Source organism: Protopterus annectens, chromosome 11.part0 (assembly GCF_019279795.1).
Source record: "Protopterus annectens isolate FY-2018-M chromosome 11.part0, PAN1.0, whole genome shotgun sequence".
NCBI lineage: Eukaryota > Metazoa > Chordata > Ceratodontiformes > Protopteridae > Protopterus > Protopterus annectens.
In genome coordinates, this window is record NC_056745.1 from 88,985,542 (window position 1) to 89,057,630 (window position 72,089).

Genomic DNA, 72,089 nt, shown 5'->3' on the forward strand with positions numbered 1-72,089 from the left:
GCAGCTTCCCCAGGGATGGGCACAACATACTGACAAAAGAGGGAAGCCTTTTCTGTTCCTTCTCCTAAAACCGACAAGAGTGGCTCTCCCTTGCCCACTGAGGGGACCCCAACAGCCGCACAGGACGTGGCTAACCTCCAGTCCACAGTGGTTGTACATGCTACACTAGAAGGATCCAGGGTAAAAGATGAGTGGTTTCAGGTACTACTACTAATGACCACAGCAGAGTCACCCACATGCGGCAGAAGCAAACAGATAGCTTGTTATGGTGACAAATGCTGTTTGTGTATTTTTTCTTTTTGTAGCTGGAAGAAGGACCGAATGTTGGACCATCAGTTTGCTCCATGATCAAGCCAAATATTATACCTCTTTCCTGGGGAAAACAAGCTCCCAAAACGTAAAATAAACACAATTTCTCCACAGATAAAAAAAATTAAATACTTTAAACAACTTTTAAAATGACAGAAAAAAAGAGCATTCCATTCCATTTAAAAGTACAATACAGCCCGATGACAGTCCTGTAGAACACAAAATCCTATCTTTAAAATAACTTTCCTGAACAAGAAAGTGTTATGAAACATATTTTTTTTAAATAGGAAGGTTCTTCCCTGAAAGGAAAATTATCTACCCCACAAAAGAAACAGCAGAAGCCAATTGTCAATCCTCGAAAGCCTCAAAGCAGCATACTCAGCAGGGGCAAGAGAGCTTTGAAGGGCTTGGCTCCTAAGCCTGTCTTTTTAGTTAGCTGAGGTTAAGCTGACTAACAGTTTGGTGCATGGAAGATGCCTTGAAGCTATGGAAGCTGGCCAGCTGTTAAATCCCTGGAGGATATTACCTATGTAGCTTAAGCTACTACAGCAGTGATCAATATGAACAGCACCTTCAAATATTATAAAAATATTATTAAAAAAAAGTACTGGTTAAGATTTTTAGTCAACAATTAAAATATATAAATATTCCCTTAAAAAGGGAATTATTTTTGTGTGGAAGGGTTCCCCAATGGTGACTTTATCTGCCAGAAATGACACCTGAAGACAAATGTGGCTCCTTTGAAGCCTCAGGGTTGCTTCTTCTTGAGGGGGAAAAAAAGTCCTTAAATTGTGTACACTGTGACTGATGACTTACCTCCAAGAGGTTAGCCAACCAGCAGTCAGATTATTGCTGTGAGAGGGAGCCAGAGTTTGTGAAGATGGTCAATTGTATCCTGGGTAGGATACAATCCAAATAGCTAAAGTATGCTGCAACAGTGAGAATCATGAACATCCAGTGATATACTAGACTTGAAAGGGAACTGGTTCATTTCAACTAGAAAATCTTTTCCATTAAATGCTCAATATTCATAATTCAATCTCAATACCTATAAACACCCTCAAAGAGCTTGCCACCAGTAAATACAGGGATACACTCACCCAGATATATAGATTATGCTTAAAATAAACAGAACCTAATTTCATAATACCCATTCTACCACTTGCTAGCATTGCATAAAATTAATTCTACCAAACTCCGTATCTACTATGCTTTACATCAATGAGTCAATTATTATTCCTCGTGTTAACAGAGCATTTTTTCTTATAAATATCAACACTAGCTCCAAATTTATCATCATGAACACTTTTATAAATATTTATCAAACCACTTATAATGTGTATTTTATTGTAAATACAGATAATATCTATAACCTACTTTTATAGTTTGAATCCCTAATACCATTAATCCTCTTTGTGAAATGTTTTGGAATTCTTTCAAATCTGCATAACTATGAATTGTTGTACACACAAAAGGATGCACAATATTCCATAACTGCTCTAATAACTGTATCAAACAATTAAAAATAAAAAAGATGCGACTGCAGGAACTCCAAAGAAATATGCTGGTTTATTAAGAAACAAGAATTGAGCGCTTTAGTCTCCCAGAAAGGAGACTTCATCAGAATAAATTACAGCACATGAAGCATTGTTTAAATACAGCAAGTAAAACAGTGATTGGATAGAATATATGCCAATCATGAAACAATGTTAAAAACATGTTATAGTTAAAAATATACAAGAGCACAATTATGATACACTGTTGAATGTTATTCCAACAATTAAATCAAAAATATGTAAACTTAAAATATGTTAGCTTTCTTTTTGAGTATTGGTTTGACAGATAGGGCATCATTTCAACCGGGTGGGGTGTTTGCAGCTCACCTTAGCTGCCATTGTAACTCTTTCTTGTTTAGTAGGTTTTTCCAATCACACTCCCCCTCCCCCAGGGGTAACTGTCACAATATCCAAAATCCCAAACTTGAACTGTGAGAAACTAGTACAGGAAACAGAATACCTGAATAAGGCATTATTGTTGTCTTTTTTACTTTTTATGCCATTAAGATGCTCATAAATTCTACTGCGTACAGCACATTCAGTTTTCCCCACATAGTATCCCATACAGGTCTCACAGTATGCAAGATAAACCACATGGACTGTATGACAGTTTCTCTTCAAAAAATGTATGTTACTTTTCATAACACTGTGTAACTAAATGTCTGCAGATCTACTTATATATGTGCATTGTGAACATCTACCACAGGGGGTAGTTCCTTCAGTTGAATATTTATTATTTTTTTTTTTCCATTTTCCATGAGGGATTTCATACTTCTACCTATTTTACTGACAAATGTGGGTTGTGTACCCACTATTTGGTTGATGTGTCTATCCACCTTAAAGATGTTCCACTTCTTATGTACAATATCTTTAATCTTGTGGGATATAGAACTGTATTGCACAGTGCATGCCCTGTCAAAATTTAATGTTGAATCTCTAGTAATCATAGGTGCGGATCCTTCTACGCCCAATAGCAGCTTATATCCTTTACCCCACTCCTAACTTCTTTTAAAATGTTCTTAACTAACTTTTTTGGATACTCCCTTTCCACAAACATCTACTGTAGTTTTTGAAATTCGGTCTGTATATTTTCAAATACCGATGTCATAAGGGCAATCCTAATGGCTTGCCCTTTAACCACTGTTTTACTTGCTGTATTTAAACAATGCTTCATGTGCTGTAATTTATTCTGATGAAGTCTCCTTTCTGGGAGACGAAAGCGCTCAATTCTTGTTTCTTAATAAACCAGCGTATTTCTTTGGAGTTCCTGCAGTCGCATCTTTTTTATTTTTAATTTTAATTGTTTGGTTCAGTTACTGGTTTTTACCAACTGGATTTATTGCTCTAATAATTGTATTATAAATAGGGATTAAAACCACCTTACCCTTACTAACAATGGTTCTGAAAATGTTACTCATATCATATCAAAGTAACACTTTCTAACAGCCTCCATGAAATGTGAGTCAAAACAAAGGACATTATCTATTTTAATCCTTACTCTTTTATTATAACTTTCATCTCCTCAAGGGGCAAATTATCCAGAGCAAAAGGATATCCTAGGTTAACATTTCCAAAATGCATTACATGTCTTATTAATACTAAACTTCATATCATTCAAAACTGCCCACATATGCAAAATATCTAGATATGCTGAACCATATTATGATCACCAACACTAGAAATGAAGAAACTGATTATAGAATCATTAATGTATTCACTCCAACATATGTTATTACTGGGAAAGCTAGCCAAATAAATACCAGAAAAAGAGAAGACCCAGGACTAAACCCTAGGGAACACCTGCTGTAATCACCCTTTCCTCAGACAAATAAATCCAAGCTTCACTCTACATTGCCTAACTTCTGAACAGTTTTTACACATACTGTCATGTAAGAATTTATACTATAATTCCTTAACAAGGATGCACATCCTGAATGTGGCTTGGTATCAAAAGCCTTCGCCATATCCAAGTAACTTGCATCCACTGTTAATCCTGCATCCAACACCTCCCAAAGTGTTCAATAGAAATGGAGCAAATTTATACTGCAAGACTTGCAGGCTACAAATCCACACTGGCAACATCTTGTTTATTACATAATGAACTGTGAATATATTCAGAAATAACTCTTTCAAAGTACTTTTTCAAAATGTATGTGGGACTAATAGGTCTATAATTTTGTACCTTACATAAATAACTCTCTTGGAGACTAGAAACACAAATTTCACCTTTCATATGTCAGGCATATAACCTGTTTCCAATCATTTCTGAAATAAATAATAATAATAAATTGGATGGCGCAGTGGCACAGCAGTTGCATTGTCATCTCACATCAAGAGGTTCTCCGGTTCGATTCTTGACTGGGGTGCTTCTGTGCAGAGTCTGCATGCCCTCCCTTCATTTGTGTGGGTTTCCTCTGGGTGCTCCGGTTTCCTGCCATGTTACAAAGACATACATATGGAGCATTTCTCCCCAGACCTCGCTGAAAATTGGCTTTGTTCCAAGTAGGACTTTCCCGGTAGACAAATGTTAAATAAATGAATAAAAACATGGAAAAAGTTTCCTAATTTACAGATTTTAGAAAAAAATCCATTAATTCATCAGGACCTACTGTTGAATTACGATATATCATCTTTGTCAGCTTTTTAACACTTAAAAAAGAGCAGGGCAATTTTCACCAAACTCAGATAATCCAGTATCATTTACAAAGACTTATCCACCTTAACAAAACGATCTATTAATATAGTTATCAAAATTTTAGTTTCAGTAACCGAATTATCTCCCATTCGAATACTAATACTAGATTTAGTATCACTCTTAGATTGCTTTGGATATTTATAAAATGCTTTTTTTTATTTGCTACTGTATTACTAGGCTATCCCATCATCTTTCTTTGTTTCTAGAGACCCAGTTTTACAATTCTGTATGTTTCTACATTGTTCACTAAACAACAGATAAAAAATAAAATAAAAAAAACACAGAAAAAGTGAAAAACACCAACTGCAGAAGCATAAAATCCAAAAATGTTAATACTCCAGTGCCTGGGCTAACAAACCTTTCACAGAGTTTAGGCGAGGTACTGGGGTATTAAACATTTTTGGATTTTATGCTTCTGCAGTTGGTGTTTTTCACTTTTTCTGTGTTTTTTTATGCTTCCACATTATTCCTGCAAGGACACCTTTAATACTTTTTTCCACAAATTTCTAGTTCTATTACAAAGTTTGTCCAAAACTTTATTCCACCAAGGGGATTTAAAACAAGCTGGTTTAGTAGCAACAAAGGGTACAAAAATGCTGAATCAAATGTGTGTGTGTGTGTGTGTGTGTGTGTGTGTGTGTGTGTGTGTGTGTGTGTGTGTGTGTGTGTGTGTGTGTGTATATATATATATATATATATATATCTTCCCACCACTATCAATGTCAACTGGAAAGTTCTCTTTTCCCACACTATACTGCAAGATTTTTACCTAATTTGATCAAAATCAGCTTTATAAAAGGTATACCCACAGCCTTAGTCATCCAAAACATATATAGGCTTATTAACACAGAATATCCAGGAGAAACAAATATGATCTAAACCAATTAATTCATCATCAGTTTCATACAGTATCTCATTTTTATACCATACCATATCTAGCACATTATCCTCTCTAGTCTGAACAAATACAATCTGCATATATCAATGTTCCGTGCTTGAAGTAATCAAATCACCAACCACCCACTTATAAATTTCATGATCCTGCAAAGAAACCTGAAGTGCCTTTAAGTCAACTGCTATCCCTTCAAAATTTTCTGCAAAAAGAAGTTATGTACTCACCATAACGTTCCATCTGAGTAGGTAAACTTCATTTGTCAGCAACCTGTGGGTTTCGGATCCGAGCCGGCAGCATACCAAACAAAAAGATCTGAGCTCTAAGCTCCTCCCCCTTACCCATACTACACTGCAACCTCCTTCCAATCCTCAGATTGTGTTTGCCACCTGCACATAATAACAAAACAAACTAACAACCTGAGGCACCTGACTCAAGGACAAAGTAAAGCTCATAAGTCCGAACCTCGAGCTCAGCTAAATAACCATGAAGGTCAAGGGGAAGGAGGGAGGGATGGTTGCTGACAAATGAAGTTTACCTACTCAGATGGAACGTTATGGTGAGTACATAACTTCTTTATCTGAAGTAGTTAACTTCATTTGATCAGCAACCTGTGGGACAGTGTCCCCAGCTACCCGAATCTTGGGAGGCCCTTAAGGAAGGATATTCCGGAGCACTGCAGAGCCAAAGGCAGCCCTTCCTCTAGACACCAAATCCAGTTTATAATGAGAGATAAAGGTGTGAGAGGACGCCCAGGTAGCCGCTGAACAAATGTCATCCAAGGAAACTCCAGACCAGAATGCAGCAGACGTTGCCATAGAACGCATCGAATGCGCATAAACTCCCATTGGTTCTGGTAAGCCAGACTCTCTGTATGCTTGTAAGATACAACTCAAAATCCACCTGGCGAGAGTCACCTTTGAAACTGGTTTCCCTAGAAAAGGTTTAGCAAAGGAGACAAAAAGTTGATCAGATTTACAAAAGACAGCCGTCCTGTGCAAATAAAAACGTAACTGTCTGTGAACATCCAGCAAATTAAGTTTATATTCTCCTTTGTTCTGGAAATTAGGGAAAAAGACAGGCAAATTAATGGACTGATTAATGTTCATCTCGGAAGCAACTTTAGGGAGAAAGGAGGGATTAGTCCTAAGAGATACCCTATCCTTATGAAACACAAGGTATGGAGGTTTGATACAGAGAGCCTGAAGCTCCGACACTCTCCTGGCTGAAGTAATTGCTACCAAAAAAGCCGTCTTCCATGACAAAAACTTCAGATCAACAGAAGCTGCGGGTTCAAAGGGAGGCGCAACTAACGTCTGAAGAACTAAGGTCAGATCCCAAGGCGGGGATGAATTTCTAACAGGGGGTCTCAAAACAAAAGTGCCTTTTAGAAAGGTCTTACAAATTCTAGCAGCAGCGAGGGAACCAAAGTTGTCCCCAATATGAAAATGGGAAATGGCAGCCAGCTGGACCTTCACAGTAGATGAGCTGGCCCCTTGCTAAAAAATATGAGACAAAAATTCCAGTACCGCTGAAATAGGAGCGGTGAAAAGATCCAAGTTCTTTTGTGAAGCCCAAATTGAAAAACGTTTCCATTTGCTACTGTAAATCTTCCTGGTAGAGGGTTTATATGCCACCACCAGGATAGACTTGACTCGGGAAGAGATACCAGGAGTCCTAGCAACTAGAGAAACTGGATTAGCCAAGCTGAGAGCTTGAGACCGTCCATGTTCAGAGGAGCCATTCCTGGGGGATGAGAAATAAGATCCGGAATGGGATCCAAGATCCAGAGTGGAGCTATGAGATGAGACCGCAGGAAGGGGAACCAGACTTGACAAGGCCAGAATGGGGCTATGAGGATAATCTTGCTCCCCAACCGGCGAGCTTTCTGCAGAAATTTTGTCAAAAGCGGAAGTGGAGGATACGCATAAAGAAGACGAGGCGGCCAAGCATGGACTAGAGCGTCTCTGGGGGCTTCTCCCAAAGGAGGAATTAGAGCGAAAAACTCACTGCACTTCGTGTTGGAAGGCGATGCGAAGAGATTGCAGCAAGGCTGACCCTACTTGAGGAAGATCTGTTCCGCTACACAAGGATTCAGACACCACTCATAAGGAGAGAGGATAGTTCTTCTCAATTTGTCCGCCAGTATGTTGGACCGACCCAGAATGTGCATTACTAACAGGACGCGGTTGATGGAGATCGCCCATTCCCAAACTCTCATGGCTTCTCGGCAAAGGGGGTAAGACCTGGCTCCCCCCTGTTTGTTGATATACCAGACCACTGACATATTGTACAAGTGGATAGCAATAGTCCCCGGAGGAAGAGAGGCATGAAGGACCTGCAACACCAAAAGGACCACCGTCATCTCCAGGACATTTATATGCAGTACGGTCTCTGTCTGAGTCCACGTGCTTTGGACAGTCCTGCCCGCACAATGCCCCCCCACACTAGGCGGGAGGTGTCTGTGGTCACTGTGGCCTGAGGTGGTGACATAACAAAAGGTCGTCCTTCCCGAAGGGCTCGGGATTGAAGCCACCACATGAGGAATTCCTGCAAACCCTGCTGAGGGGAATCGGGAAGTCTAGAGGGTGATGTAGAATAGACCACTGGACTTGCAACGTCCACTGTAGAACCATTATGTGCAGACGAGCGTAAGGAATCAGACTGATCGCTGCCGCCATGGACCCCAAAGCTCTCAGGACTAATTCTGCTGGGGGAGCAGGGGACTGAAAGAGGGCTAGCACATGCAGAGTCATGCTGTGAAGTCTGTCTGACGTTAGGAAGGCCCTGGCCTGGAGGGTATCTATCCTGGCCCCTATGAAGTCTAACACTTGAACAGGCTGGAGGAAAGACTTCTTGACATTTATGGTTATCCCCAACCGGGGTGACATCCGGAGGAAGAAATCCCTGGCTAGAGAAAGTAGATGCCTGGTGGGGGCGGTGAGGAGCCAGTCGTCTAGGTACGGGGAAGACCGGTATGCCCTGGAGCCTCAGGTGGGCTGCTCCAACTGCCATGACCTTGGTGAACATCCTGGGGGCTGTTGTGAGACCGAAGGGTAGGACCATGAACTGGTAATGACTGGCCCCTAGCCGAAAGCGAAGAAACCTCCTGGACCGTCTGTCCATGAGAATATAGTAGTATGCATCCTTGAGGTCTATGGAGCACATCCAATCTTCCTCCTGCAAGAGGGGTAGGATGGATTGTATCGTGACCATTCAGAATTTTTCCTTGGCAACGAAAAGGTTCATTGTTGACAGGTCGAGAATCGGCCTTAAGTCCTCCATCTTTTTTGGCGCCAGAAAGAACCTGGAGTAGATGCCTGATCCGGACTGGTCTGGGGGCACATGCTGGATGGCTCTTTTTTCTAACAGCTTTTTTATTTCCAAAGCCGTGGCATCTCTTTGAGTGGGTGGTACATCTGGGAGGTGCCTTGAGTAAGGGGGCTTGTTTATGAAGGGGATTGAATAGCCTCTGGATATTACCTGAAGCACCCAGTGATCTGTCGTGATGGACTCCCATTGAGCCAGGTGCCTCGAAAAACACCCCCGACTGCCTCCAGAGAGGAGCAGTCAGGCAACCCCTCAGGGATGCTGTGCAGGACGGTCGGAAAAGTGTTCCCATGACCCGAAGTTCTTCGGTCCCCCTCTGCCTCTGGGCCGGCGTCCACCTCGTCACCCTCTGCCTCTGGGGGAGTAGGAGTACTGAGCGTTCTGGGCCTGCTGAGATTTCCGGAACCACATCTTCTTCTGCCCTCGCTGGTTCCTAGGGAAGGACCTTTGAGGGGTACAGAAGCATATTCTGACGGCTGAAACTGTTTTCCCGTCTTTCTCGCTCTGGATCAGCGTCTCGCGGATGGTCTTCCTGAAGACGGTCGACCCGTCAAAGGGTGCATTCGTGAAAGACGCATTGAAGGGTTCCGTGAAATCACAAAGTCGAAGCCAGGTATGACACCTTAAGGCGATACCAGACCCACTAGTTCTAGCGGCTCCCTCCGTGGCATGGGAAAGTAGCCGCATAGAAGTATTAGACACTGACTTGAGAGTATCCATACAAGCTGAGAAAGTCCGTTTATCCTTGGCCGACATGGACTCTGGGGGAGACTCAGCGTACTCTTTCACCAGGTCCCGCTGCAGTCTGATTACATGGGCCAAGTAATTCCGCGCCCTTATAGAGAAGGTAGCTGAAGCAAAAGTCTGCTTTCCAATGTAGTCCGTTGCCCGAGACTCCTTGTCAGGGGGATGGACCGAAGAACTTTCCTGGGAGAGTTCCTTTTTGGTGGCCGCCTCCACCACCATGGCATCAACTGGGTAACCCTTGCTCCACGAAGCTCTGTCTGCAGAGGGGCTAAGAACCTTATCAGGCTTTCTAGGTATCGGCTCTACAGTGTCCGGCTCCTTCCACGCCCTGGTGGTAATCAGGTCGGCTGGGGGGGGGGGACCCAAGAGGTAGATGGGCCTGTGTCGATCGCCTCCAGGAATAAAGACTCATCCAAGGAGGGTTTTTGGGCGGACCCCCCCCCTTTGGCGGAGTATTTCCATAATGTATCCAAAGGAGACGTCGTCAGGGGGTGATTTGGGGGAACCCTCCCCTTCTTCCAAATCGATATCCTCGGTGAGGGACTCAGGGGAGTCCAAGTGCCTCCTTTTGCACAGGCATTTGTGAGGGACCTCCTTGGGGGGACTGTCCGAGGGGTCTCACCAACGGATTCATGTTCCTCCAGGGGAACTGGCTGGGGCGTCAATGACACAGGCTGTCCCTGGGGGGGACTGGATGATGGAGGACAAACTGAGCTGTGAGGGAGTGGGGAGGGACCCTGAGGAAAGAGTGAGGGGTCTCGATCCTCCAGAGAGAACCCTCGCCACCAAGTCGAATGCCGAAGGGGAACCGGCCTCTCTAAGACAGGTGGCCGGGGCTCTCGGATCCGACGAGGAGATCGGTGCCGGAGCCGAAGCGGTCGGACCCGAGAGGATGGTGTGATCCGACCGCAAAGGAGCTGAAGACACACACACACCCCCCCGGATCCGATGCCCAGCTCTTGGCTCCGAGAGCTCGGATCTGAAAGCAGATCCGATAAGCTCGAGGGCAGGGCTGGCGTCGAGGTAGTAATAACCATCGGCGCCGACCCCCTGGCTCCGGGGCTCCTCGGATCCGAAGACTCCGAAATCCAGTGGTGGATCGGAGAAGGAGCTATCGGGGCGAACAGTGGAGCTGAACACCCCCGAGGAGGGGGGGGGCAGCAACACTCCCATCTGCAGCTGAGTTTCCAAGAATCGACGCATCATCCGGTCCATATCTGCCTCCAAAATGCTGCGAGTAGACCTGGAGGAAGCGCCGAAGCCGGCCGGAACGGCCGACGCAACGATGACCTCGAGGCTGGTCGGGTCTCCTCCTCCGGTTCCAGGGAGAAACGTGGCGAACGCAGCCATGGGGAGGAAGACTTGGACACTCTTAATGGAGAAGAGACCACCTTAGCGGGAGGGGCCAAGGGGTCCAATTCGGCCTGCCGCTTGCGGCTTCTTTCTCTCTCTCTCTCTCTCTCTCTCTCTCTCTCTTTCTCTCTCTCCCTTCTCTCTTTTCTATCCTTCTTGGCCTCGCATTCTCCCTGAGACAAGGTGGAAGGATGAGTCCCAGACAGGGGAAGAGGGCCGGTTGGCTGGGCAGCCGCAGCCGCGGCTATCGCTACAGAGAGGAAAGGAGAAGAAGCCGATTCCGCGGGTAGTAGACCCGCCAGAATCAGCTTGTTCCTCCTATCCCTTAAGGCTTGGGGGTTGAAAGCCGCACAAATCTGGCAGCCTGAAGAAAGGTGCGGAACCCCCAAGCAAATCACTCACTTAGTGTGACCATTCCCTGGCGACAGCTTATGGCCTCACTCAGAGCACGTGGAAAAAGTCACTTTATGACTTTCAGCCATACTAGAGAGACACACAGAGCCGCACCCGCACACGCGCACCTGAAAGAGGGAAAAACAGGGGCCTACTAAGGGATGAATAACTACCAAAGGTGAAGGGGGAAATAAAGGCTAGGGAGAAAGAACACCAGAAGAAAGGTACTAAAATACACGCACACACAAAAAAAAGTAGACTAGAAGAGAAGTTTGAAGTAAAAAATTGCTACACTTGCCTAGAGCTCTAAGAATCCTGTGCTTGGCAAAGCCGCTGCAAACGAGATCTGGGGATTGGAAGGAGGTTGCAGTGTAGTATGGGTAAGGGGAGGAGCTTGGAGCACGGATCTTTTTGCTTGGTATGCTGCCGGCTCGGATCCCTGTTGGATCCGAAACCCATAGGTTGCTGATCAAATTAAGTTAACTACTTCAGATAATATGATATAATAGCATTACTAAAGCTTACCACATCCTGCTTATTCTGATGAAGCAGTTTATGAAAATGTCTGTTTTAATCATGTCACTTCTTCCACCAACATTCACTAATACAATTTCAAAAATAACCGTCTTTATGACATAAATTAAAGACCAATCTGTCTGACCATAGAGACACCCCAACTTCTACCGGTACATCATACATAATGGTATGCCTTAAAACCTGGTAAACTCATAGGTGGACTATTCACTGAGAACCAGGTTCAAGTAACCATAACCACAATATAATAAGAAGTTATGCACTCACCATAAAGTTCCATCTGAGTAGATAAACTTCATTTGTCAGCAACCTATGGGTCTTCGGATCCATATCGGATCCGAACCGACAGTTTCCAGCAGCTAAGATCCGAGCTCCAAGCTCCTCCTCCTTACCTATAACTCCCTGCCATCCCTTCCTGACCTCAGATCGAGTTTGCCTAAAACAAGGCTTGACATCACAACCTGTCTAGGTAACCGGGTACAAACTACCGTGAAGCAGGAATATCAAACAACATCCGAAAGGGACAAGGGGATGGAAGGAGGGACGGTTGCTGACAAATGAAGTTTACCTACTCAGATGGAACGTTATGGTGAGTACATAACTTCTTAATCTGAAGTAGTTAACTTCATTTGTGCATCAACCTATGGGACAGAGTCCCCAGCTACCTGAACCTTGGGAGGCCCTCAAGGAAGGATGTTCTGGAGCACTGCGGAGCCAAAGGATGCTCTCCCTCTAGAGACCAGATCTAACTTGTAGTGGTTTATAAAAGTGTGAGATGAGGCCCACGTGGCAGCTGAACAAATGTCATCTAACGAAACTCTAGCCCGCAAAGCAGCAGAGGTAGAAACAGACCGAGTTGAATGGGCATGGGCTCCCTGAGGAGCAGGCCTGCCAGAACTCTCATAAGCCAAAAGAATACACTGAGAAACCCACCTGGACAGTGTAACTTTAGAAATAGCTTTCCCCAAACTGGATTTAGCAAAGGACACAAATAACTGATCAGAATGTCTATGACCGGCTGTCCTGTGCAGATAAAATCTCAACTGTTTGCGTACATCCAAAGAGTGTAACTTGTATTCGCCCTTATTTTGGTAGTTGGGAAAGAAGACCGGCAAATTAATAGACTGATTAATATTAGCTTCGGAAGCAATTCTGGGGAGAAAAGAGGGATTGGTCCTGAGGAAAACCCTATCCTTATGGAAAATCAAGTACGGAGGTTTGGCACAAAGGGCTTGAAGCTCCGAAACTCTTTTTGCCGACGTGATAGCGACAAGGAAGGCTGTTTTCCAGGATAAGAACTTAAGATCTACCGAGGCAGCTGGCTCAAAGGGAGAAGCTGTTAAGGCCTGGAGCACCCGCGATAAGTCCCAAGGAGGGATCACATCTTTCACCGGAGGTCTTAGTAGGAAGGTGCCTTTTAAGAAGGCCTTACATAATCTGGATGAAATTAGAGGGCCAAGATCACGTCCAACGTGGTAATGAGCGATAGCCGCCAACTGTACCTTGACTGTGGAAGAGCTAGCACCTTTATCAAACAGCCCCAACAGAAAATCCAGCACAGCTGGTAACGGAGCTGTGAAAGGATCCAGGTTCTGATGTTCAGCCCAAATAGAAAAATGTTTCCATTTGCTACGATAAACCTTCCTAGTGGATGGCTTATGGGCAGCCACTAGGATCGCTTTGACCTGGGAAGAGATATTGGGAGTCCGAACTAACAGTGGAACTGGATCAACCAAGCTGCGAGCTTGAGGTTGCCCAGGTTCGGGGTTGGTAGGCCCAGGGGGTGAGATATCAGATCTGGAAGGGGATCAAGAATCCAGGGAGGATTCACTAGATGAGACCACAGATAAGGGAACCATGCCTGACGAGGCCAGAATGGGGCAATGAGGATTATCATGCACCCCAACCATCTGGCTTTCTGCAGAAATTTGAGCATCGGGGAAGGGGCGGATAAGCATAAAGAAGACCGGGAGGCCAAGCATGCACCAGAGCGTCTTTTGGGATTCCCCGGGTGGAGGAAGTAGAGCGAAGTAGGTGTCACACTTCATGTTTGAAGGAGAGGTGAAAAGATCGCAACAAGGTTGACCCCATTTGGAGAAGATCTGCTTTGCTACTTTGGGAGTCAGAGACCACTCGTACAGGGAAAGGATGGTGCGACTCCGTCTGTCCGCTAGGATGTGGATAGGACCTGGTTCCCCCCTGTTTGTTGATGTACTAAACGACGGACATGTTGTCCGTCTGGATCGCAATCATCCCGACGGGAAGAAGGCTCTGAAGTGCTTGCAACGCAAACAGCACAGCCCTCATCTCCAGGACATTGATATGCAGTGAGGTCTCCGTTTGGTTCCACGTGCCTTGGACGGTCCTGCCATCACAATGCCCCCCCCCCCACTCGAGGCGAGAGGCGTCCGTGGTCACAGTGGCTAAGGGAGGGGACATAGAGAAGGGGCGCCCCTTTTGGAGGTCCGGAGATTGGAGTCACCACAAGAGGGCACTCCTGCAAACCCTGCTGAGAGGGAGAGGATGGCTTAGGGGAAAGCGTAGGAAGGACCATTGGACTTGGAGAGTCCATTGCAGAATTCTCATATTCAGGTGCACCATGGAGAGGAGATTGATGGTAGCCGCCATCAAGCCTAGGACCCTCAGGACCAGTTCCGCCGGAGGGTTCGGACAATGAAGAATGGCCTGCACATGTAGCTTTAGGGATAGCAACCGGTCCAGAGTTAAGAAAACTAAAAGCTGGTTTGTGTCCATTAAGATGTGGTAGTACGCATCCTTGAGGTCTATGGAGAACATCCAGTCATTCTCCTGCAAGAGGGGGAGAATGGATTGAAGAGTGACCATCCGGAACTTTTCTTTGGATATTGCCAAGTTCAGTAGGGATAAGTCGAGGATAGGCCTTAAGTCCCCCGTCTTTTCTGGCACCAAGAAGAACCTGGAGTAAAAGCCCGATCCGTACTGGTCTGGAGGGATGTGCTGGATCGCTCCTTTTTCTAGCAGCTGCCGAATTTCTGTAGCTGCGGCCTCCCTCTGATCGGGTGGGACATCGGGGAGGAATCTGGGTCTGAGAGGGGGATGGAGAAACGGAATCTCGTAGCCTCTGGATATAATCCGAAACACCCAGCGGTCTGTCGTGATGGACTCCCAAGCTGCTAGGTGCTTCGAGAAACGCCCCCCGACTGCCTCCAGAGTGGAGCAGTCGGGTAACCCCTCAGGGTTGCTGCGTGGGCCGATCAGAGAAAGGTTCTCTGGACCCAAAGTTCTTCGGGCCCCCTCTGCCTCTAGGGCGGCGTCCACCCTGTCCTCCTCTGCCTCTGAAGGACAGGGAGTCCAGAGCGAAACGGGATTGCTGAGACTTTCGGAACCACATCTTCTTCTGTCCCTTTTGGTTCTTCGAGAAGGACCTCTGGGGAGCAGAGAAGCGGACTCTGACGGCAGACAACGTCTTCCCGTCTTTCTCGCTCTGGACCAAGGTATCGCATATGGTCTTGCCAAAAAGGGCAGAACCATCAAATGGGGCAATAGCGAATGACGCCTTGATGGGTTCCGCGAAATCACAGTGACAGAGCCAGGCCTGTCGCCTTAGTACGACGCCCGCTCCACTAGCTGTAGCGGCCCCTTCGTAGCATGGGACAGCAGCCGCATAGAGGTATTGGAATTCGACCTGAGAGTGGCCATTCGGGTAGAGTACACCTGTTTGTCCTCTGCCGACATGGACTCTGGGGGTGACCCTGCGTATTCTTTGATAAGATCCCGCTGGAGCCGTATGACATGTGCCATGTAGTTGAGCGACCTTATGGAGAAGGTCGCTGATGCAAACATCTGCTTCCCCAAATGGTCCATAGCCCGGGACTCCTTGTCAGGGGGATGGACCGAGGGACTCTCTTGGGCCAGTTCCCTCTTGGTGGCTGCCGCCACCAACATGGCATCTACAGGGGTTCCCTTTCTCCAATGAGACCTGTCCGAAGGCGGGCTGAGAATTCTGTCAGGCCTCTTAGGGACGAGCTCCACAGTGTCAGACACCTTCCAGGCCCTGGTAGTGATCAGATCTACCAGGTGGTCGGCCGGAGGGGACACCCAAGAGGTAGACGGGCCTGCTTCAAATGCCTCCAGCAACACAGACTCGTCCGAGGTAGGCTTTGGGGCAGACCACCCCCCCCGATCCTGAGCATCTCCATGATGTCTCCAAATGAGACGTCTTCGGGGGGTGATCTTGGGGAGCTTCCTCTTCCTCCAAGTCCGTGTCCTCAGTCAAGGACTCAGGGGAGTCCAAGTGCATCCTCTTGCACTTGCGCTTGTGAGGGACCTCCTCAGGGGGGCTGCCTGAGGAGGCCTCACCAGCCACATCTTGTTCCAACAAGGGAACTGCCTGGGACGTCTGAGCAGGCTGTCCCTGGGGCCGGGTGATGGAAGTCAGAGCCATCTGCGAGGGAGTGCAGGGTGGAGACGTAGCTAAAGCCGGGGGCCTGGATTCCATCGACAGAACCCTCTCTACCACATCGAATGCCGAAGGAAAGATGTTCCCCCTAGGATCCAAGAGCCGACTCTCCCTCGGATCCGACAGGCAGATCGGGGCCGGAGCCGAAGCCATCGGATCCGAAGGGCCAGTATGTTCCGACCTAGTCAGAGCCAAAGGCACACTGACCACCTCGGATCCAAAGCTCAGCTCCCGGCTCCGAGAGCTAGGATCCGTAGAAAAGGGACCCGACAGACTTGAGTGTACTGTCAGTGCCGAAGTACCTGAGGCTACCGGCGCCGACACACCCCCGGCTCCGACGCTACTCGGCTCCGAAGACCCCGAACCCAGAAAGTGGGTAGGGGAAGGAGCTATTGGGGTGAAAAAGTGGGTCGAGCCCCCCCCCCGGGGGGAGGCAGGAGCACTCCCATCTGCAGCTGGGCCTGGAGGAACCTTCTCATCATCCGGTCCAAGTCTGCATCCGTCAGGCTTCTGGTTGACCTGGAAGAGGCCACCGTGGCGGGACGGCAGTGCCGCCTTGATGACCTCGAGGGAGATCGGGTCTCCTCCTCCTCCAGCCCCGGCGAAAAGCAGGGAGAACGGATCCGAGAAAAAGAAGGCCCGGCCATCCCGGGGGGGGGGACCTGCTTGGCAGGCAGGGCCGACGCAGAGGCCTTGGCCCGCTGCTTGTGTTTCTCACGGCGCTTCTCCCTCCTAGCTTCCCTATCCTCCTGGCCCGAAGAGGGAGGTTGAGTCCCATCCAGGGGAAGGGAAGGGTCCATGGATGCTGCCGCGGCAGGGACCACGGAAGGGCCGGAGGACGGAGATGAATCCGGGGGGCAGGAGTCCCACCAGGATCAGCTTTGACCTCCGGTCCCTGACAGCCCTGGGGTTGAACGCTGTACAAATAGTACAGCCAGAAGAAAGGTGTTCAACCCCAAGGCATAAAACGCACCGAGTGTGGCCATCAGCCGGGAAAAGCTTATGGCCACACTCGGTACATTTAGAAAAGAATGTCTTGGAGGCCTCAGACATTTTAACTAAACACAAGCACTAGGCCCCAAGACCACATACACAACACACCCTAACACTCTAGTAAAAAAAACAAGGGGGAGGGAACGCAAAATCCGAGGGAACACTCTAAACTAAAACTAAACTAGTTCCACACTCAAAAAATCACCCAACTTACGAAAAAAGAAAGGATTTTTCTCACAGAAAAAAACACTGGAAACTCGAACGTTCAAGATCAAGCTGCTGTTCAAACCGCGGCAAACCTGATCTGAGGTCAGGAAGGGATGTCAGGGAGTTATGGGTAAGGGGGAGGAGCTTGGAGCTCGGATCTTAGCTGCTGGAAACTGCCGGTTCGGATCCGATATGGATCCAAAGACCCATAGGCTGATGCACAAATGAAGTTAACTACTTCAGATCATTCTCTTACAGCTCTAGCTTCCAAACAGTGCCATTTATTATTAAGACTCACTGCATTACACAAAAAAAAAAAAAAAAATCGCACAGGTAATCACATCCTTATCAGTCCTTACCACACTGAAAACTGATAAAAAAAGGGGACTTTACAAATGTTTGTAACTTTTTCAACAAATATTAGCATATGATTTCTTAGTAGCAAGTTTCTTTGTCTCCATTAATACCTGTTGTACATCCTCAGAGAACAGATACCTAAAAAGTATTAAAACTCGTATCTTTCAGGCAGTTAGCTGAAGTCTCAATTTGGGGTGTATCAAATAACCTCTGTCATGTGTGAGCAGGTTCAGTCTATGAGGAAGCTTGTGGTAACTCTTCTTGGCTATTTCAAAAATGAAGAGAGAACCCGTGTTTCCTGAGCCAAAGGGAAGTCACCACAGTGATCTTTGCAGAGTCCTTCTGAATTTTCAGGATGACCCTGGATATCAGTGGAAATGATGAAAAGGCATACAGGAACATTGATGTCCAACTAAATAAAAATGCATCTGTTTTGCAGGCCTGCTTACAAGGAATTATGATGCAGAATTTTGCCAGTTGTTTGTTGTAAATGAAGGTAAAAAGATCTAGCACAGGTGTTCCCCAAAACTGGATCAAATCCTGAAAGATTCACTGATTCAATTTCCATTTGTGAAGGTCAGTCCTGGTCCTGCTCAGTTTGTCTGCCACAATATTTTGCTCTAATGGGACGACAGATGCCTGTAGAGTACGACTGATTAAGCTGCACACAGTGCAAGCTCTGGACCCTCCTGTTTGTTCATAAACCACATCATTGTGATATTGTCTGTAATCATTTGTAATGGCCCAGGTGACCATAGATGACTGACAGACAAATGAGAGCATTTATTACTGCCAAGATCTTTTTTATGCTTATGAATTTTGATCTTTTTTGTTCCAAAGACCCTGATCTTTTACTCGTATAGACACTGCTCCCCAATCAAAATCTGAGGTGTCCATAATCACAGAATGTCCTGAAGCTGGAAGGAAAAAAATGGGAGACCTGGATTCAAATAAAACTGATCTTTCCACTAAAGCATTTCCCCTTTTAACAAACCCCAAAACTGGAAAATCAAGGGATGCTGATGTTGAAACCATACAGATTTTAGGTACCACTGAATCTCCTTCATGTGAAGTCTAGCCAGAGGAATCATAAGAATCACAGATGCCATCAATCTTACTATATTGAAAATTCTCCTGCTGAAGTACTGGACTGAGGGGGAAAACTCAAGAATAGATGTGCATTTTACTGTGGAAGAAAAGCTCTTTGAACTGAAATTATCTAAGAGACACTACAGGAAAACAATCCTGTAAGGAGTCAACAAGACTTTTGAATGTTCACATGTAACCCCAGTCTGAGAAAGAGATCTCTTAACCAGGTAAGAGATTTCTGATACTTTGAAAAAAACTCTGAAAAGATAAGCAAATCACCTAAACAAGGCAAATTGTGAATACCTTGCAGTCTGCAACAGGGAACCTGGAGTCAGACATCTTGTGAACACCACTGGATCAATGAATACCCCAAAAGGTAATACGGAGAACTGAAAGTGCAATTCAGAAACAGAAAACCTTAAGAAACATTTGAAATCTGAGGCTACAGGAATGTGATAAGAAATAAGAAGTTATGTACTCACCATAACGTTCCATCTGAGTAGGTAAACCATTTGTCAGCAACCTTTGGGAATCGGATCCGACCTCGGATCCAAGCCGGCAGTTTTCAACAGCTTTAGATCCGAGCTCCAAGCTCCTCCCCTACCCATAATCCCATGCCAACCCTGACTGACCTCAGATCAAGTTTGCCCAACAGCAGAAAACTGCTAGCAATGACTAATCCCAAGATAAATGGGTAAAACCCATGGACCTGAGTATGAGAACATTTGCAAGAGAGGGGGCAGGAGGGAGGGACGGTTGCTGACAAATGAAGTTTACCTACTCAGATGGAATGTTATGGTGAGTACATAACTTCTTAATCTGAAGTAGTTAACTTCATTTGTGCAGCAACCTTTGGGACAGAGTCCCCAGCTACCTGAACCTTGGGCGGCCTTTATGGAAGGATGTTCCGGAGCACTGCAGAGCCAAAGGATGCTCTCCCTCTGGAGATAATGTCCAATTTGTAGTGACTGATAAAAGTATGAGATGAAGCCCAAGTGGCTGCCGAGCAAATATCATCCAAAGAAACTCTAGCTTTGAAAGCCGCAGAGGTAGACATAGATCGAGTAGAGTGGGCATGAACTCCTTGAGGTGCGGGCCTGCCTGAACTGTCGTACGCTAAAAGGATGCATTGTGAAATCCATCTAGAGAGCGTGACTTTAGATACAGGTTTACCCAAGTTAAATTTGGCAAAGGAGATGAACAACTGGTCGGATTTCCTATGACCAGATGTCCTGTGGATGTAGAAGCAAAGTTGTCTATGCACATCCAATGAATGTAATTTGTATTCCCCTGTGTTATGATAGTTAGGAAAAAAGACCGGCAAATTGATGGACTGGTTAATATTTGACTCAGAGGCAACCTTGGGAAGAAAGGAGGGATCGGTCCTGAGGTAAACTCTATCCTTGTGAAAGGTCAAGTAAGGAGGTTTTACACATAGGGCCTGTAGTTCAGAGACCCTTCGAGCCGAAGTGATAGCGACAAGAAAGACCATTTTCCATAATAAGAATTTAAGATCTATGGAGGCTGCAGGCTCAAAAGGGGAAGCTGGCAAGGCCTGAAGCACCAACGTTAAATCCCAAGGAGGGACCACCTCCTTCACTGGGGGTCTGAGCAAAAAGGTGCCCTTCAAAAAGGTCTTACACAATTTCGTGGTGATCAAAGGGCCCAATTCATTTCCAACGTGATAATGAGAGATAGCTGCTAGTTGGACCTTGACTGTGGAGGAACTAACTCCTTGATGAAACAGTCCTGACAGAAAGTCTAATACAGCGGGCAGAGGAGCTGTAAAAGGATCCAAATTTTTGTGTTCCGCCCAAATGGAGAAACGTTTCCATTTGCTGTTATAGATCTTTCTAGTAGAAGGCTTGTGCGCAGCTACTAGAATGGTTTTAACTGGGGAAGAGATACCGGGAGACCTAGCAATGAGTGGAACTAGAGCACCAAGCCGTGAGCTTGAGGTTGTCCAGGTTCAGGACTGGGAGATCTAGGGGGTGGGATTTTAGATCCGGACGGGGATCCAAAATCCAAGGAGGATTCACGAGATGAGACCAAAGGTAAGGGAACCAGGTTTGACGAGGCCAAAATGGGGCAATGAGGATTATTCTGCTCCCCAACCGACTGGCTTTCTGAAGAAACTTCAGCATTAGAGGAAAAGGAGGGTAAGCATAAAGAAGACCGGGAGGCCAAGCATGCACCAGAGCGTCTCTTGGGGGTTCCCCGGAGGGGGAAATGAGAGCGAAGTAGTCGTAACATTTTGTGTTCGAGGGAGAGGCAAAGAGATCGCAACAGGGTTGACCCCATTTGGCGAAGATCCGATTCGCTATCTCGGGATTCAGAGACCACTCGTATGGTAACAGGATGGTGCGACTTAGTTTGTCCGCTAGGATGTTGGACCGTCCCGGAATGTGCATTGCTATGAGAAAGCGGTTGGTGGAAACAGCCCATTCCCACACTCTCATGGCCTCTCGATAGAGTGGGTAAGACCTGGTTCCCCCTTGTTTGTTGATGTACCAGACAACCGACATGTTGTCTGTCTGAATCGCAATCGTTCCTATGGGAAGAAGGTCCTGAAGTGCTTGCAACACTAACAGCACTGCCCTCATCTCTAGGACGTTGATATGCAGTGAGGTCTCCATGAGGTCCCACGTGCCTTGGACTGTCCTGCCCGAACAATGCCCCCCCCTACCCTAGGCAGGAGGCGTCCGTGGTCACCGTGGCTACAGGAGGGGTCGTAGAAAAGGGGTGCCCTTGCTGAAGGTCTGGAGATTGGAGCCACCATAGAAGGGCCCTCTTACAGGCCCTGCTGAGGGGATGGGATGGCTCAGAGGGTAGTGAAGAAAGGACCACTGGACCTGGAGGGTCCATTGTAAGACCCTCATGTTCAAACGTGCCATTCGCAGTAGGTTGATCGCTGCCGCCATCGAGCTGAGAGCCCTCAGGACCAATTCCGCCAGGGGAGCTGGAGATTGTAGAATGGCCTGCACATGTAGCCTCAGGGATAGTAGTCAGTCTGTGGTCAAGAAAGCTAGGAGCTTGTTTGTGTCCAATCTAGCCCCTATGAAGTCTATAATCTGAGTTGGAGTAAGAGACGACTTCTCTATGTTGACAGTGATCCTCAGCCAGGGAGCTAGACGGAGAAAGTAGTTTCTGGCTGAACAGAGAAGATGCCTTGTTGGGGTGGTCAGGAGACAGTCATCCAGGTACGGGAAGACTTGAATTCCCTGGAGCCTCAGGTGGGCCGCTATCACTGCTAACACTTTGGTGAACACTCTGGGGGCTGTGGTGAGACCAAAGGGGAGGACCCTGAATTGGTAATAACTGGCTCCTAGCCAGAAGCAGAGGAAAGTACAGTTGTGTACACCTACCATAAATGTAGATGTTCGAGTGTCTTCACTGTTGCAGTCATAACTGTAGGGTGCTCCTGCCGGCAGGCAGCCCGAGGTCGGCCAGAATCCCAAAGTCTGGGTCCGGCGTCGGCTGTATAAGCTAGTATCCTGACGTCAGTACGCCTTGGTACATAGCCCTCAGCCGACGCCATCTTCTCCAGCCTTTCTTGCCCTAGATGTCAGAAGTCCCCAACAAATCAAAAATGAATCCAACAAGGAAACACAAATACACCACAAATAAGAGAAAAAGAGGGGATAGGAGGGAGTGAAACCCGACTGCAACAGTGAAGACACTCGAACATCTACATTTATGGTAGGTGTACACAACTGTACTATGTTCTTCGTGTTTCACTGTTGCAGTCATAACTGTAGGGTGGAATCCCAAAGCAGTGTAAAAGGGGAGGAGGCTTTAGATAGAAGAAGGGGAGGCAAGAATACCCTGCAAGACAGCAGAGGCAAAGCCTGCCCTAGACTTAGAAAACAAGGGGAGATTGTAGTGCTTGGAAAAGTATGCACAGAACTCCAAGTGGCAGCTTCCAAGATATCCTTGGTAGGGACTCCTCTGAGGAAAGCTGTAGAAGTAGCAGCTGCTCTAGTAGAATGACTTCTAATGGTCCCTGGAAACTGTTTCCCATGATGAGTGTAACAAAATCTGATTCCATAAGCAATCCATTTGGAAATAGTTTGTTTAGAAATAGGTTTTCCAAGAGAACTGGAGGCAAAGGAAAAAAACAATTGGTTAGACTTTCTGAAATCTTTAGTCTTGTCCAAGTAAAATCGTAACTGTCTGTGCACATCCAATTAATGCAAAATCCTTTCCCCTTTATTTTGAGGATTTGGAAAGAAAGTAGGAAGGTGAATTGTCTGATTTAAAGCCACTTTCGAAATCACCTTAGGCATGAAAGTAGGATTGGTCCTCAAGGATACTCTGTCCTGATGGAAAATAAGGTATGGTTCCACAGCCATGACAGCTTGCAACTCTGAGACCCTTCTGGCAGAGGTCAATGCCAATAAAAGAACAGTCTTCCAGGATAGAAACTTAATATCTGAAGATGCAGCAGGCTCAAAAGGAGGCAAGGTAAGTTTTTCTAAAACATAATTAAGATCCCAGGCAGGGACAGGAGGGGTCCTTGGAGGCCGCAAATTTTTAGCCCCTCTCAAGAACTGCTTCACCAAAGGATGTGAAAAAACAGGAGGATCAGAACTGTAATGCGCAGAGATAGCAGAAGCATGTATCTTAATGGAAGAAAAGGAAAGTCCTTTAGATAAAAGTTCCGAAAGGTAAAGCAAAATAGAGAAGAGATCAGGAACCTGAGGATCAGAACCTCGGTCCTGCATCCAAATAGAAAACCTCTTCCATTTAGAGGCATAGGATTTCCTAGTGCTAGGCCGTCTAGCTTCCAAAAGAACATCCAAAACTTGTTTGGGAAGACTAGAGGAAATCAAATTCCTTTGAAGAGCCAAGCTGCCAGGCAAAGGGTCTTGAGATTGGAATGTAGTAACTGACCCTGATGCTGGGACAGAAGCGAAGGGTTCAGTGGGAGAATCCAAGGAGGCCCCGAGAACAGGAGCTTTAAGGTTGGGTACCAAAACTGTCGAGGCCAATTTGGAGCAATCAAGATGAGGAACTTGGGCTTGTCCTGTTTTATCTTCAGTAGTACCCGAGGCAGTAGAGGAAGAGGAGGGAAGGCATATGCTGAAAGGCTTCTCCAGCTGAAGGACAGGGCATCCACTCTCCATGCTGTTTTGTGGAAGGACCTGGTGCAAAAGTGAGGCAGCTGATGATTGAGATGGGATGCAAACAGATCTATCTGGGGACATCCCCAAACTGCAGTAATCCTGTTGAACAAGTTGGTGTCTAGCATCCATTCGTGAGGATCTGAAATGTTTCTGCTCAGGCTGTCTGCTAAGAGATTCTGTTTCCCTGGAATGAATTGAGCCTGGAGATGCAGATTCAAATTTAGAGCTGTGTCCCATAAAACCCATAGCTAGTCTGCAAAGGGGGTATGAATGAGAACCCCCCCTGCTTGTTGATGTACCACATGACCGTGGTGTTGTCTGTGCGAATTAGCAGAGGCCTTGGTTGTAAAAGGTTTTTGAAGGCTAAAAGGGCATTTTGAACTGCCAACATTTCCTTCAGATTGATGTGCCAGTGAAGATGGTCCTTTGTCCAGGTTCCCTGCTGGCAATTGTCTAGAAAGTGTGCTCCCCAAGCATAATCCGAGGCGTCCGTGGTTAGGATTTGAGTAGGTTGAGGGAGACGAAAAGGTTTTCCTTCGTTTAAAGTGCAAGCCCTGGACCACCAGAGGAACTCCTTCTGGAGGCAGGGGATCAGAGGAATCAGAATATCCAGATCGTGGTAATGCTGTGACCATACACTTTTCAGATACCATTGAAGTTTTCTCATGTGAAGCCTTGCGTTTGGAATCAACAGAATGCAGGAAGCCATGTAGCCCAGAGCCTGCAGGAATTTCCTTGCAGTGAGCTGAGATAGAGTTGCCAAGGTGTTGAAAGTAGAAGCCAGCTGAGTTTGTTTTTCTGGAGTGAGGTAGGCCCTTTGTAAGGTTGAATTTAAGAGGGCTCCCAAGAATACCATTTGTTGAGAAGGGATCAAATGTGACTTTTTTATGTTCACTGAGAATCCCAGTAGTAGGAGAAGACGTTGAACAAAGTCCAGATGTTGAAGCAGAAGATCTTTGCTGTCTGCCTGAATAAGGCAGTCGTCCAAATAGGGGTAAATCTGGATCCCCTGAAGTCTGCAGTAAGCCACTACTGGTGCCAGGCACTTGGTGAAGACTCTGGGCAGTAGATAAACCAAAGGGCAGAACAGAGAATTGAAAGTGCCTCGAACCTGCCTTGAACCTGAGGAATTTCCTGCGTTCTTGTCTGATAGGGATATGCAAATAGGCTTCCTTTAAGTCCAATGTCACCATCCAGGCGTCCTGAGAGAGCATTGGAATTAGCTGTTGCAGAGTAAGCATCTTGAACTTTGGAATTTCCAAAAGGTGTTTAACACAGAAAGGTCCAGAATAGGTCTCCATGAGTTTTGTTTTCTGGGAACCAAAAACAGCCTTGAGTAAAACCCTTTTCCCATTTCCGAGAGTGGAACAGGCTCTATGGCTCTCATGGCCAGAAGAGCATCCACTTGAGTTAAGGCCTCTGACCATTGAAGTTTTGGCAGATCTGGCCAACCGTGAGCCCTTGGCAAAGTGTGAAAGTGGAACTTGTAACCTTTTAAAATCACGTCCAATACCCATCTGTCCTGGGTAATATGAGTCCAATTTCTGTAAAAAAGAGACAGTTTTCCTCCGAGAGGGGCGTCCAGGTGAAGGGGTCCTGAAGCCCAACCGAGAGAGTCATTGAGTTTGCTTTCTTTGAGATTGGGATCTGTCTTCTCCCCTTCTAGGTGAAGAAGCAGTCCATTGTCTAGATCTGTAAGAGGTCTGGCCTTGACCACGACCTCTGGAGCGTCTATATCTTCCCCTTTGAGGCCTGTCAGACGTGGGAAAGGACCAATTTTTAGAGGGCCAATTCCTGGAAAATCTAGGAGGCTGAACTTGCAAGAAATCTTTACAGTCTGCATAGATTTTGCCTTTTCTTCCATCTTTTTAATAACTTCCTCAGCCTTAGAACCAAAAAGAACATCTTGTTGAACAGGGGCATCTAATAATTTAGCCTTAACCTGTTCAGGTAAACTTTGTTCACGAAGCCAGGCATGTCTCCTAATCACAGTACCAGAGGCAGCAGCCCTGCAAGAAGCATCCAAAGCATCAAAACCACAATGTAAGCTATGCTTGTTAACCTGTTCAGTAGCATGCAAAACATCCTGAAGTTCCTTATCCTCTGCATAAGCAGGATGGGAAGCAAGCTTTTGCTTTAAAACAGACAAAAGAAATTGCTGATATTTAAACATATGAAACTGGCAATTTAAAGCCCTTACAGACAGGGTAGCAGAAGTATATACCTTTTTACCCCACCTGTCTAAAGCACGAGAATCCTTCTCAGGGGGAATAGGATTTTTAGAAGTAGCAACCTTAGCAGCCTTAGAGCCCTGAGAAATAGTTTCAGGATCTGCAGAAGGGTTTTTAAATAAAAATACATGAGAGTCAGGAACCCTATAAAATCTATCAGGCTTAGAAGGAGCAGGAGGCATGGAATCAGGATTCAAATTAGCCTCAGAAAAAGCATCATCTACAATGTCCAAGACAGGAGGGATAGCTAAAGGCCTATGCTGAGGAAGAAGAAGAAATTCTCTAAGCCTCTTTTTGGAAGCAGAATATTCCTGTCTTTCCCAATGAAAATGTTCCCTCATCTCATGCAAGGTTTCCCCAAAAGAAAAATCCTCAGGCGGAGAGGCCGAGGGCAAAGAATCCTCAGCATCCGAATCCTCATAAGGGAAAAAGGAATAGTCCTGATCAGAGGAAGAAACAGAAGATACAGAAGCCTGGTCAGAGGAATCCAGAGTAACATCCTGTCGAGGCCTTTTCTCAGGAGGGGGGTGAGAACCCCTAATCATTGTAAGCAAATCTTCAGCCATCCTCAATAATTGTTTTTGTGTCTTGGGAGTGGATTCAGAAGCAGCTTGAGGTGAAACTTTAGACTTAGTAGGAGTCTTTGTCTTTGCCTTTGTAATAGTGATATGAGTAGGCCTGAAAACCCCCTCAGAAGCCAGTACCTGCACAGCGGTTCCGGACCCATCTGAAGGAGCGACGTCCGAAGGTCCTGCAGCAGTTAAAATAGTGGGCCTTGATGGCTCCCCATGGGAGTCCGTATCGGCCATCGGTTCAGAAGTGGCGGACGACAGGGGCTGCAAAAGCGCCTCACTGGCGACAGCCGAACCGGACGCTGGCTCCAGCTGCAACGAGTCCTGTTTGGACCTCGGAGGCCTGTCTTTGTCTTTGCGCTTCTTTTGAACTCCGGTAGTGTCCGACGACATTCTGTAATTGAAGCGTCTGCCAAAATAATTTAAAGCCCAATCGTACCTGCGCTTGATAGTACGAGAGTTGAACCTGGCACAGAACCGACAACAAGAAACGTCGTGGTCAGGGCCTAAGCAAGGTAGACAGTAAGAGTGGAAATCTTTATGAGGTATTTGTTTCCCACACGCTATACAATTATTAACTTTTTCTGACATCGGAGGAACAAGAAAAAGATTCCCCAACGGGGTACTTAGCTTTGAGAAGAGAAGTAAGAACTTCGGACCGACAACAACCAAATACGCTGTTCGAAAATCGGCAACCAACGTTTTGCGAGCTGCTTTCCACCGCACGGCAAGAAAGACTGGAGAAGATGGCGTCGGCTGAGGGCTATGTACCAAGGTGTACTGACGTCAGGATACTAGCTTATACAGCCGACGCCGGACCCAGACTTTGGGATTCTGGCCGACCTCGGGCTGCCTGCCGGCAGGAGCACCCTACAGTTATGACTGCAACAGTGAAACACGAAGAACATCCTCCTGGATCACCTGTCCATCAGAATGTGGTAGTATGCATCTGTGAGGTCTATACAGCACATCCAATCGTTCTCCCATAAGAGGGGGAGAATGGATTGAAGAGTGACCATGCGGAACTTCTCTTTGGTTACTGACAGATTCAGGGAAGAAAGGTCGAGGATTGATCTTAAGTCCCCCGTCTTTTTTGGCACCAAGAAGAACCTGGAGTAAAACCCGGACCCGCACTGGTCTGGGGGGAACGTGTTGGATGGCTCTTTTTCCCAGAAAATGTTGGATTTCCATTGCTGCGGCCTCCCTCTGATCAGGTGGGACATCGGGGAGGTATCTGGGGCTGCATGGGTAACGAGAGAAGGGAATCTGATATCCTCTGGATATGATGCGAAGCACCCAGCGGTCTGACGTGATGGACTCCCAAGCTGCTGGATGCTTCGAGAAACGCCCCCCGACTGCCTCCAGAGTGGAGCAGTCGGGCAACCCCTCAGGGGTGTTGCGTGGGTTAGTCCGAGAAGGGTTCTCTGGATCCAAAGTTCCGTGGGCCCCCTCTGCCTCTAGGGCGGTGTCCACCCTGCCCTCCTCTGCCGCGGAAGGGCTGGGAGTCCGGAGCAGAACGGGACTGTTGCGACTTCCGGAACCACATCTTCTTCTGTCCCTTTCGGTTCTTAGAAAAGGACCTCTGGGGAGCAGAGAAGCGGACTCCGGCGGCAGACAACGTCTTCCCGTCCTTTTCGCTCTGGACCAAGGTATCTCGCACAGTTTTGCCAAAGAGGGCAAAACCATCAAAAGGGGCATTAGCGAACGACGCCTTGAAGGGCTCCACGAAATCACAGTGTTGGAGCCAGGCCTGACATCTCATAATGAGGCCCGCTCCGCCGGCTCTAGCGGCTCCATCCGTGGCATGAGACAGAAGCCGCATAGAGGTGTTAGATATGTAACGTAGAGTGGCCATCCGGGTGGAGTGCAATTGTTTGTCCTCCGCCGACATGGACTCGGGGGGGGGGGGGTGACGCGGTGTACTCTTTAATAAGGTCCTGCTGCAGTCGGAGCACATGTGCCATGTAGTTCAGTGACCTCACCGAGAAGGTCGCTGAACTAAACACCCGCTTCCCTAGGCGGTCCATCGACCGAGACTCCTTGCTCGGGGGATGAACCGAGGGACTCTCCTGAGCAAGTTCCCTCTTGGTGGCCGCCGCCACCAACATGGCATCTACCGGAGGACCCTTACTCCAGTGTGACTTGTCAGGGGGTGGGCTAAGGATCTTGTCCGGGCGCTTGGGGACTGGCTCCACAGTGTCCGGCTCCTTCCACGCCCTGGTAGTGATCAAATCTACCAGGGGGTCGGCCGGAGAGGACACCCAAGAGGTAGACGGGCCTGCTTCAAACGCCTCCAGGAACACGGATTCATCCGAGGTAGGCTTTGGGGCAGACCCCCCCCCTTTATTCTAAGCATCTCCATGATGTCACCAAATAAGACATCTTCGGGGAGTGATCTTGGGGAGCCTTCCCCTTCCTGCAAATCCGTGTTCTCAGTCAAGGACTCGGGGGGAGTCCAGGAGCCTCCTCTTGCACCTTCGCTTGTGAGGGACCTCCTCGGGGGGGCTGTCCGAGGAGGTCTCACCAGCGTCTTGTTCCACCGGAATTACCTGGGGCGTCAAAGCAGGCTGTCCCTGGGGCCGGGTGATGGAAGCCGGGCCCAACTGAGAAGGAGTGCAGGGTGGAGCCGTGGCAAGGGTCGGGGGCCTGGAATCCCTCGACAGAACCCTCTCCACCACGTTGAATGCCGAGGGAGAGCTGCTCTCTCTGGGATTCAAAAGCAGACTCTCCCTCGGATCCGACGGACGGATTGGGGCCGGCGCCAAAGCGATCGGATCCGATGGACCAGCATGCTCCGACCCGGACGGAGCCGAAGGCATACCGATACCGCCGGACCCGAAGCTCAGCCCTCGGCTCCGAGAGCCCAGATCCGAAGAAAATGGACCTGACAGACTCGAGGGAAGTGTCGGCGCCGAAGTACCCGAGACTATCGGCGCCGATACCCCCCGGCTCCAAGGCTGCCCGGCTCCGAAGACGCTATTGGGGCAAAGAAGTGGGTCGAGCTCCCCCCCCCCCCCGGAGGGGGGGGGAGGCAGGAGCACTCCCATCTACAGTTGGGCCTGGAGGAATCTTCTCATCATCCGGTCCAAATCTGCATCTGTGAGACTTCTTGTGGATCGATCTCAACGAGGCCACCGAGGCGGGGCGGGAGTGTCGCCTCGATGACCTCGATGGAGATCGGGTCTCCCCCTCCTCAGGACCCGGTGAAAAGCGCGAAGACCAGATCCGAGAAGGAGGAGAACCAGAAGACCTAGAGGGAGAAGACTGCTTAGCCGGGGGGGCCGAAGCGGAGGCCTCAGCCCGCCGCTTGTGGTGCTTCTCCCTCTTCCTTTCTTTCCTAGCCTCCCTCTCCTCCGAGCCTAAAGCGGGAGGTTGAGTCCCGGCCGGGGAGACGGAGGCAGGAGTGGCAGCCGCTGCGGGAGCCACGGAAGGACCGGAGGTAGAAGCCGAATCCGGAGGCAGAAGACCCGCCAGAATCAGCTAAGACCTCCGGTCCTTAAGTGCCCTGGGGTTGAACGCTGCACAAATGGTACAACCAGAGGACAGGTGTTCAACCCCAAGGCTAATACACCGAGTGTGGCCATCCGCTGGGGACAGCTTATGGCCACACTCGGTGCACTTAGAGAACATTAAATTTGGGGCCTCAGACATACTGAGAAAGTAAAAACCACAGCAACAGCAATCCAGCAATTCCAAGGAAGGAAAATTTATTCAGCAAGCAGTAGTAAAAAATCTCGCCAAAAAGCCTTTAACAGAGTACATCAAATGAAAAAAGACTCACAGTTTATATATGCATATAGTTAATTGAATAATAGACTAACAAATCTAATTACATAATTAATTGAACCTTATTAAAACATAAAGTACAATTTTAACTCATTTATACAAAACTTTTCCAAAAGCATTCTTGATTCAAACCAACAGGATACATAGTATTAAATTTTAAAATCAAAAATGCCTCTTTTTTTCTTAACAGTTGTTTCACTTGTTCATCTGTCATAAATTTTATACATATTATTCTATCTAAAATAGTAACCTGGAAACCTTCCAGACTTCCGTTATGTACTTCATTAAAATGTACTGCAACCGGACTAGATAATTTGTAGTTTTTAATGTCCCTTATATGTTCTTTTATTCTACAGGCAAAACTCCTTTTTGTTTCCCCTATGTAGAATTTATTACAAGTGCATTTAATAGAATATATCACTTTCTGACTATTACATGTAAAACTATCATTAGTTTCAAAACACTTATTATTGATTTTATCAAATTTTTGTATAACAAAACTACAAATACTACATTTACCACATGTCACTGTCCCTTTTTCCATTATTCTTCCCATTATTTCCAATTTTGGTCTGTGAAACCTACTATGTACAATAAAATCTTTAATATTTCTACCCTATTAAAGAAAATAATAACTTCTTATTTTGTAAACATTCTACTTCTCTCTTTATAACATTCCAGCCAGATTTAACCATATCTGTGATTTCATCAGATATAACTGAATAAGTAATAAATAAATATTATTATTCTGCTCATTCTTTTTATAATTATTATACCATATCCGACCACATTTAAGTGACATACTATTTAATACTTTATTTAAACTTTCTTTAAGATATACTTCATCATATCCTCTCTCTTTAAATCTTATAAAACTGTCTTTCAGTTCCCTATTTCTATCAATTTTTTCACTACATAACCTATTTATTCTATTAAATTCCGTATATGGAATAGATTTCATAGTGTGCTCTGGATGAAAACTTTCACCCTGTAATATATTGTTACTGCCAGGAAATTTTCTATATATATTTGAAATTACCTTCCTTTGATGACTATCCCGTTAATTCTACATCCAAAAAATGTACTTTTATACCTTGTTGTAATCCATCAAATCTTATTCCTACATTATTAGTATTAATTTGCCTAATAAATTGATCTACCAAATCATCACCACCTTTGCAAATAAAAATAAGATCATCTATGTATCTATAATAGTGTATGACATGTGTACGAAAAAATTGATTAGTATAGATATATTCATATTCAAATAGACCCATAAAGATGTTAGCATAACAGGGGGCAAAAGCAGCCCCCATTGCTGTTCCTTGTAACTGCCTATATAACTGGCCATCAAATTCAAATATATTATTTTGAAGGCACATCATCATTAATTCAGTAATATATTCAGCCATAGGGCTTTCACCTAGAAAATATTTCACAGCTCTAATACCTTCAAGGTGTTTAATACTAGTGTAGAGACTAACTACGTCCATTACTACAAAAACATTTTTCATTCCATCTGATTTGATGAACCTTTGTAAGAAATTGAAAACATCTTTCACATAAGAAGGTAATTTTTACCAATGGAAGTAAAATCTCATGTAGTAAACACGAAATATTATTCAAAAAGCCACTGGCGAAACAATAGGCCCAGGTGGATTTAATAAATCTTTATGGATTTTAGGCAAACAATAAAACATGGCATTTTTTATAGCCAGCTTATCAGTGGCATCCTTAACTGAAAAATAATGTAATCTTTTGCCTTTTTCCACCAAGTCATAATATATTTTTTGAGATGTATTATATTCAGTTATATCTATACATTGATATACATTTCTATCATTCAGATGTTCATAACACATAGAAAGATACTGGGTATAATGCATCATAACTAATTTTCCACCTTTATCGGCTGGTTTAAATACCATTTGTGTATTACTACTTAGTTCCCTTAATGCACGCCATTGTTTTAAATCCAAATTATATATCACATTTGTTTTCCTTTGATCTATAAATTTGTCAAAAATGACCTGTACATTATGGTTTAATGATTTATCAAAACATTGTATGCTTTCATTATTGCATAGTGGAACAAAATCACTTTTCACTTGAATATTGTCAGTATTTAATTTACAGTAGGCATTAAAATCATAATTTTCCCCTGAATAACAGGAGTAAAAACTATCCTCAGAGCTACTACTACATACATCAGCTTCCATATCTTCCCTATTCATAAACCGTTGTAAAGAAAAAAAATAGGCAAGTTTTACCTTTCGCATAAAACGAAATATATCACTCTTTAATATATGAAGCCGTGGAAGAACAGTAGGAATATATTTGAGACCTTTAGATAGTACAGATATATGCGCTTCAGACAGCTGCATATCAGATAAATTAACCACATACTCACTTGTAGAGCATAAATCAGTTCTATTAGTCCCATTTTCCCCGCTTGTTAGTCCTTTGGTACGAACGCTGTTCCTGGTAGTAGCCTTGGGCCACCCCATTCCAACTCCGTTTTCTTCCCTTGTTACCTCCCCGAAAGGAGTTCAGGTAAGTGTTGTTACCAGCTGGCGGTAAATATGGGAAATCTTCATCTGTATCTAATTCATTCCCCGACACCATACTTTCCCCCGACATGGGAGCCCTTTTAGATGTCTGATAGACTGATTTCCTTTGTTGTTCAAACTGAACATGTGGTTTTTTTAACCCTGGCTACTACCAGGAACAGCGTTCGTACCAAAGGACTAACAAGCGGGGAAAATGGGACTAATAGAACTGATTTATGCGCTACAAGTGAGTATGTTGTTAATTTATCTGATATGCAGCTGTCTGTAGCGCATATATCTGTACTATCTAAAGGTCTCAAATATATTCCTACTGTTCTTCCACGGCTTCATATATTAAAGAGTGATATCTTTCGTTTTATGCGTAAGGTAAAACTTGCCTATTTTTTTTCTTTACAACGGGTTATGAATAGGGAAGATATGGAAGCTGATGTATATAGTAGTAGCTCTGAGGATAGTTTTTACTCCTGTTATTCAGGGGAAAATGATGATTTCAATGCCTACTGTAAATTAAATACTGACAATATTCAAGTGAAAAGTGATTTTGTTCCACTATGCAATAATGAAAGCATACAATGTTTTGAGAAATCATTAAACCATAATGTACAGGTCATTTTTGACAAATTTATAGATCAAATGAAAACAAATGTGATATATAATTTGGATTTAAAACAATGGCGTGCATTAAGGGAGCTAAGCAGTAATACACAAATGGTATTTAAACCAGCCGATAAAGGTGGAAAGTTAGTTATGATGCACTATACCCAGTATCTTTCTATGTGTTATGAACATCTGAATGATAGAAATGTATATCAATGTATAGATATAACTGAATATAATACATCTCAAAAAATATATTATGATTTGGTGGAAAAAGGCAAAAGATTACATTATTTCTCAGTTAAGGATGCCACTGATAAGCTGGCTATAAAAAATCCTCGAATGCCATGTTTTTATTGTTTGCCTAAAATCCATAAAGATTTATTAAATCCACCTGGGCGGCCTATTGTTTCGGCCAGTGGTGGCTTTTTGAATAATATTTCGTGTTTACTACATGAGATTTTACTTCCATTGGTAAAAAAATTACCTTCTTATGTGAAAGATGTTTTTCAATTTCTTACAAAGGTTCATCAAATCAGATGGAATGAAAAAATGTTTTTTGTAGTAATGGACGTAGTTAGTCTCTACACTAGTATTAAACACCTTGAAGGTATGAGAGCTGTGAAATATTTTCTAGGTGAAAGCCCTATGGCTGAATATATTACTGAATTAATGATGATGTGCCTTCAAAATAATATATTTGAATTTGATGGCCAGTTATATAGGCAGTTACAAGGAACAGCAATGGGGGCTGCTTTTGCCCCCTGTTATGCTAACATCTTTATGGGTCTATTTGAATATGAATATATCTATACTAATCAATTTTTTCGTACACATGTCATACACTATTATAGATACATAGATGATCTTATTTTTATTTGCAAAGGTGGTGATGATTTGGTAGATCAATTTATTAGGCAAATTAATACTAATAATGTAGGAATAAGATTTGATGGATTACAACAAGGTATAAAAGTACATTTTTTGGATGTAGAATTAACAGGGGATAGTCATCAAAGGAAGGTAGTTTCAAATATATATAGAAAATTTCCTGGCAGTAACAATATATTACAGGGTGAAAGTTTTCATCCAGAGCACACTATGAAATCTATTCCATATACGGAATTTAATAGAATAAATAGGTTATGTAGTGAAAAAATTGATAGAAATAGGGAACTGAAAGACAGTTTTATAAGATTTAAAGAGAGAGGATATGATGAAGTATATCTTAAAGAAAGTTTAAATAAAGTATTAAATAGTATGTCACTTAAATGTGGTCGGATATGGTATAATAATTATAAAAAGAATGAGCAGAATAATAATATTTATTTTACGACTACTTATTCAGTTATATCTGATGAAATCACAGATATGGTTAAATCTGGCTGGAATGTTATAAAGAGAGAAGTAGAATGTTTACAAAATAAGAAGTTATTATTTTCTTTTAATAGGGGTAGAAATATTAAAGATTTTATTGTACATAGTAGGTTTCACAGACCAAAATTGGAAATAATGGGAAGAATAATGGAAAAAGGGACAGTGACATGTGGTAAATGTAGTATTTGTAGTTTTGTTATACAAAAATTTGATAAAATCAATAATAAGTGTTTTGAAACTAATGATAGTTTTACATGTAATAGTCAGAAAGTGATATATTCTATTAAATGCACTTGTAATAAATTCTACATAGGGGAAACAAAAAGGAGTTTTGCCTGTAGAATAAAAGAACATATAAGGGACATTAAAAACTACAAATTATCTAGTCCGGTTGCAGTACATTTTAATGAAGTACATAACGGAAGTCTGGAAGGTTTCCAGGTTACTATTTTAGATAGAATAATATGTAAAAAATTTATGACAGATGAACAAGTGAAACAACTGTTAAGAAAAAAAGAGGCATTTTTGATTTTAAAATTTAATACTATGTATCCTGTTGGTTTGAATCAAGAATGCTTTTGGAAAAGTTTTGTATAAGTGAGTTAGAATTGTGCTTTATGTTTTAATAAGGTTCAATTAACTATGTAATTAGAACTATTAGTCTATTATTCAATTAAGTATATGCATATATAAACTGTGAGTCTTTTTTCATTTGATGTACTCTGTTAAAGGCTTGTTGGCCGAGGCGCTAGAGATTTTTTTACTACTGCTTGCTGAATAAATTTTCCTTCCTTGGAATTGCTGGATTGCTGTTGCTGTGGTTTTTACCATATTGGTTACTGTTGGTTGCTGTGGTTTATCTAATACTGAGAAAGTAACCCACACACACAAGGCCCCAACACACACACACAACACTGACGGAACCACAAGTAGGGGAAGGAAAAACTAATAAGGTAAACTAAAAGAGTTTAACTATAAGGGGGTTAAACACACACTCACACCAAAAATTAAAGAAAAGATTTGAAAAAGTTAATTTTTTTTCTCACGAAGAGACGAGAACACCAGGAAACTCAGGATCAAGCTGCTGAAAGAAACCGCGGCAAACTAGATCTGGGGTCAGTCAGGGTTGGCAGGGGATTATGGGTAGGGGGAGGAGCTTGGAGCTCGGATCTAAAGCTGTTGAAAACTGCCAGCTCGGATCCGATTCCCAAAGGTTGCTGCACAAATGAAGTTAACTACTTCAGATCGTCATTTAAATATAGAGTTACTAAAAAGCTGAAAGGGGATCAGTGGTAATAGGTTATGAAGGGATAGCATTTTCAACTTCAGGACATTCACAAATTAATTTAGAAAGGAAAAAATTAAAACTGGTCTCTATGGATCTTCTTTCTTTGGTATGAGAAACATTCTTGAATAAAAACATTTCCAAGTTAGTAAAACTGGTACAGCATCTATTAACCCCTTTTGACAGAAGGTGCTGAATGACAGTAGAGACAAACAGGTTTGATTTGCTGGATGAGGAAGAATCCCCTGAAAAGGAAGAAGGAATTCCCGCTGCCATTTGTACTCCTGATACATCACTCTCAGAACCCATTAGTCTGAGATTACTAGAGAGACAGGTTTTAAGAGAGACTGAAATGTTTGCCAGGGTGGGGAGGGGGTTACTGTTTGCAGACAGTCACTCAGACTTGTTGGACTGTCCTTGTTTCTGGAAAGCTCCTCTTTTGTTTTGGAGTCACTCTGCCATTGTATTTTAAATGTCTGCTTGTTATTAGTTTGCTGTGCCTACTTATTTTCCTTTTTGTGAAAAGATGCCGAGGTACAAGTATAATCTTTACAAACGTGGAGAAGTAAAGCTGAAAAAGCTGAGTCACACCTTGAATCAGTTTCTCTTTCATCACATTTATTTTCAGGACCTCTGTAACAGATGGTCCAAAAGCAACTTCCCTGTCTAAAGGAGAATTCAAAATTTCAGCTTTAATATCTGGTAAGTAAATTCTAAGCAATCATGCAAACCTTCTCATAACAGTTTTGGCAGCAACTGCTCTGAAAGATGCAGCAGCTGAATCATAAGCATACTTCAAAAAGTTTTTGGTGACTTGAGACACAGAAGCAATAAGTGAACTCATGAAACATTTTTCCTCAGAAGAGAGAAAAAGTGGCTATAATCTTCCTCATATTCTCAAAAGATCCAAGCAAAAACGTTTAACATGCAAGCTTGTAAATTAAGATTCTAAAAACAAGTGTGGAGAAGTATACACTTTTCCCCAAAATCTACCAAAGGCTTTCCCATCCTTAACAGAAGGGAAGGGATAAGTACTTACAAATGTTTAGCCACTGCACAGTTTGCCAAAGAAGTCCCTACAGGGTCAGATCTATATCTAGAATTAGAAAATAAAAATTTGTAGGGCAGAGGAATTTTAAGCAATCTACCTGCCTTAATAGGGGCTGCAGGCTGGCTATCAGGAATATTACAGGCTGTAATAAAAGCATCCTCCAAAGCTGAAAGTAAAGGAAGAACAGGGATGGGCTGAGGAACTTCCAGTTATAAAAAAATCATAATATTTTTCAAGGATAATGAAATATCATTTTGTTCCCATTGAAACAATGGTTCATCCTAGATAGGGTTTCAGAAAAAAAATTCTTCTATGGAACCATCACAGAAAAAACTCTCATCAGAATTTGAATCAGTCACCTGAGGAGAAAAAAACAGAAGTTGTTCCCTCAAAATAAATTCCATGTTCATTATTGGAGAATCTTCAGAAAATGAAGGATTTTTTTTACCAATAAACTCAGAATTAGAGGGGTCAAGAGCCTGCATTAAGCCCTGAGCTAAGCATAATAACTCATTCCTATCCAAAGAAACTGAAACAAAAGAAGATAAATGTTTAAATTTCTGCTTCTGTCTAACAGGAATTTCCACAGAAGTAGACAGACTCTTGTCACGGACATCATTCCACAGAACAGACATCCCAATCAATCTAGGCATAGAGGCATTCCTAACTTCTTCCTCCAAGACTAACAAAAATGGATCTCCCATTCCTGCCAAGGCCATTCCAACAGCCACAGAGGACGTGTCTAAGCCCAGCTCCATGGTGACTGAAAGGACGACACCATTAGAAGCCAAGGCAGAAGATGAATTGTCTGAGGAACCTGAAATGGTCATAGCAGCATCAGCCATCTTCTGCTGAGACAAATTTGTATCCTGCTGAAGGGGCAAAGTTTGTCTGGAAGTTTTCTTCTTTTTGTGGCTGGAAGAACTGAGAATCCAGTAAGTTGTTTCATGGCACAGATGAAAATGAAACCTAAAGCCCTTGTAACACTGACAGCAACACCTCTTAAAAGAGGTAAGTAATAAAAAAGGAAGTTATGTACTCACCATAACGTTCCATGTTTGTTGTCCATCTCGCCTTCATTCTTTGCTGGTTAGGTTGGAACCGAGAATCGGTTCCGATTCGACCTATACTAAAGCTCAAGAGCTTCTACTGGCTTGAGGCTATACCCTATCCCATCATACCTACGGAAGAACCCCCAGATCTTGGTTGCAATTACTAAAATAGTACTAAGATAATTATACCTATATACAAACGTTACAACCACAACATGTGCTGTATAAGACTGAGGAAGGACATCAGAGAACACAATTACCAAATCCAACAAAGACCTCTCGATCCTCCAGGAGCGAAAGTTGGGGGAAGGAGGGTGGGAAGCAAGAATGAAGGTGAGATGGACAACAAACATGGAATGTTATGGTGAGTACATAACTTCTTTATGTTATGTTGTCCTATCGCGCCTTCATTCTTTGCTGGTTGGGACAGCGTCCATAGCACCTTCTTTCTCAGGTGGCTCAAGGGGACAAACTCTTCAGAAGAGTGGATCCAAAGAAAGCCCTGTTCCTGGAGGCCAAATCTACTTTGTAATGAGTGATAAAGGTATGAGGCCTTACCCATGTGGCTGCAGCACAAATTGAATCCATAGATAATCTAGCCTGAAAGCAGATGAGGTGGCAATGGCTCTTATTGAATGACCTTTTATCTTACCAGGCAATTGTTTATTTTGAGAGGCATATGAGTAGGAAATAGTATGTCAGCCACTTAGACAGAGTGACTTTTGACACTGGTGCGCCCTTTCTTTTGTCTGAAAAGGATACAAACAACTGATCTGATTTTCTGAATTTAGTCCTATCCAGGTAGAATCTTAGTTGCCTGTGTACATCTAATTGGTTAATTTATACTCTGCCTTGTTGCTGTAACTTGGGAAGAAAACAGGTAGGTCAATAGATTGATTCAAGTTAGTCTCGGAACAAACTTTCGGGAGGAATGATGGATTAGTTCTAAGGGAAACTCTATCCTTACGGAAAACCAAGAAAGGGGAGGGTATGGACAATGCTTGGAGTTCTGACACCTGCCTAGCTGATGTGATGGCCACCAAAAATACTGTTTTCCACGTTAGGAACTTCAGGTGACAAGATGAAGCTTATTCATAAGGAGGAAGGATTAGAGTGGACAATACCAAATTGAGATACCAAGGAGTTGGTGGTTCTTTCACTGGGGGCCTTAACAAAAAGGTGCCTCTCAAAAAGGCCTTGCACAGTCTATGGGACATAATTTTGAAGCCCATTTCTCCAATGTGATAGTTAGAAATAGCAGCCAGTTGTACTCGTATGATCGCCGCTGCTGCACCTTCATTGAAAAGTTTTGCGAAAAATCCAAAATAGATGATACAGGGGCTGTGAAGGGATCAATGTGATTATTCACATCCCAACAGGAAAACCTCTTCCATTTGTTTGCATAAAGCTTCCTAGTTGTTGTCTTATGGGATGAAATCAAAATTTGCTTTACAGCAGGGGATAAGTCTGGAAGCCTGGCTAAAATCGGAAGTGGAGCAGCCATGCTGTCAGTTTGAGAGTTTTGAGTGAGGGATAGAGTATCCCTGATGGGTGCATCAGGAGGTCTGGGACTAGGTCCAGAATCCACGGATCCTCTTGTAGATGGGGCCATAAAAAGGGGAACCAAATTTGACGAGGCCAGTATGGAGAGATAAGTATCAACCTGTTTCTCAATGAGTTGGCTTTCTGCAGAACTTTGGGGATTAGGGGAAAGGAGGGAAAGCATAAAGGAGACTGGGGGGGGGGGCAATTGTGTACAAGTGCATCCCTTGCTGACTCCCCCGGAGGGGGGATCAAGGCGAAGTAAATGCTGCATTTGGCAATCATGGACATGGCAAAGAGGTTGCTGCAAGGCTGGCCCACTTGCAAAAAACTTGGTTCGCAATCTGTTGTTTTGGGGATAACTCGTGAGGCATTAGAATATCACGTTGGATTTCCCCGGGATATGCATTGCTATCAGAAAACGTTGGGAAGACACTGCCCACTACCATACTCTTTGAGCCTCTTGACATAGGGGGTAAGATCTGGTTCCTCCTTGTTTGTTTATGTACCACACGACTGACATATTGTCTGTCTGGATTGCAATTATTCCTACTGGAAGGGAGTCCTGGAATGCTTGCAAGGCCAAGAGCACCACTCCCATCACTAGGACATTGATATGCAGGTATTTCTCATATTCTTGCCAGACTCCTTGGACAGTCTTCCCCAGATAATGCCCCCCTACCCTATCTGGGAAGCGCCGTGGTAACTGTGGCTATTGGCTGTGAAGGAATGAACAGTCTGCCCAAAACCACCTGAGTAGAGTGAAGCCACCAGCATAGGTCCCTTTTGCAGGATTCCATTATGATCTTGTGGGACATGGGTAACTCCTGCAAGGACCACTGGATGAAAAGTAACCACTGAAGGACTCTCATGTGTAAGCATGCAAGAGGTACCAAAGTTATTGCTGCCGCAATGGTACCAGGACTTTTAGAATGACCTTTGCTTGAACTTTCTTTTTTGTCAGGAGATTTTCTACTTGCTGACGTAGGGATCGTATCCTGTTGGGAGGAAGTTTGGCCATCATTTCCCTTGTGTCTAAGTCTGCTCCTATAAATACAATATGCTGTGATGACAATAAGGAAGACTTTTCGAAATTTACTGTAATCCCTAGTTGACAGCAAAGGTGGATGGTGGTGTCTCTTGCTCCAGTTAGTAGCCAGTCGTCCAAGTACAGAAACACCCTGAATCCTAGATACCACAAGTGAGCTGTGACTACTGCCATGCATTTGGTGAACACTCTGGGGGCTGTAGTGAGATCAAAGGGCAGAGCTCGAAACTGGTAGTGACTGGCTCCTAGCCGAAAGCGCAAGTGACTCCAGGATCGCGTGTCCATCTTTATATGGTAGTAAGCATCCTGGATGTCTATCGAGCACATCCAACTGTCTTTCCCCAGAAAGGGGAGTACTGACTGCAGTGTCACCATCTGGAACTTTGATTTCTTTACTGATTTGTTACTGTGCTGAGATCCAAAATGGGCTTCCAGTCCCCTGTCTTTTTTGGAACTAAAAAGAACCCTGAGTAAGTTCCGGATCCAATTTGGTCTGCGGGGATGTCTTGGATGACTCTTTTTTTCTAGCAACCTTTGGATTTCTAGGGTTGCCTGGTGCCTCTGAGTGGGTGGAACATCAAGGACTGATCTTGTTTTTGAAGGGGGAGAGAAAAAAGGTATGTAGTAACCTCTGGATATGATTGCTTGTACCCATTTGTCATTTGTTATATTTAGCCAGGCGTTTGGGTACAATGACAAGCGACCCCTGGCTGCCTCCAGAGGTGGACAGACGGACCTCCTTTCAGGAGCGCTGGAAGGGCCTACCAAGGAATGTATCCCTGTCGCCCTGATTCTGCAGACCCCCTCTGCTGTGAGGTCGGTGTCTTCCACTGTTATTTCCCCCTCTGCCCTTGGGGAAAGAATCACCACGTGCGTCCGGAAAGTCTCTTTGGGACTTACAGAACCACATTTTCCCCCCTTCTGGCCTTTGGGGTAAGGCCTGCTGGGGAGGGAGAAAAGGACTCCCACAGCAGACAGAGTCTTTCCTTCTTGCTTGCACCTGGTCAGAGTCTCTTCCACTTTCATCCCGAACAAGGACAAGCCATCAAATGGGGCGTTGATAAAGGAAGACTTGAATGGCTCTGCAAACTCGTATAAGCGCATCCAGGAATGTCTCCTTAGGGAAATTCCTGTACCCGCTGCCCTACTCAATCCATTAGCCGCATAGGAAATAAGCCGCGTGGAGTAGTTGACCACCAAATTTAAGCTAACTGAGAGATGACGTTGTCTGAAACCTCCACAGCTGCAGAACCTTGGAGAGTATCTCCCAAGTCCTTCAGGAGATTCCTCTGAAGTCTGGTAAAGTGGGTTAAATAATTTAGCGACCTGAGGGTAAAGGCTGCTGATGAAAACATACGCTTTACGTACCTGTCCATCATTCGAGATTCCTTATCCGGCAGATGGACAGATGAGGAAGTCTCAGACAATTCCTTTTTGGTGGCTGCCGCCACCACCATAGCATCTACCAGGACACCTTTCGTTAAGAATTCCTTGTCAGAGGGCGCTGTAATAAACTTATTCGGCCTCCTCGGAACATGTTCCCCAGACTCTGGAGAGCCCCACACCTTTTGACTGACTACATTGAGGAGCTGATCAAAAGGTGCAGTCACCCAAGAGGTGGAAGGGTGAGACCCAAAAGCTTCCAGGTGCACCGACTCGTCCTCGGAAAGATTGATGGGCTACCAGACACCCCTCTGTTTAAGAATCTTCATAGAGGGACCGTGGGGACCCTTCCAAGTCATCCAGGTCAATGTCTGAGGTGATGGACTCATCCAGGGAGTCTACATGCTTCCTCTTGCACAATCTTCTCCGAGGGACCACCTCAGAGGGGTACTCTGGGGAAGTTTCAGAAGAGATAGTCTCACCCGCTGAGGCTTCCTGGGGCTTAGGGTCTCTACACTTTGGGAAAAGCAATGGTGCTAAGACTGACAGAGGCACTTTTGGGGGAAGAGTACTCAAACTCGATAGTGGAGCTGTCAGGGGTGACAGCACTCTCTCCATCAGCTCAAAAGCCCCCTAACCCTGCTCTGAGGAGGTCTCCGGTTCCAAAGACTCGGAAGACCGACCGCAAAGCAGAGTGGTTGACTCGGAAGCCGATGTAGGAGCCGAGCTCAACAATGCCGAAGCCCCGAGAGGGAGAATCAGCTCGGACAGCTGTCCGATCTGACTCCCCTCCCTGGACCCGATGGGAGAATGTTGGCTCCAAGACTCCTCAGATTCGATGGAACCGAGGTAGTCGGAGCAGGTGTAGGAACCGATGATCCTGTTGGAGGTCTCGGTTCCAACATTACCACTACTATCGGGCCTGAGCGCTTCTGGCTCCGAAGTCCCCGATCCAGTTGGAGGAGGACTCAAAGAAGGGAGTGTTGTCTTTGTTGGCTCTGGTTCCTTCTGGGTCAGAGTCAGTAGGATTGTAGCCAGCGCTGGTCTACGAAATAGACTCTTCACCACCCGCTCCACGTCATCATCGAACAGACTCCTGGTGGAACGGGAAGACAATGAAGGTGATCTTGCCCTTTCTAGAAGCGGAGATCTTAAGGTTGGAGTAACCAACTCCAATACAGGGGACCGTCTCCTAACTTGAAACTCTGTCGATTCCGTAACAACTGATGGAACCAAAGAGGTAGCCTTTTCGGAGCCAAGAGCCCTTGGTTCCGAAGTAGGTGATTTTGTCGCAATTTTTTTTAAGCGGCTCCAATGTCGGATCCGAAGCCAGAACTCTTTTTCCTGACTTCTCCAACTTTGAGGAAGAAGAAGGGGATCCTGAAGAATGTTTTGAAGTCTGAGGTCCTTCCAAAGCCTCTAAAAAGGGAACCTTCAGCAAACCTCTAACAATAAATTTGTTTTTGCATTCAAGGAGGACTCTACTGCTGAACGCATGGCAAAAGCCACAAGATTCCTGCAAGTGTAGGGCACCCAGGCAATAAACACAACTGGTGTGCCCGTCAGTAAGAGACATTTTTTGGGAGCATATGTCACATTTCTTGATCCTTTTGATCCTTAGACATGTCTGCACTGAAAACGCAAACAAAATAATACTTTGAAATTCTTGTTACTTCACAAGATATTCAAAGCAAATACAAGCCAAACAAGCCATACACTCGGCTGATTACCAAAAAAAAAATACAATTATATATATACTACTACAACTCCACCTAGAAGCTCCAACGGAAACTTAATAAGGAAAAAAAACGATTAAGCAGAACACTGCTTACTCCTACTATCGCTAGTTCAAAGTTAAAAAAGAAAAGCCAGCACTAAACTCCTGGAATCAGGCAATCTTCATTTAATGTCCAAATTCAAGACAGCAACATAACATAACCGTACACCAACATGGTTGTACCGGTTTCGTTAAATCCTTCATCAGCAACCAAACATGATGTACAAAATAAAGACAAAAACTAACTTCCTGTCTTGCAACTTATATAAACTTCATATAGGAAGCTGGAGTGCCCTCTAGTGCATCAATAAAATAGTGCACTAGTTCAAAAATACATGAAATGTGTTACAAATGAACCCAGTTGTCCCAGTTATATAAATGAGTATATAAACCCAAATATAGCAACAAAAATATAACAACAACTATATGAATTGGATGCCTCAAAAATGATCATTCAAGCCAGGGGAAAATAGAGTCCCTAGTTTGATGATCCACATTTTCTCTTTATAAGTGAGCTTATCATGTAGAACACGGGATTGTACATGTCTGTCCTTGATGTGATCAATGACCATAAAACAAAAATTGCCCGTAGGGTGTTTAGAAATGTGTTTATATAATGAACTGGACCCCTTTTTGTTTTTAATATCACTAAGATGTTCCCCTAACCTAACTTTAAAAGGACGGGAAGTTTGTCCAACATAGAAAGCTCGACAATTGCAGTGGACAATTTTGTGAAGAAAAAGTCCAACATTTCAACACCCTAGGGCAGTAGGTACAATGACCACATGGATAGCATCCAAAAACAGGGCCTGTAAAAAGGTGATTTTGAGTAATGGAACATGTATCTCTGTAATAAACCTTCTTGTAATGACTAAAAAGAGAGCCCAAAGACCGCCCTTTCCGAAATGAATAATGACACCGGTCCCCTACATATTTCTCTAAGACATTATCCGATTATAACAGATACCAATACTTACGGATAATGTTCATGAATCCCACTGTATTCCTCCCATAAGTTGTAACCAATCTAAGCAAATCAGACTTGACATGATCCCGATTTTGATAGACTAATAAATCAGTTCTATCTTGCTGATTTGCAAAACGATTGGCCCTCGTGATGTCACCCCCTACATAACCCCTACTTTTAAACCTGGTGATAAGATCCCTCCTGTGATGGTCGTATGTGGAGGAACTGGAACAAATCCTTCTAACACGAAGGAATTGGGACTTGGGGATGTTCTTGATGACATACTGGGGGTGGAAACTAGTGGCATGTAATAAGGTATTAAATTGAGGAAATTTTCTAAATATCTCACTCTCAAGAGTGTTGGTGTCCGTTCTTTTTACCAAAACATCCAAAAACGTAATTTCAGATCTAGAAAATGTCAACTTAAACTCAATCCCCCATATATTGCCATATAGATACTCAAGGAATTCAAAAAGGAATTCCTCACTAGCTCTCCACACCATCCAGCAGTCATCAAGATACCTCCTCCAAATATCCATCTCGTTAATGTAGATATTGTGACTGATGCCAGCGCTGGTGTACGAAGTAGTCTCTTCACCACCCGCTCCACATCATCATCGAATAGACTCCTGGAGGAACGGGAGGACAATGAAGGTGATCTCGTCCTTTCTAGAAGCAGAGATCTTAAGGTTGGAGTAACCAACTCCAATACAGGTGACCGTCTCCTAACTTGAAACTCTGTCGGTTCCGTAACAACTGATGGAACCAATGAGGTAGCCCTTTCGGAGCCAAGAGCCCTTGGTTCCGAAGTAGGTGATTTTGTCGCAATTTTTTTAAGCAGCTCCAATGTCGGATCCGAAGCCAGAACTCTTTTTCCTGACTTCACCAACTTTGAGGAGGAAGAAGGGGATCCTGAAGAATGTTTTGAAGTCCGAGGTCCTTCCAAAGCCTCTAAAAAGGGAACCTTCAGCAAACCACTAACAATAAATTTGTTTTTGCATTCAAGGAGGACTCTACTGCTGAACGCATGGCAAAAGCCACAAGATTCCTGTAAGTGTAGGGCACCCAGGCAATAAACACAACTGGTGTGCCCGTCAGTAAGAGACATTTTTTGGGAGCATTTGTCACATTTCTTGAACCCAGACTGTTTGGGTTCCTTTTGATCCTTAGACATGTCTGCACTGAAAACTCAAACAAAATAATACTTTGAAATTCTTGTTACTTCACAAGATATTCAAAGCAAATACAAGCCAAACAAGCCATACACTCGGCTGATTACCAAAAAAAAGAAAAACAATTATATATATACTACTATAACTTCACCTAGAAGCTCCAACGGAAACTTAATAAGGAAAAAAAATGATTAAGCAGAACACTGCTTACTCCTGACTATTGCTAGTTCAAGCCACACGCACACACTTACCAACAAGTGGGAGAAATCCTCTAACTAAAACGGATTCTCCACGCGGTCAAGGAGGGAAAAAACACAAATGGAAAGGAAGGGGAGCAGCTCTCTAAGTTAAATGGGCCACTAGGAGCCCTCTAACTAAAAACGAGCTGCCTAAAACAAGGGGGAAAGCTCTCTAACTAAAACGAGCTTAGGGCTAGGAATTACGACAACAACAGGCCTGACGAAAAAGGAACAGCGGTCAACAACAATAAAGCAGAAAGAGACACAGATAAACAGCTGTCAAACAACTAACGACAGCCTAAGGAATTTAACTATCAAAAAATTTTAAACAAATATTAAAGAGTAATAACAATGAAAAAACAGTCAGGAGCCAGTCAGAAGTCACCCAATCTGCTTGAGCAGCAAATGAGATCTAGGGGTTCTTCCCTAGGCATGATGACATAGGGTATAGCCTCGAGCCAGTAGAAGCTCTCAAGCTTTAGTACAGGCTGAGTCGGAACCGACTCTCTGTTCCAAGCCAACCAGCAAAGAATGAAGGCGAGATAGTACAACATAACATTGTAGTGTTTTCTGCCTACAAACACACTGAAATTTTCAATATACACTTACCCACCGCACAGAAGTAGTTTAAACAAATTTTTTACCAGAAAAACAAAAGTACACTTTTAACAAGATTTCACACAAAAGTAAAATGTAGCACTTAACAGTTTAACGTGACTGAAAAGTCACATGACAGTCTAATAAAAAAGAACTTGTGTCTTACCATAACGTTCCATCTGTGTTGTCGATCTTCACTTATCTTTGGCAGTGGGCTCGGTTCCAAATCTCAGAACCAACTCGGCCATTATTCCAGCTTGTGCCCTCTAAAAACTCTCAAGCTTCACCTTACCCAGAATGCTCCTCTCAAAGTTACCTCAGACTGAGTTTGCACAATACAGTGACAGAAAAATATCAGATCAGAGACTATATCTGTAACCATAATGGAATAACAACATTTCCTGTCAGGATAGGTCCACTCCACCAAGAAACCTGAAAAGGGCAGAGGGAAGGTGGGTGGGGATGTCAAGGATAAGTGAAGATCGACAGCAGAGATGGACCATTATGGTAAGACATAATTTCTTTATCTGATGTTGTCAATCTTCACATAATCCTTGACAGTGGTACAGAGTCCCCAGCTATGAAAAACTTGGAAGGACTCAAGGAAGAATATGCCAGAGAACCATCGAACCAAATGATGCTTGTCCCCTAGAGACCATATCCAATGTGTAATGACTAATAAAAGTATGAGGAGATGCACAAATAGCCACTGCACATATATCATCTATAGAAGGACTGGGGTGGAAGACTGCAGAATCAGCTATTGCTCTTGTAGAATATGCATTTAGGTCCCAGCAGTTGCACTTTCTGTTTGTTATAAATGAAGGTTATACAGTCTTTGAGCCATTTAGCTAAAGTAACCTTAGAAACTGGTTTGCCCAGAATAGTAGGAGAAAAGGAAAAAATAATTTATGTACTCACCATAATGTTCCATGTTTGTAGTCCATCTCGCCCTTCATTCTTACATATGGGTTCAGAGCCGATCCTTGGCTCTGACTGCCTATTACAAAGCTCAAAGTCTTCTAGCTGGCTCGTGGCTAGGTAGGTATCCCATGGTGCACCAGTATAATCCCCAGATCTTGTTTGCTGCTAAAACTATAGAAAGACAAAACAAAAACTATCCAGAAAGAACAACAATAATAAAAAGGTCTCCACCTGTTATGAAAAATGTTTCTGTCTCCAGATCCCTCCAGGAAGGAGGATGGGTTTGTAAGAATGAAGGGTGAGATGGACTACAAACATGGAAAGTTATGGTGAGTACATAACTTCTTTATGTTCTGTAGTCCTATCTCGCCTGAGTAGCATGGAACCAAAGGAGGCTCTACCCCTAGAGGTCAAGTCCAATTTGTAATGAGTAATAAAGGTGTGAGGGGTAGCCCAGGTTGCTGCTCCACAAATATTTTCAATTGGAACCCTGGCTTGAAAGGCTGCAGAAGTAGACTGGGATCTGGTAAAATAAGCCTTAATCTTGAACGGTAAAGGCTTTCCATCGGAAGAATAAATGTAGGCTAAACAACTGGAAATCCAATTCAAAAGGGTCACTTTGAAAACTGGGAGACCTAATCTGGAGTCGGAGAAGGAAACAAACAATTGGTCAGACTTCCTGAATTTCTTGGTCCGGTGTAGACAGTACTTGTCTGTGAACGTCTAACTGATGAAATCTGTATTCTGCTGAGTTGGAATGATTAGGAAATAACACTGGAAGCTCTATAGTTTGGTTCAAGATATTATGAGAGCATACCTTAGGGACAAAAGATGGATTTGTGCGAAGAGATACTCTTATCTTTGTGGAAAATCAAACAAGGGGGCTTGATAGACAGTGCCTGTAACTCATCTAGCAGATGTGATGGCCACCAGAAACAAAGTCTTCCAAGACAGAAACTTCAACGAACACAAATGAGCAGGTTCAAATGGTGGAGACATTAATTTGGATAGGACAAACCTTAGATCCCATGAAGCTACCGGTTCCTGAAGGGGAGGTCTCAGCAAGGTAATGCCTTTAAGGAAAGTTTTACACAATCTGTGTGACATCAGATTAGACTAATTTTGACCCAAATGAAAATTTGATATTGCTGCCAACTGAACCCTAATTGTGACAGCAGCAAAACCCTTGTGAAAAAGTTAAGACAAGAATTCCAAAACCACGGGAATGGATGCGGTGTAAGGGTCAACATTCCTTTCCACAGCCCAGATAGTAAACCTTCTCCATTTGCTGGTGTATAACTTTCTAGTGGAGGGTTTGTGAGAAGATGTGAGAATGTGGGTCACAGCGGGTGAAAAATCATGAAACCCGACTAGGGATGGAACTGGAGCAGCCACGCTGTCAAATTGAGGGTGTGGAGGCTGGGATGAAGAGAGCCTGATATGTGCGTCAAGAGATCTGGCACTGGGTCCAAAGTCCAAGGATTATCTAGTAGACGAGGCCCGAGAAAAGGGAACCAAACCTGACGAAGCCAGTAAGGAGTGATGAGAATCAGCTTGCTTCCTAACAGTTTCGCTTTCTGAATCACCTTGGATATGAGAGGAAAGGACGGAAGAGCATAAAGGAGACCCAGGGGCCAATCGTGAACAAGTGCATCTCTCAGTGACTCCCCCGGGGGGGGGATAAGGGAAAAGTAGCTGCTGCATTTGGAGTTCATCAGACTGGCAAAAAGATCGCAGCAAGGCTGTCCCCATCTGTGGAAAATCTGTTCCGCTATTTCCTGCTTCAGAGACCACTCGTGAGGCATCAAGATTGACCGGCTGAATTTGTTGGATATCACGTTGGTGGTCCCTGGGATGTGCTTTGCTACTAGAAAGCGCTGGGAAGATATCGCCAATTTCCAAACACGAATAGCCTCTCGACAAAGGAGGTAAGATCTGGTTCCACCTTGTTTGTTGAGATACTATACTACTGACATGTTTTCTGACTGTATTGCTATCGTCCCAAAAGGAAGAAGGTCGTGGAGTGCTTGCAACGCCAGACGCACCACCCTCATCTCTAGGACACTGATATGCAGGTGAACCTCGTGATCTTGCCATGTGCCTTGGACAGTCCTGCCTAGATAATGCCCCCCCACACACACTATCTGTGAGGCATCCGTGGTCACAGTAGCAATGGGTTGGCGAGGAAGGAATGGAGTGCCTGTTGTTGGTTGGTTGGGTTAGATCCACCAATGGAGGTCCTTTCTGCAAGACTCTGTTAAAATGATGTGGTGGGATAGACTGGGACGATAGGAGACATTGAAGAATCCGCATGTGTAATCTGCCAAAAGGGATTAGCAATATGTTGGAGGCCATGGTCCCTAGGAGGTTCAGCACTGTCTTTGCCTTGACCTTCCGGACGGGGAGTAGACAAAGGACGTTGTACAAGGTTCTGTGCTCTTTCTACTGAAAGACAAGCTAGCATGGCGACGGTATCTATTTCTGCGCCTATAAAAGTTACAAATTGAGAGGGCGATAAGGCAGACTTTTCCCAATTTATAGTACTCTCCAACTGGGCACAAAGTTAGATAGTGGAATCTCTGGTTTGAAGAAGAAGATGCCTGGTGGAGGCGGTCAGGAGCCAGTTGTCCAGGTACGGAAACACTTGGAATCCTAGACATCTCAGGTGAGCTGTCACTACTGCCATACACTTGGTGAACACTCTGGGGGCTGTGGTGAGACCAAAGGGCAGAGCATGAAGCTGGTAGTGACTGGCTCCCAGCAGGAAGCGTAGATGGCTCCTCGATGCTCTGTCCATTTTTATGTGGTAGTACGCATCCCAGAGGTCTACTGAGCACATCCAAATGTCTTTCCCTAACAGAGGGAGTATAGATTGCAGTGTCACCATTCGGAACTTGTCCTTCTTTACAGATTCGTTTAATTTGCTGAGGTCAAAGATGGGCCTCCAGTCCCCTGTACGTTTTGGTACCAAAAAGAATCTGGAGTAAGTTCCGAATCCTACCTGGTCTGCGGGGACGGTTTGGATGACTCTGTTTGCGAGCAACTTGTTCACTTCTACAGTTGCTTGATCCCTGTGATTGGGTAGAACATTCGGGATCCTCTTGGGAACATGAGGTGGAAGCGAAAAGGGTATGGAATAACCTCTAGTGATAATTCTTTGTACCCATTTGTCCCGGGTGATGCTTAGCCAGGCTTCTGGATACAAAGAAATGCGACCCCCAACTGGCTCCAGAGAAGCACAGCCGGGACCCACATCAGGAACGCTGATAGGGCCGGCCTCGAAACGATTCGCGGCCTCCCTGGTTTTGCGGTGCACCCCTGCCTTTAGGGCGACGTCTACCATTTGCTCCTCCTCCTCCTCTGCCTCTGAAGAAGGAGTCACCCTGTGCATCCATGAAAAACCTCTGGGACGTCTTGAGCCACATTTCACCACCTCTCTGACCCTTGGGGTATGGTCTAGAGGGGACAGTAAAACATACTCCCTCGGCAGAGAGCGTTTCCCCTTCTTGCACACACCTGGTGAGTGTGTCTTTTACCTTAGGTCCAAACAAGGAACAACCGTCAAAGGGGGCACTGGTAAAGGTAGACTTGAACGGCTACGCAAAATTACACAAGCGAATCCAGGAGTGCCTCCTAAGGAAAACTCTTGAACCAGTTGCCCTGCTCACTCCATTGGTTGTATAAGAAATCAGCCTCATGGAGGAGTTCACAATGGAATTCAAGGTGGACAACTGAGCAGACACCTTATCAGGGACTCCTTCGGTAGATGTACCTTGTAGAGTCTCTTCCAACTCCTTAAGCAGATCTCTCTGAAGCCTTGTAAAATGTGTTAGGTAGTTCAGCGATCTGAGAATGAATGCCGCTGATGAAAAGATATGCTTCCCATATCTATTCATTGTTTGAGACTCCTTGTTCAGCGGATGGACAGATGAAGAAGTCTCTGCTAGTTCCTTCTTAGTGGCCGGCACCACCACCATGGCATCTACAGGAACGCACTTGGACAAAAATTCTTTCTCCTTGGGGGCTGACAAAAATTTACTGGGTCTCCTGGGGACTGGCTCCATGGCATCAGGAGTCTCCCAAACCTTTCGACTAACAAGGTGTAGAAGTTCATCAAAAGGTGGAGGCACCCAAGAGGCTGCAGGTTGAGACCCAAAAGCCTTCAGATACACCGGCTCCTCATCAGAATGGGTAATGGTGGGCCAGCCGCACCTCTGCTTAAAAATCTCTACAATGTCTACAAAGGAGAAATCATCAGAGAACGACTTGGGGGACCCTTCTGATTCCTCGAGGTTGGTGTCAGAGGTAAGAGACTCATCCTGGGAGTCTACATGCTTCATCTTGCATGTCCTCTTCCGAGGGAGCTCCTCAGAAGGATATTCCGGGGAGGACTCGAAAGAGTGGGTTCCACCAGCTGGGGGCTCCTGAGGCTGTGGGTCTCTGCTGTCGCGAGAGGGAGTAGGTGCTGAAAAGGAGGTTGGTGCCCGAGGGGGAAGCGTGTCAGTACCCCTGAGTGGAGCTGATAATCGGGACAGCACACTTCGCATCATCTCGAAGGCCAACCTCTCCAGCTCTGAAGATCTCCTCAGCTCCGAGGAGACAGAGGAAGTCATCGGCTCCAGAGATGTAGGGTCCAAGCTCACCCTAGCCAACACACCGAGAGGGAGACTTGGAACTAAAGAGATCCGAGTCCAAGCGTCACTGTCGGGCCTGAGTGGAGAGCTTCGGCTCCTAGACACCTTGGACGGCACCAAAGGTGTCGGAGTGGAACTCGGCTCCGAGACAGCTTTGGGGGGAGCTGGAACTGAGGGTTCCACAACCAGCTGTACCAAGCACTCCGGCTCCGAAAGCCCAGCACAGCTCGAAGGAGGAACCACGGAAGGGGAAATGGATTCAAGTGGGTCCGGGACTGACTGGGTCGGAGCCAACAGCATTTCTGGCAAGGCAGACAACTTCAGAAGTCTCAGCACTACTCTATCCACATCTTCTTCTGATAGACTCCTGGAAGATCTGGAAGACAGTGTGGGAGATCTGGACCTCTGCAAGATAGGGGGCCTTAAAGTTGGGGAGACCGGCAATGGATCTCTGGACTGGCTCCAATGTTTGCTATCAGAGGTTGGCTCCGAAATGCATGGGGCTGACACTGGACGTCTGCAAGATAGGGGGCCTTAAAGTTGGGGAGAAATCTAGGTGGAAATGGTCTAATGCTAACTCACTAATACTAACAAACACCACACACTAAAGAACACTGTACACAGAAAGATGAAATTGAGCGCAAACACGCACCTTATCAGCAAGCACAAAATATTTAAGCAATAACTATTAAACTAATGAACTACCAACTCTCTAAGCTAATAAGCACAGCAATTAGCAACAAGGGGCAAAACGCTCATTAAATAGAACAAACGGGCACACAGGATACCAAAGAGAACAACGAGGCCAACGGCCAACCAGTTCTCAACAATAATTATTTAAAGTGAAGAAAGAAAACACTTCAGCAAGACTGAAACTGCACTAACGCTTGTAAAACACTAGCAAAAGCTAAACCGTAATATAGACAAAAATAGCAAAATGTGTTAAACTTAGCCACGGCCAAGAAGAAGCACATCTGAACTCATCAATGTGGCAAACGAGATCTAGGGATTATACTGGTGCACCACGGGATACCTACCTAGCCACGAGCCAACTACAAGACTTTGAGCTTTGTAATAGGCCGAGTCTGAGCCGAGGATCGGTTCCGAACCCATATGTAAGAATGAAGGCGAGACAGGACTACAAAACATCATCATCGGATTTTCTGAATTTTCTTGTTTTGTGAAGGCAAAAACATACTCCTAGCTGACAGGTTCAGCGCAAACTTCTCCCCCCCTCCCCACCAAAAGGGCAAATATCTATCCCAGCGGAGTGCTGCCCCCCTGACATCTCAGATGCTCAGGTAAGAGCCGCCCTCTCCAAAGCAAAAAACACAGCATCAATGGGACCAGATGGTGTCCCGGGCTACGTCCTACATGAACTCCAAGAAGAGCTAAACCCAAACATAAAACTACTGTTCAATCTCAGCCTTACTACAGGATATGTGCCCAAAGAGTGGCGTACAGCAACAGTGGTCCCTCTCCATAAAGGTGGTGCCTCAACGGATCCTGGAAACTATCGCCCCATAAGCCTGACTAGCTTGGTCTGCAAAGCTATGGAAAGGATCATCATGGACCTCATAAATAAAGATATTGGGGACCTACAAACACTGGATCCTACCCAGTTCGGCTTTGTTAAGGGCAGATCCTGCCTCTTAAACCTGGTTGATTTATTTGAAACAGTCACCAAGGCCATTGACGAGGGGAAGGTGGTCCACACAGCCTACCTGGACCTCGCAAAAGCCTTCGATACAATACCCCACTCGGGCATTATAGATAAGCTCACCAGCTTAAATATAAACCCCTATGTCACTAGATGGATTGCAAACTGGCTCAAGGACAGAACCCACATGGTTAGAATTGCTGGAGCCATGTCAGACTCCAAACCAGTTACAAGTGGTGTCCCACAAGGCTCAGTCCTGGGACCTCTCTTGTTCGGTATATATATTTCTCAGAGGTACAGGCCAACACAGAAGGACTGTGGCTGACCAAGTTCGCAGATGACTGCAAACTGGGCGCCATAATCGACTCTCCAGCCGACACAAGCATCCTCCAAAAGGGCCTCATAGAAACAGACAACTGGTGCCAGAGCCATGGCCTCAAGCTAAATGCCAAAAAGTGTATAGTCATCCCCTTTGGCAAAAACAAAGTGCCCACAAATTACCACATAGGTGGTAATCCATTAAGTACAGAAGAAGTAATTAGGGACCTGGGGACCCAAGTTGATAGCAATCTCTCATTTGACAACCACGTGGCCAAAGTGGTTAGAAAAACATTTTATATAGCCCACCTAATCATGAAGGGATTCACATCTAGATCAGGGAGGTCATCGTGCCTCTTTACTCATCCCTCATCAGGCCCATAATTGAGTACAATGCCCCTTTTGGGATGTACCTTACCAGACACCTGCAGCAACTGGAAAGACCACAAAAGTACCTCACCAAGAGGATCAAAGGGCTCAAACAGATGCCATATGCTGCCCGGTTAAAGAAACTCCAGCTCTACTCAATGGCATACCGCCTGTTCAGAGGCGATCTGTGCCTGACGATAAAGCCATGTCCAACCCGAATTAATGGACATGCTGCATCTCAGAAAATCCAAATCCCATCGAGCCACGCCGAGAGACTTGAACCTCAGCACTGAAATAAATAGGACATGCTGGAGGGACAGATTCATAACCCAGAGGCTCCCTTCACTCTGGAATAAAATCCCAGTCCAGGTTAGGCAGAGTCCCTCATTGACTCTCTTCAAGAGGAATCTTGATGAGTGGATGGGAGATCGTAGGTTTACCCCGGGTATCACTTCTGTGTCACTGTTAGACAGAGGCACAGTATACTAACCTCGAAAAAGGGCATAGCAAAATAAATTTAAAATGGGTGGCGAAAGCCAAACACATTCTGGCTAGGCTTATAAATGCCCTAGGGCAGATAGCCTAGTATGAACCTATGAACCTATAACTGACTGTGAACGTCTAGCATATAAAGGGAATATTCACCTCTGTTTGAAAAATTGGGAAAGAATACAGGAAGTTGCATAGTTTGACTAATATTTACATCAGAAACCACCTTTCGTAAAAAGGAAGGATTTGTTATCAAAGCCACTCTATCTTTATGGAAGGTCAAGTAAGGGGGTTTGCAAGATAACGCGTGTAATTCTGAAATTCTCACAGCAGAGGTAATAGCGATTAAAAATAAGGTCTTCCAAGATAAGTACTTCAGTTTGCAACTTGCTAATGGTTCAAAAGGGGAAGCAATTAAAGATTGTAACACTAGGTTGAGGTCCCAAGGTACAGCGGGATCCTTGATTTGAGGCCTGAGCAGTAATGTCCCTTTTCGAAAGGCTTTACAAAGCTTGTGGGATATTAGAGCATAATTATCTAGACCATTACGAAAATCTGAAATTGCAGCTAGATGTACAGGAATAGTCAAAGATGAAGCTCCTGCATTGAAAAGCGATGTTAAAAAATTTTCAATACTTTATGAACTGGTGCAGAATATAGATCAAGACTATAATCTGTTTTCCATTTTGTAAATTTTAGTCACCTGCTGCTATAAAATCGTGTAGTAGAAGGTTTGTGAGAGGCTAGGACAATTTGCTTGAACTGGGGCAGTGAGGGTAGCATGGCTAGTTATCACGGGAACTGGAGAAGCCATGCAGTGAGCTTGAGATTGTGAAGGTTCTGGTGAATTAGTCCGTCCAGATCGGGCAGCAGTTTCATCAGTGACTGCTGTATATACTAGTAATATTAAAATGAAAAATTACTTTTTCATAACTGTAATGTATCCAGCAATTACACTGTAACAAGATAAGAAAGGCTGGAAATAATCAAGTTAATGTTAATATAATATTGTTGTCTTGGAGAGCTGGGGGATATAAAAGTATAAAGATTATGATATTTGCAGAATTAAAAAATAATTTGCCTGCTTTTTAGAGGTGGATATCTAGACTAATGTCATAGTTTAAGTTATGAATATTAGGATTTTAAGCAAACAAGAGTGAAAGACAAGAGAAAATGATGAAACGCATGAAAATGACAGTACTTTCTTACTTTTGCAAACTTAGCGCTTTATTTTTCCATTCTGTCCAGTCAAAGAGGGAAAACTCGCCAAATCAACAAGAAGGTTGAGGAGGTTGAACCAGATGGAGACAAATAACATGATCTATTGTTACGATGAGTACATAACTTAAGCATCCAAAGCTGTCTGCTCCATCTGGATTCAACCTGTGGGACAGAATCCTCAATCACAACAATTCCTTGCAAGGAACTAAGGAAGGACAGTCCGCAACACAGTAGAACCCGGACTGAATGTTCAGCTTATAATGCGACACAAAGGTATAATGGCCCAACCAAGTAGCAGCACCGCATATGTCTACCATAGGTACTCTGAAAAGAAAAGCTGTAGATGTAGCTACAGCCCTAACTGAATGATATTTAAGCTTTTGTGGAAGAGTCTTAACTCAAACCACTTCTCCTTGCACTGCAATTCTAATTATAATTTACATTCAGCTTTATAAAAGCACCAAGTAACATGCTGAAAGTAACAATCTCTGTGATATCCCTACTTGTAAAAATGTTTCTTATCCAAAAAAGACCTGCTGCCTGACAACAACTATCTACTTGTTTCATGGGGAAAACATGACCAAAGTAAAAAATGAACAGCAAACAAGAAACAAGCACAAGATAAACTGCTTAAAGGATTACTGCACAGGTTATGGACCACACACAATAGATTGGCATTCTGTTTAGTTTACAGGTAAAGCCTGCAAGGATGACTGCAAGTCTCCAACAAACGTAATGAGCTTCTTAAAATAATGTAATCCTGTCCTTTATTACAAATATTGTCATATGCATTTCAATACCCAAGGCTTATAAGTTATCAAGTTATTTAAGTATTCTCTGCATGGCAACAACAGAAAGGCTTTCAATGTTGGCAATTCTTTAACAGTATGCTTATTAAAGCTTACTTGCATCTTACAATCTCAGACAAGCTTACCTGATGGTCATTAAAGCACTGCTATTTAAACACAGAGCAACAGGCACTTTCTGAATAATAATAAGCATAAACCAACAGTATAAAAATATGACAGAAACCAGAACATTCTGCAAAATCAAGGACAGATGAAAAGCGACTGTAGTACTTGTGTCTACCGTGGATGGGGGGTTACTCTGCACACTTACAATGCATAACTGCTCCTTGCCTTGCTCGGACACATCCAGTCACTACATGGGGGAGTGGGGTGCAACAAATATGTCACAATTTGAAATGTCTCTGGCTGACTGTGATGGCCCTGACACATTTGTCATTCCTTTCAACCTCAGAGCAAGAAATCTGGACAAAGCCATACACAGAAGTGGGACAAAGGCCCAAAAATAAGGACAATTTGTAAATATTGCTCTTATAAACTTAGAAAGATAATAGAACACTAGGTCTTGCATTAGTATGAATTTTCTGAAGGGTATGAAATCTGAAGCTCAAATGTCTGTCATTATTTTTTAACTTCAGTCTTTAATGATTTGCCACTAATTTGCCAAAAAACACAATTTTATGAAAAACGGACCAAAAATGTTATGCAAAAATATAAAATAGCCATACAATACAGCTGAGAACCTGTCAAAGGGACACTTTAATATTAGTACTTCTAACTTGAGCTGCTTACAAAATAAAATAATCTACATGCATTTCTGAAATAAAAGTAATCTATAACTCTGATTATTACAGTTATTTATTAATTGTACCCCCCCCCCCGTGTTTTCTTCCAAAATTGCCATTTTGTGGAGGGATTATTAGGGGAAGAGCAACATTCTGAGCCAAAATCGGGGACAGTTGAGAGGTTTGGACATGCCCAATTCTACAAAGCAATTTAATTGCATGTACCTCTCAACCTGTTAATGCAGGAAATTTGGGCAAGGCCAAATATATTGGGGGAACATATAAACAGTACTAAAATAGCTCTTGTATAAACTGAGACAGTTGATAGTATAACAGGTCTTGCTTTAGCATGCATTTTTCTGAAGGTTATGAAGTCTGAAACTCCATGTCTGTCATTATTTAGTGATTTAATTCCTAAATGATTTGTCAAAAACCACAGATTTTACGAGGAACAAACCAAAAATATGAAGCAAAAATCTATTCATTCTGCCGAAATCTGGACAGTTGAGAGGTATAGTTCAGCCGGGGCTGTCTTTGAGTTTGTCTCCCTTCCCCCCTCACAAAATCATGGTCGAATGGAGCCTCCCCCATGCAGCCATTCCAATGAACCATTACTTGGCTATTTCACCCCATTTACCATAAACACTAATGTGCATATTGCTTTACTTCTGCGATGATTTGGACTTCATTTAAAGGTTTTATTTTGCATTTTACACCACAAACACTAACGGATATCTGCTAAACAAAGCAATGCAGTCTCACAATGAAAACAGACTTAGCATTAAAACTTCTCTGCCCTTGAAACTCACATTCATAGAAACATCACTGAAATCCACATTCAAAGAAAATACATTTTGCCAATGGCAAAGATTAACTTTGGGCTGTTTTCAAATCACAAGCTCCTTTTACATGAAACATACATGCTCTTTGATACACCTTCCTAATTGTATTAAATTATATTCCTTGTACAATACAGTACAGCTTTAGAAGGCATTTTAAATGTATTGTTTTGAATATTTTTCGAGTAAACAATGAAACAAAATGCATACACCAATAATGACAAAACTGCCCAATTCAGAACATTTCCATCGTAAAAGTCTACTCAAACTTCTACAGTCCACCAGTATCAGTAAATATGCAAAATCTCTGAAGAAGTAAAAGTAATCTAAATAATTCCAAATTAAAGAGATCTGTAACTAATGAAGAGGTTGCTGCTAGCAAACAACTTTATATTTCATTGTTTCATTTACAAATAAAGTGCCTGTTGCCCTTGAGGAATAAATTGCTTATGTTACATAATAAAATGATAAGCTAATAATGTTGTAAAAGGGAATGGATGGCAAACTGATAACAGGTTCATAGTTACTAGGTATCTTCACCAAAAAGGACTGCAGCATCCATCCCCTTTGCAACACAGTACAGTATCAGCAATGCATATACCTACTATGGGAGTAGAACCCACAACATTCTGCATCAAAAGCAAGTACACTACCTGCTGTTCTATTAACAATGCAAGCAATCTCACCATAAGCAGCACTAAACCTTTGCTCCCCTACAGCTCTCAGCTCCTTGTAAAATCTACTCAACACTTGGCTGTATCTCTGACCTTTGCAGCACAAGAGATCTGGAAAAAGACACAATTTATGGGGGGTTGGGGACAAAAGCCCAAACACCAGGGACACGTTTTAAACATTGCTTGTACAATGTTGGAAAGTTGCTAGAATAAAATGCTGTGTTACCACCATACATTTCACTGCCAAGTCTTGAACCCAGGACCCTGTGCAAAACAGTCAGAGCAACATACCACTATGCCAAATAAGTTATGTACTCACCATAACGTTCCATCTGAGTAGGTAAACTTCATTTGTCAGCAACCTATGGGAATCGGATCCGACTTCGGATCCGAGCCGGCAGTTTTCAACAGCTTAGATCCGAGCTCCAAGCTCCTCCCCCTACCCATAATCCCCTGCCAACCCTGACTGACCTCAGATCGAGTTTGCCCAAAAGCAAATACTGCTTGAAAATAATTACTCTCAAATATAAATTAGGTAACACACCATGTAAACCTGAGTATGAAAAAACATCCGAAAGTGAGGGGGCAGGAGGGAGGGATGGTTGCTGACAAATGAAGTTTACCTACTCAGATGGAACGTTATGGTGAGTACATAACTTCTTAATCTGAAGTAGTTAACTTCATTTGTGCATCAACCTATGGGACAGAGTCCCCAGCTACCTGAACCTTGGGCGGGCTTCATGGAAGGATGTTCCAGAGCACTGCAGAGCCAAAGGATGCTCTCCCTCTGGAGATAATGTCCAATTTATAGTGATTGGTAAAGGTATGAGATGAGGCCCAAGTGGCTGCCGAGCAAATATCATCCAAAGAGACTCTAGCTCTAAAGGCCGCAGAGGTAGACATAGATCGAGTAGAGTGGGCATGGACTCCCTGAGGTGCGGGCCTGCCAGAACTTTCATATGCTAAAAGGATACACTGTGAAATCCATCTAGACAGCGTGACTTTAGACACAATTTACCTAAGTTAAATTTGGCAAAGGAGACGAACAACTGGTCAGATTGCCTATGACCAGATGTCCTGTGGATGTAGAAGCAAAGTTGTCTATGCACATCCAGTGAGTGTAATTTGTATTCCCCTTTGTTTAGGTAATGAGGAAAAAAGACTAGTAGGTTAATGGACTGATTAATATTCGACTCAGATGCAATCTTGGGAAGAAAAGAGGGAGTGGTCCTGAGGTAAACTCTATCCTTGTGAAAAGTCAAGTATGGGGGTTTTACACAGAGGGCTTGTAGTTCAGAGACCCTTCGAGCCGAGGTGATAGTGACAAGAAAGGCCATTTTCCATGACAAGAATTTAAGATCTACTAAAGCTGCAGGCTCAAACAGGGGAGCTTTCAAGGCCTGAAGCACCAGCGTTAAATCCCAAGCAGGGACTACATCCTTCACTGGAGGTCTGAGCAGAAAGGTGCCCTTCAGAAAGGTCTTACACAATTTCATGGTGATCAAAGGGCCCAGTTCATTTCCCACATGATAATAGCTGCTAGTTGAACCTTGACTGTGGAGGAGCTAGCCCCCTGATGAAACAGCCCTGACAGGAAGTCGAATACAGCGGGCAAAGGATGTTCCGCCCAAATGGAGAAACGCTTCCATTTGCTACTATAGATCTTTCTAGTAGAAGGCTTGTGCGCTGCTATTAGGATAGCTTTCACAGGGGAAGAGATACCGGGAGTCCTAGCTACGAGTGGAACTGGAGCAGCCAAGCTGTGAGCTTGAGATTGTCCAGGTTCGGGACTGGGAGATCTAAGGGGTGGGATATTAGATCTAGAAGGGGATCCAGAATCCAAGGAGGATTCACCAGATGAGACCAAAGGTAAGGGAACCAGGCTTGACGAGGCCAGAATGGGACAATGAGGATTATCCTGCTCCCCAACCGACTGGCTTTCTGAAGAAACTTTAGCATCAGAGGAAGAGGAGGGTAAGCATAAAGTAGACCGGGAGGCCAAGCATGCACCAGAGCGTCTCTCGGAGATTCCACGGGGGGGGGGGGTGAGAGCGAAGTAGTCGTAACATTTTGTGTTTGAGGGACAGGCAAAGAGATCGCAACAGGGTTGACCCCATTCGGTGAAAATCCGATTCGCTACCTCGAGATTCAGAGACCACTCGTATGGTAACAGGATGGTGCGACTTAGTCTGTCCGCTAGGATGTTGAACCACCCCGGAATGTGCATTGCTATGAGAAAACAGTTGGTGGAGATCGCCTATTCCCACACCCTCATGGCCTCTCGACAGAGTGGGTAGGACCTGGTTCCTCCTTGTTTGTTGATGTACCAGACAACAGACATGTTGTCCGTCTGAATCGCAATCGTTCCTACAGGAAGAAGGTCCTGAAGTGCTTGCAACGCCAACAGCACTGCCCTCATCTTTAAGACATTGATATGCAATGAAGTCTCCGTGAGGTCCCACGTGCCTTGGACTGTCCTGCCTGAACAATGACCCCCCCACCTGAGACGGGAGGCGTCCGTGGTCACCGTGGCTAGGGGAGGGGCCATAGAAAAGGGGCGTCCTTCCTGGAGGTCCGGAGATTGGAGCCACCATAAGAGGGCCCTCTTGCAAGCCCTGCTGAGGGGAATGGGATGGCTGAGAGGATAATGAAGAAAGGACCACTGGACTTGGAGGGTCCACTGTAAGACCCTCATGTTCAAACGCGCCATTGGCAATAGACTGATTGCTGCCACCATTGAACCTAGAGCCCTCAGGACCAATTCCGCTGGAGGAGCTGGGGATTGTATAATGGCCCGCACATGTAGCCTCAGGGTTCATAGCCAGTCCGTGGTCAAATAGGCTAGGAGCTTGTGTTTAATCTGGCCCCTATGAAGTCTATGGTCTGAGAAGGGGCAAGAGACGACTTCTCTATGTTGATAGTGATCCCCAGCCGGGGAGCTAGACGAAGAAAGTAGTTTCTGGCTGCGCAGAGTAGATGCCTTGTCGGGGCGGTCAGGAGCCAGTCGTCCAGGTATGGGAAAACCTGAATTCCCTGGAGCCTCAGGTGGGCCGCTATCACCGCTAACACTTTGGTGAACACCCTGGGGGCTGTGGTGAGACCAAAGGGGAGGACCCTGAATTGGTAATGACTGGCTCCTAGCCGGAAGCGGAGGAACCTTCTGGATCGCCTGTCCATCAGAATGTGGTAGTATGCATCCTTGAGGTCTATAGAGCACATCCAGTCGTTCTCCCGCAAGAGGGGGAGAATGGATTGAAGGGTGACCATGCGGAATTTCTCTTTGTTTACTGACAGGTTCAGGGGGGAGAGGTCGAGGATTGGTCTTAAGTCCCCCGTCTTTTTTGGCACCAAGAAGAACCTGGAGTAAAAACCCGACCCGCACTGGTCCGGGGGGACGTGTTAGATGGCTCTTTTTTCCAGCAACTGTTGGATTTCTGTTGCTGCGGCCTCCCTCTGATCGGGTGGGACATCGGGGAGGTATCTGGGGCTGCGTGGGTAAACAGAGAAGGGGATCTGATATCCTCTGGATAAGATGCGAAGCAACCAGCGGTCTGTCGTGATGGACGCCCAAGTTGCTAGGTGCTTCGAGAAACGCCCCCTGACTGCCGCCAGAGTGGAGCAGTCGGACAACCCCTCAGGGGTGTTGCGTGTGTTGGTCCAAGAAAGGTTCTCTGGATCCAAAGTTCCTCGGGCCCCCTCTGCCTCTAGGGCGGCATCCATCCTGCCCTCCTCTGCCGCGGAAAGGCTGGGAGTCCAGAGCAGGACGGGACTGTTACGACTTCCAGAACCACATCTTCTTCTGTCCCTTTTGGTTCTTGGAGAAGGACCTCTGGGGAGCAGAAAAGCGGTCTCCGATGGCAGACAACGTCTTCCCGTCCTTCTTGCTCTGGACCAAAGTATCGCAAACGGTTTTGCCAAAAAGGGCAGAACCATCGAAAGGGGCATTAGCGAAAGACGCCTTGAAGGGTTCCACGAAATCACAGTGACAGAGCCAGGCCTGACGCCTCATGACGAAGCCCGCTCCGCTGGCTCTAGCGGCTCCTTCCGTGGCATGGGACAATAGCCGCATAGAGGTGTTTGATATAGATCGGAAAGTGGCCGTCCGGGTGGAGTGCAACTGTTTGTCCTCCGCCGACATGGACTCGGGGGGAGACGCAGCATACTCTTTGATAAAGTCCCGCTGCAGTTGAAGAACATGTGCCATGTAGTTCAGCGACCTCACAGAGAAGGTAGCCGAACTAAAAACCCGCTTCCCTAAACGGTCCATCGACCGAGACTCCTTGCTCGGGGGGGTGGACCGAGGGACTCTCCTGAGCTAGTTCTCTCTTGGTGGCCGCCGCCACCAACATGGCATCTACAGTGGGGACCCTTACTCCAATGGGACTTGTTGGAGGGGGGGGGGCTAAGAATTTTATCCGGGCGCTTGGGGACTGGCTCGACAGTGTCAGGCTCCTTCCATGCCCTGGTAGTAATCAAATCTACCAGGGGGTCGGCCGGAGGGGACACCCAAGAGGTAGACGGGCCTGCTTCAAACGCCTCCAGGAACACGGATTCGTCCGAGGTAGGCTTTGGGGCAGACCCCCCCCCCCCCTTATCCTGAGCATCTCCATGATGTCACCAAAAGAGACATCTTCGAGGGGTGATCTTGGGGAGCCTTCCACTTCCTCCAAATCCGTGTCCTCAGTCAAGGACTCGGGAGAGTCCAGGTGCCCCCTCTTGCACTTTCGCTTGTGAGGAACCTCCTCGGGGTGGCTGTCCAAGGAGGTCTCACCAGCAACGTCTTGTTCCAAAGGAACGACCTGGGACGTCAAAGCAGGCTGTCCCTGGGGCCGGGTGATGGAAGTCGGGCCCAACAGAGAAGGTGTGCAGGGTGGAGCCGTGGCAAGGGCCGGGGGCCTGGAATCTCTCGACAGAGCCCTCTCCACCATGTCGAATGCCGAGGGAGAGCTGCTCTCTCTAGGATCCGAAAGCAGACCCTCACTCGGATTTGACGGATGGATCGGGGCCGGTGCCGAAGCAATCGGATCTGAGGGACCAGCATGCTCCGACCTGGACGGAGCCGAAGGCATACTGATACTCCCGGATCCGAAGCTCAGCCCTCAGATCCGAGAGCTCGGATCCGACGAAAATGGACCCGACAGACTCGAGGGAAGTGTTGGCGCCGAAGTACCCGAGACTATCGGCGCCGACACCCCCCCCCGGCTCCAAAGACTCCGTGCCCGGGAAGCGGGACGGAGAAGGAGCTATCGGGGCAAAGAAGGGGGTCGAGCTCCCCCCCCCCCAGAGGAGGGGGGGCGGCAGGAGCACTCCCATCTGCAGTTGGGCCTGGAGGAATCTTCTCATCATCCGGTCCAAATCTGCATCCGTGAGGCTTCGGGTCGATCTCGATGAGGCCACCGAGGCGGGACGGGAGTGCCGCCTCGATGACCTCGAGGGAGATCGGGTCTCCTCCTCCTCAGGACCTGGTGAAAAGCAAGGAGACCGGATCCGAGAAGGCGGAGACCCAGAAGTCCTGGAGGAAGAAGACCGCTTAGCCGGGGAGGCCGAAGCGGAGGCCTCCGCCTGCCGCTTGTGGTGTTTCTCCCTCCTTTTCTCTTTCCTAGCCTCCCTCTCCTCCGGGCCTAAGGCGGGAGGTTGAGTCCCGGCTGGGGGGAGGGAAGCAGGAGTGGCAGCTGCCGCAGCCGCAGCGGGAGCCACGGAAGGACCGGAGGTAGAAGCCGAATCCGGGGGCAGAAGACCCGCCAGAATAAGCTTAGACCTCCGGTCCTTAAGTGCCCTGGGGTTGAATGCCACACAAATGGAACAACCAGAAGAGAGGTGCTCAACCCCAAGATACAGCACGCACCGAGTGTGGCCATCCGCCAGGGACAGCTTATGGCCGCACTCGGTGCACTTAGAAAAAATAGGCTTTGGGGCCTCAGACATTTTAATTGAAGAAGGACAGCCACACACGTTAGGCCCCAAACATGCACACACAACCCTAATGGAACCACGAGGGAAGGGGGAGGTTAATTACAAAAAATATATAGTTAAGCTAGGGAGGATTTTAGTCAAAAAGTGACCTAAAAGCACTCACAACCAAGTAGGATAGAAAAGAGAAAGAAAAAGTTAAATTTTTCTCACAAAAAATCTCTAAACGCCTGGAACTCAAGATCGAACTGTTGTTGGTTAAACCGTGGCAAACTAGATCTGAGGTCAGTCAGGGTTGGCAGGGGATTATGGGTCGGTGGAGGAGCTTGGAGCTCGGATCTAAGCTGTTGAAAACTGCCAGCTCGGATCCGATTCCCATAGGTTGCTGCACAAATGAAGTTAACTACTTCAGATTTAGCTGTTTTGTGAAAGAGAGGAAGACTGAAACTTAAATGGCTACCATTTTGTGAATTCAGTTCTCATCATAGCTGTCAACCTCTTAGCACAAAACACCTGAACAAAGCGAATAATGGGGGAATAGAGCCACCGAACATATTCAGTGAATTCAGTTCTCACCATAGCTCACAACCTCTTACCAAAAAACACCTGGACAAAGCCAGTAATGGGGGAATACAGCCCCAAACATATTCAGTGAATTCAGTTCTTACCACAGCTCTAACCTTGGCACAAAAAACCTGGATGAAGCCAATAATGGGGGAATACAGTCCCAAAATAGGGACAAATTTCAAATAGCCATCTTATAAACTTAGAAAATTGCTAGAATAAAAATGTTTTGTGTTACCATGCTCTTTCTGAAGAATATGAAGTCTGAAATGCAAATGCTTGTCATTTTTATTTAACATTTGTTAACCAGGAAAGTCTGACTTGGAACAAAAAAAGAAGTTATGTACTCACCATAACGTTCCACCTGAGTAGGTACTTCATTTGTCTGCAACCTGTGGGTATCGGATCCGACTTCGGATCCGAGCCGGCAGCTTTCCAAGCTCCAAGATCCGAGCTCCTAGCTCCTCCCCCTACCCATAATCCCCTGCTACCAACCATATTACCTCAGATCGTTTGTTTTGCCTCACCAACCTGGTAACACGAAAAATCAACTGCAAAGGTGATCAGAAAATCCCGAAAGGTTCGTGGGATGGCGGGGGGGGGTCGGTTGCAGACAAATGAAGTACCTACTCAGATGGAACGTTATGGTGAGTACATAACTTCTTTATCTGAAGTAGTTACTTCATTTGCTCTGCAACCTGTGGGACAGAGTCCCCAGCTACCTTATAAGAACCTGGGTGGTCCTTACGGAAGGATATTCCGAAGCACAGCGGAGCCAAAAGAAGCCCTACTTCTCGAAATCACATCTAGTTTATAATGAGAAATGAACGTATGAGAAGAGGACCAAGTAGCTGCTGAACATATGTTGTCCACTGGAACCCTAGACCAAAAGGCTGTTGAGGTGGCTACAGATCTTGTAGAATGAGCATGGATACTAACCGGGGCTGGTTTGCCAGATGATATGTACCCCTGAATAATACACTGACGGATCCAATTTGCTACAGTCACTTTGGAAATGGCTTTGCCCATGGCTGATTTTGCATAAGAGACAAACAACTGGTCCGACTTGTGAAACTCTCTAGTCCTATGCAAGTAGAAATGCAGCTGTCTGTGTACATCCAATTTGTGTAATGTGTATTCTCCCTTGTTCTGAAATGTTGGAAAAAACACTGGTAGATTTATCGATTGATTTATATTTGCTTCTGAAGCAACCTTAGGCAAGAAAGACGGGTTAGTCCTGAGGGACACTCTATCTTTGTGAAAGATAAGGTAAGGAGGTTTCATACACAAGGCTTGCAATTCTGAAACCCTTTTGGCCAAAGTAATAGCCACTAAGAAGGCCGTTTTCCATGACAAGAACTTCAACGGAATTGAGGCCGCAGGTTCGAAAGGTGGACTCGTCAAGGCTTGCAAGACTAGAGTGAGATCCCATGGGGGAACCACAGACTTTATCGGTGGATTTAAAAGGAAGATGCCTCATAAGAAGGTTTTGCACAACTTTGTAGATGCTAAGGAACCTATGCCATCACCCACATGAAAATGGGAGATGGCCGCCAATTGTACCTTAACCATAGAAGCACTTTCTCCCTGCCGAAAGATCAACGAGAGGAAGTCCAGAATGGTCGGAATAGGGACAGTAAATGGGTCCAAGCCCTTGTCTTTGGCCCAAATGGAAAAACGTTTCCATTTACTGTTGTAAAATTTTCTGGTAGACGGCTTATGAGCCGCAACCAGAATGGCCTTAACGGGAGATGAGATACCGGGAGTCCTAGCCATTAATGGAACTGGATCAGCCAAGCTGCAAGCTTGAGGTTGACCAGGTTCGGGGTTGCGCAACCCACGGGATGTGAGATCAGTTCTGGACTGGGATCCAGAATCCACGGAGGAGCCACACTGTGAGACCACAGAAAAGGGAACCAGATCTGCCGAGGCCATAATGGGGCTATGAGGATAACTCTGCTCCCCAACCGACAGGCTTTCTGAATGAATTTCATCATGAGTGGAAGGGGGGGATAAGCATAAAGGAACCCGGGAGGCCAAGCATGGACTAGAGTGTCTCTGGGAGTCTCCCCTCCGGGGGGAATTATTGCGAAGTACTCGCTGCATTTTGTGTTTAAAGGAGAAGCAAAAAGATCGCAGCGAGGCCGACCCCATTTGTGGAAGATCTGCTTCGCAACAGATGGATTCAGAGACCACTCGTACGGAGTGAGAAGCACCCGACTTAGCTTGTCTGCTAATATGTTGGACCGTCCCGGGATGTGCGTTGCTACCAGAAAACGGTTGGTGGAGATCGCCCATTCCCAAACTCTCATGGCCTCTCGACACAGGGGATAGGATCTGGTTCCTCCCTGTTTGTTTATATACCAGACTACAGACATGTTGTCTGTCTGGATCGCAATAGTCCCCAGGGGGAGAAGGTCGTGGAGAACTTGCAACGCCAAAACCACCGCCCTCATCTCTAGGACACTGATATGCAATGCGGTCTCTAGGGAAGTCCACGTGCCTTGAACGGATCTGCCTGAACAATGCCCCCCCACCCGAGGCGAGAACCATCTGTGGTCAACATGGCTTCGACCGGGGGAATCACGAAAGGTCTCCCTTCTCTGAGTTCCCACGCATGTAACCACCAAAGAAGAGAGTCCCTTCAAACTCTGCTCAGCGGTATCGGCGTGTTCAATGGGTGGAACAAGAGGGACCATTGGACTTGAAGGGTCCATTATAATATTCACATTCGCAGACGGGCATGGAGGGAAAGACTGATCGCTGCTGACATAGACCCCAGTGCCCTCAGGACTAACTCTGCTGGAGGAGTAGGACTCCGGAGAAGGGCTAACACCTGATAAGACAAGCTGTTCAGTCTGACTGACATTAGAGTAGCTCGGGAGATTCGAGTATCCAACCTGGTCCCTATGAATTCCAGGGCTTGAGTGGGGTACAGGCAGGACTTCTGCCGGTTTACTGAAATGCCTAGGTTGTGGGCTAGAGTCAGTGCATAATCTCTCGCCACAGAGAGCTGATGCCTGTTGGTCGCGGTAAGGAGCCAGTCGTCTAGGTACGGGAAGACCTGAATGACCTGAAGTCTCAGGTGGGCTGCAACCACCGCCATGACCTTGGTGAACACTCTGAGGGCTGAGGTGAGGCCGAATGGAAGAACCCTGAATTGATAATGACTGGCTCCGAGACGGAAGCGGAGAAACCTCCTGGATCGTCTGTCCATCAAGATGTGGTATTACGCATCCTTGAGGTCTATGGAGCACATCCAGTCGTTCTCCCGCAGAAGGGGGAGAATAGATTGAAGAGTGACCATCCGGAACTTTTCCTTGGGTATGAATGAGAAGTTATGTACCTACCATAACGTTCCATGTTAGTTGTCTTCTCTCGCCTTCTTTCTTGCTGGATGGGTTCGGAGCCGATCCTCGGCTCCGACTCGGCCACTTACTAAAGCTCGAGAGCTTATTTTACCGGCTCGAGGCAACCCTATATCCCATGATGCTAGGCGATAACTCCCCAGATCTCGTTTGGAAGCTGAAAAAACCTAGCATAGGCCAATAAAACAAAATCCTCCAACTGGAAGGAGGAGGAAGAGAGATAAAAACCCCCAAAGATCGTAATTTACACTATATATATCCTAGGACACCTAGATGGTGAACAAGGGAATATAAGAACCCTTCAAGGAAGGGAAGATCTTCTCGGTCTGTCCAGGCTAGGGGGATGGTGGGTGGGACGCAAGAAAGAAGGCGAGAGAAGACAACTAACATGGAACGTTATGGTAGGTACATAACTTCTCAATGTTAAGTTGTCAATCTCGCCTTCATTCTTGCTGGATGGGACCGCGTCCCTAGCACCTTCATCCTGGGTGGCTCATTGGAACAGACTCTTAAGAATGGTGGAACCAAATGTCGCTCTGTCCCTGGAGGCCATGTCCAATTTGTAATGCGAAACAAAGGTATGAGGAGAGGCCCATGTGGCTGCCGCACAGATAGTGTCTATTGGTAGTCTAGCTTGAAAAGCTGTAGATGTAGCTAGTGCTCTAGTTGAATGAGCTTTTGGCTTAGAAGTTAATTCCCTGCCTCTGAGTTGATAAATAGATGTAATCACAGAAGACAGCCACCTAGATAGGGTTACCTTAGAAACAGGAAGGCCTTTCTTATTTTCTGCGTCTGATAAAACAGTTGATCAGACTTCCTTATTTGTTTGGTTCTATCCAAATAGTATCGGAGCTGGCGGTGAACATCTAGACAATGTAGCTTTTGCTCCGCTCTATTAGTATAGTTTGGGAAAAAACTGGGAGATCAAGTGACTGATTTAAATTTGTCTGCGAAGCCACCTTGGGTAAGAAGGATTGATTAGTCCTTACAGAAACTCTGTCTTTATGGAAGATTAAGTAGGGGGGACGAATGCAGAGGGCGTGAAGCTCTGATACTCTCCTAGCAGAAGTAATGGCGACTAGGAAGAGTGTCTTCCAGGAAAGAAATTTCAATGAACAGCAGACCGCAGGTTCAAAGGGGGGAAGAATCAAGGATGTTAAGACTAAATTAAGATCCCACTGAGGTGGAGGGTCTTTGATCGGAGGCTTAAGTAAATATGCACCTTTAAGGATAGCTTTGCAAAGCTTATTGGACATGATGTTGTGGTCCGATAAGCCTGTATGAAAATTCGATATGGCTGCCAACTGAACCTTTACTGTAGAAGCAGAAGACCCTGAATGAAAGATTTCGGCTAGGAAGTCTAAGACCGAATGAATTGGGGCAGTAAAGGGATCTATATTCCTTGCCTTTGCCCAGAAGGAGAAACGTTTCCATTTACTAGTGTAAATCCTTCTGGTGGAAGATTTAAGGGAAGCTACTATGATATCCCGGACGGGATTAGAAATCATACGAAGCCTGGCTAAGGACGGACGTGGAGAATGTAGGGATTGGTGCAGCTGCCCCGACTGATGGGTCAACAGATCTGGAGCTGGGTCCAGATGCCAAGGCTGTACCAAAAGATAACGGTGTAGGAACGGAAACCATATCTGTCGAGGCCAATAAGGGGCAATGAGAATCAACTTGGCTCTCAAGGCGGTTGCTTTCTGAATTACTTGTGGGATTAGAGGAAAGGGTGGAAAGGCATAGAGAAGTCCCCGAGGCCAATCTTGGACTAGAGGGTCTCTGAGGGGATGGCCTGGAAGGGGGAAGATGGTGAAGAAGTCGGGGCATTTGCTGTTTTGGGGTGTAGCAAAAAGATCGCAGCAAGGAAGGCCCCACTTCTGAAAAATCTCTTCCGCCACAGATTGTTTGAGAGACCACTCGTGTGGCATGAGTATAGCTCTGCTCAACCTGTCCGCTATGATGTTGGATTTCCCGGGGATATGCGTTGCTATCAGAAACCGCTGAGAGGAGATTGCCCATTGCCAAAGTCTGAGTGCCTCTCGACACATGGGATAGGACTTGGTTCCGCCTTGCTTGTTGATATACCACACTACGGACATATTGTCCGTTTGGATTGCAATAGTTCCTAGGGGAAGAGAGACATGGAGGGCTTGCAACGTTAAAAGCACTGCTCTCATCTCTAAGACATTTATGTGCAGGTGACGTTCGAAAGGTTTCCAAGTGCTATGGACCATCCTGCCCTGAAAATGCCCCCCCCCAC